This window comes from Pseudorca crassidens, chromosome 9 (genome assembly GCF_039906515.1).
Source record: "Pseudorca crassidens isolate mPseCra1 chromosome 9, mPseCra1.hap1, whole genome shotgun sequence".
Lineage (NCBI taxonomy): Eukaryota > Metazoa > Chordata > Mammalia > Artiodactyla > Delphinidae > Pseudorca > Pseudorca crassidens.
The window spans coordinates 88,969,372-89,041,460 of record NC_090304.1 but is presented as its reverse complement, the minus strand read 5'-3'; the positions used below and the strand labels follow the sequence as shown (position 1 = coordinate 89,041,460).

Below are 72,089 nucleotides of genomic sequence, written 5' to 3'. Positions count from 1 at the left end.
ATGCATACTACGTACTCTATGTCCTTGCTACTCAAAGCGTAGTCCATGGGCCACGTTAGGTTGGAAACAGTCTCTAGATCAAGGAGGCAGTTGCTTTCATGAGTTCAGATTTATGAGAGACTTTTACTGGACTGTAATGATCATCTCTTCCAACCACCTCATTTCACAGATGAATGAGATGAGTTGTGTGAGGTGAACAGGCCTTGAACAAGGGCACACAATTAGCTGGTTGCAGAGCTTATTATTGATCTTTTCTACTCATGACACCCCATCTTTTCTTACATGGTGTCTAGGTCAATGAATTGGTTTATTTAGGGGAACTCCCAAACCTTGTGGGGTTGTGGAAGTATAAGAAAAGCCATCTCTGATATTTCCTGTCAAAGCTTCATTTCTAAATCAGAAAGCTCATGGGTTGACTCCCATGAGGCAATTCTTGAATGTCTAATCACATCGGTCCTAAACAAGGAACACTTAGGGGTGAAGGACAGTGATGATGCAAGTTCTTTTCTAAGACACTTAAAGAGGGCTCTGGACAAACTGAGATTAACAAAGGTTTCAGAGAGACTCATAGATTCATATCCAAATAGGGAAATTGAGGCTTAGAGAAGTTAAGTGACTAATTCAAGATCCTACTGCAGGTGAGCAGCAGGCCCAAGCCCAGAGCTAAGTCTCTTGAATCACAGTGCAAAGTTTAAGATCTGGAGTTGGAAGATCTATGTTTGCCTCCCATCATTTCCATTAGCCAAGTCCCTTCCCTTCCCCCGTAGACCTCAGGTTCTTCATTTGTAAAAGGGGGGGGGGGGTTGATCAAATGAAATGATTTACATAAGATTGTTTTATGAAACTTATTTTTTCCTACCATAACATACAGCATTTCTTATGCCAAAACCATCCAAAAGAGAGGAAATAATCATAATCCAAACTTCATTGGCATTAGGAAGAGGACACTGACACGGGAGAGATGCACGAACCTCACTGACGTATCTAGTCAACTCCTTTTTCAGCTCCCTTCATCTCCTAAAGGGATGATTTTTAAACCTTACTGTTTTCCGTCACCTCTTCCATCACTCTCAGAGAAAACATTGGCTGATGAATGACAGTTCCTTCAATCTCCTGTAACTACAGCTAACAAACGTCTGCATAAACCTTCATTTCCACCTTTTCCTGTTTCTGAAATGACATTATCCTGCTTCTTCCCTTGGTTAACTCCAGTTTCCACGTATCCTTCACAACTCAACTCAGAGGTCATGGCACCCATCCTTATCCACCCTCCCTTGGCTAATTGGTACCCCTCTTCTGTTCTCCAAGAGCACCCTCTCCGAGCATGAATCCCATTGTCTTACATATTTGTTTACTCAAAAACCTCCCTCACTAGAATGTATGGATTCTATTTACCTCTCTATCTACCTAGTGCCTGGCACATATATGTTCTCAATAAACGTGTTTTTGGGTAAATGAATGCATGTGTAATGCTTATTTGGGTTGCCCTGAAGACGACTTCATCAGCTTCTGTTTTACCATCCCTGGTGGGTTTGAATGTCCTGGTGAGAGAAGAGTCTCCAGGTTGCCCAGGCTCTGTTTGCACCTCCCAGCCTCAGGCAGAAATGAATGAAAGCAGAGGGGCTTTCTTTTGACTATGCCCCACTGTGTACCCGTGCCCTGTGTCTGAAATCCTCTCTGGATGGTGGAGGTGAGGATGTTGAGGATGGCTTCTGGAGGAGGCAGTTCTGGCCTGGCCAGGAGTTAGAAGCTCCTGATTCTAAACGTATGGACCCCAAGGGTGGAAAATGGTGATGGTAGGATGAATTGGGAGATAGCGATTGACATATATACACTAATATATATAAAATTGAAAAATAATAAAAACCTGCTGTATAAAAATAAATTAAAAAAATTTAAAAAAGATTATAAATTGAAAAAAGAAAAAAAGAAGCTCTTGGTTTTCTCAGCCGTAAGCCTGCTCTTCCTTTTTCTTCTGCTGGGAACCTTCCCTGAGGAGCTGCAGCAGCCTCTGCCCTCCAAGACTCTCTTCCCAGGGCCAGTGAGTCAGGCTCTGAGTAGGTCATGGTAATTGGTATCAGTGATTGGTATTGAAGCAACCAAGAGACAAAAGACAGCAGGGGATGTAGGAGAGACAGATGAGAAGGGGGCGGGGGTGGCTTCTTGCCTCCTACCACTCTGTCAATCACGTGTGGTCCCAGCTCCAGTGACTCTGCACACCCATTTCCATCTGTCTTCCGGGACATCCGTGTGGTGTACAACATGAACTTGGAGGCTTCAGATGGGGAGGGTTGAGTATTATGTGAGCCCGGCTTCAATAAAGGTGAGACTGCAGTTTGTGTGTGGGGAGCCTTTAGCATACTTTCACTTGCGCTGGCAGAGCCCTTTTGCCCCAGCACTATTTTCCGGCTGTAGAGGCCTCTGTGTCCCTTTCCAACCTAATTCCCACACACTACATTTTTCCTGCCTTTTGACCTGCATCAAAAGTCACATGTCCTGAGGAATAAGGCAATAGCTTAATAAGGTTAGGAACTTGAACTCTGGAGGCAGTCTGACCCTGGTGTGAATCCTGGCCCCACCATGGACTGCTATGCAAGTTACTTATCTGCTTTGAAGATTAGTTTTCTCATCCAAAATGTGACAAATATTATCCACTCATGGAGTTTTCTGAGGAGTATATTAGATAATACTCATAAAGGACTTAGTATGTTTTGAGCTCTTAACAAATAGTGATTATTACGTTGTTTTATAACTATATCTGTCTCAGATATACCTTGTCAGAAATAATCACTCTTTCCTTGCTGTTACTACAGAAAATTGTAACAATAATACATATTTATTTTGAGAATAGTGTATGTAATAATATGCTATATGTAGGCTATATGCTCTATAGCAGGGGTCCCCAACCCCTGGGCCGCAGACCAGTAGCAGTCCACTGCCTGTTAGGAACCGGGCCGCACAGCAGGAGGTGAGCAGTGGGCGAGAGAGCGAAGCTTCATCTGCCGCTCCCCATCGCTCCCCATTGCTCCCCATCGTTCGCATTATTGTCTGAACCATCCCCCCCATCACTCTCATTACCGCCTGAACCATTCCACACACCCCGACAATTTTTCCGCGGAAAAATTGTCTTCCACGAAACCGGTCTCTGGTGCCAAAAAGGTTGGGGACCACTGCTCTATAGTATATGTAGAATATATACTTATATGGTATAACTGTATATAGTATATATGCTACATACTCTATGTAATATATCCTAAGTATATTTAATAATATATAAATATATAATATATGAATATAATAGCCAACTTTTATTAAATGCTTACTATGTGCAGACATTATTCTATGAGCTTTATATGTATTAATTCACTGAATCCTCTCAAGATAGGTATAATCGTTATCCAAATTTTATAAATGAGAAACTGAGGCACAGACAAGTCAAGCAACTTGCCTAAGGATATAAAGTTAGTAAGAGGAAGAGCAGCATTTGAAATGCGGCAGGTGGCTCCAGTATTAGAGTTTGCTGTATGAGGGCTGTGCACCCACTCCTGGCCTGTAAGTCTCACAGGTGCATTACCTGTTTCTGATTCATCTTTGTAACCTCCCCAGCGCTTTGCTCCAGGTTTACATTGTTTTTGGATGCCTGTACAAAGGAGGTGCCGTCAGCAAAAACACCAGCTCTTCAGTAGCTAACTGCCTGGGGAGGAAGGATGCTGGCTTCCTGGTGCTCAGGTGCCCACCGCCCAGTGCCCAGTTGTCGAAGTCCCTCTGCTCATCCCTGGCAGCAGATAGCAGATTTTTTCGCCCAGGGAAAAGCACTTAGAGTATGCAAGGCTTTCAATAATGGGGCAAAATGACCACCAAGCTAATTAGAACAAGAAAAATAAAGGTTCATTTTGCAGCTAGGGACCGTATTTGAGGAGTGAGCAGAGGTGAGATGTGGGGCACAAGCATGGATTTGATTATGCGGAGGTCCGTCAGTCAATAAAGAGAGACGATCCCAGGATTCTATCCAAGAGCAAAACCTATTCAGGCCAGCGGGGCCCTGTTGAGCCATCTGCCCCTGCCCCTCTCCAGGCCCAGCAGGATCTGACCATCATCTGAAGACCACTCTCTGCACCATCATCAAAAGACAAAATGGTGTGGCAAACTGAGTGTAGCGTTAACAAGTCATTTAAGTCTCCTGATTTTAATTTTTTTCATTTCTGAAGGAAGATGATAATAAAATCTGTCTCATGAGTTTGTTGGGAGACAGTGAAATATCTTCATTGTGAAGAGTGGTAAAGATAACTTATGTCTGCAGAATGTTTTAATAATAATAAAAATAATAGCAATAATAACACCTAACCTATATACAGCACTTGTTATATGCCAGGAACTCTTCTAAGTGCTTTTGTATATTTAATCCTTACAACAATTTTATGAGATGAGTAGTATTATACCCATTTTACAGAAGAAAAAATGAGGCACAGAGAGGTTAAATCGATTGTCCAAAGTCACATAGCTGGTAAGTAGCACAGCTGGCATTCAAAGGCAGGCAATCTGGCTCCAAGTCTATGCTCTTAACCACCATGTAAAGATGAATGTGAGCATTTATAAAGTATGCCTTTACCCATCATCTCAGGTAATCCTCCCTGCTTCCCATACAGGACAACTCATTGGCACAGGGGAACTTGGGCAATTCCTGGCACTGAGATGAATCTGCCTCTTGGAGAAAGGTCTTGAGTCTGCTACAGATCCCAAACCTTGGGAAAGCTTGCCTGATGCTTGCAGAAAAATACTGAGGGTCATCTTTGTTCTTATAGGTAGGACAGGTAATCTCTGCAAACTCTCTGGGTTCCCATTGTTCTGGCATCTCAGTGTCCATCAGACAGGAGCTGACCCTGGCTGAGTGGAGGTTCCTCAAAAAATCAGAACTCAGATATTCACTGGGCACCTACACCATGCCCAGCACAGGCATGTATATATCCTGTATAAAGAAGCAGGATATGGTCTCCAATTACAAAGAGTTAGCAGTCTAGTAAGAGAGATCAAACAGATGAAACAATAGATTAATTAATAAACAAGGTAATACCATTAAGTAATAATGGGATAACATGAAATCGTTTGGTATTGAAAACAAGGCTGTGGGAGATGAATGGAACATGTTGCTAACTGTGTCCCATTCATCTCTTGGTCTTTTTCTCAAAGGTTTCTGTAGGGACACTGTATGCAGCATGGGTAACCTGTCCTCCCTTCCCAGGGAAGAAAAGAAAATTCCATGTAGAAGAACATTCTTTTCCCAGCAGCTCATGCCGTATTCACCAAGATGTGTCTTTGCCTTTTCCTGTGTATTTTTCCATCAGAGATGGTAGAGAAGTTGATTTGAGGTCTGTTACCTCTGTAATAACTGTCATAGTGACATCAGCAGAGGGGACTTGATGTCAAAGCGTAAGTCAGAAATGGCCTTCCCTCTCCTCCTTTCAAGGTGTGCTCTTACTTCCCCAGGAAACTTGAAGCTCCTTCCTAACCCTGGAAATGTAGGGTGCTTAAGCCAGGGCACCATCTGAAAACTTTGGTGGGCTTCAGTCCTTTCTCTCCTAGCTGGGTGACATTGGGCAAGTTGTTTAATCTCTTTCAGCTTTAATTTTTCTCATCTGTACAAAGGATATATAAACGTGAATGTGCACATTGATTCAAGATGGTGGAGAAGAAGGACGTGTGCTCACTCCCTCTTGTGAGAACACTGGAATCACAACTAACTGCTGAACAATCATCAAAAGGAAGACACTGGAATTCACCAAAAAAGATGCCCCACATCGAAAGGCAAAGGGGAAGCTGCAGTGAGATGGTATGAGGGGTGCAATCACAATAAAATCAAATCTCATAACTGCTGGGCGGGTGACTCACAAACTGGAGAACAATTATACCACAGAAGTCCACCCACAGGAGTGAAGGTTGTGAGCCCCACGTCAGGTTTCCCAACCTGAGGGACCAGCAATGGGAGGAGGAATTCCCAGAGAATCAGACTTTGAAGGCTAGTGGGATTTGATTACAGGACTTTGACAGGATTGGGGGAAACAGAGACTCTGCTCTTGGAGGACACACACAAAGTAGTGTGTGTATCGGGATGCAGGGGAAGGAGCGGTGACCCCATAGGAGACTGAACCAGACCTACCTGCTAGTGTTGGAGGGTCTCCTGCAGAGGTGGGGGGTGGCTGTGGCTCACTGCGGGGACAAGGATGCTGGCAGCAGAAGTTCTGGGAAGTACTCCATGGCATGAGACCTCTTGGAGTTGGCCATTAGCCCCACCAAAGAGCCTGTAGCCTCCAGTGCTGGGTTGCCTCAGGCCAAACCACCAACAGGGAGGGAACTCAGCCCCACCCATCAGCAGAAGCAGATTAAAGTTTTACTGAGCTCTGCTCACCAGAGCAACACCCAGCTCTACCCACCACCAGTCCCACCCATCAGGAAGCTTGCACAAGCCTCTTAGATAGCCTCATCCACCAGAGTGCAGACAGCAGAAGCAAGAAGAAGTATAGTCCTGCAGCATGTGGAACAAAAACCACATTCACAGAATGATGGACAAAATGAAAATGCAGAGGACTATGTACCAGGTGAAAGAACAAGATAAAATCTCAGAAAAACAAGTAAATGAAGTGGAGATAGGCAACCTTCCAGAAAAAGAATTCAGAATAATGATAGTGAAGATGATCCAGGACCTTGAAAAAAGAATGTAGGCAAAGATCAAGAAGATGCAAGAAACGTATAAAAAAGACCTAGAAGAATTAAAGAAAAAACACCTAGAAGAATTAAAAAACAAAAATCCGGTGATGAACAATATAATAACTGAAAAGAAAAATACACTAGAAGGAATCAATAGCAGAATAACTGAGGCAGAAGAACGGATAAATGAACTGGAAGACAGAATGTTCAAATTCACTGTCATAGAACAGAATAAAGAAAAAAGAATGAAAAGAAATGAAGACAGCCTAAAAGACCTCTGGGACAACATTAAATGCACCAACATTTACATTATATGGGTCCCAGAAGGAGAAGAGAGAGAGAAAGGACCTGAGAGAATATTTGAAGAGGTTATAGTCAAAAACTTTCCTAACATGGGAAAGGATATAGCCACCCAAGTCCAGGAAATGCAGAGAGTCCCAGGCAGGATAAACCCAAGGAGAAACACACCGAGACATACAGTAATCAAATTGGCAAAAATTAAAGACAAAGAAAAATTATTAAAAGCAACAAGGGAAAAACAACAAATAACATACAAGGGAACTCCTATAAGGTTAACAGCAGATTTCTCAGGAGACATTCTACAAGCCAGAAGGGAGTGGCATGATATATTTAAAGTGATGAAAGGGAAGAACCTACAACCAAGATTACTCTACACAGCAAGAATCTCATTCAGATTCGATGGAGAAATCAAAAGCTTTACAGACAAGCAAAAGCTAAGAAAATTCAGCACCACAAAACCAGCTCTACAATGAATGCTAAAGGAACTTTTCTAAGTGGGAAACACAAGAGAAGAAAAGGACCTATAAAAACAAACTCAAAACAATTAAGAAAATGGTAACAGAAATATACATATTGATAATTACCTGAAATTTGAATGGATTAAATGCTCTAACCAAAAGATACAGGCTCACTGAATGGATACAAAAACAAGACCCATATGTATGCTGTGTACAAGAGACCCACTTCAGACCTAGGACACATACAGACTGAAAGGGAGGGGATGGAAAAAGATATTCCATACAAATGAAAATCAAAAGAAAGCTGGAGTAGCCATACTCATATCAGACAAAATAGACTTTAAAATAAAGACTATTACAAGAGACAAGGAAGGACACTACATAATGATCAAGGGATCATTCCAGGAAGAAGATATAACAATTATAAATATATATGCACCCAACATAGGACCATGTCAATACATAAGGCAACTGCTATCAGCTCTAAAAGAGGAAATCAACAGTAACACAATAATAGTGGGGGACTTTAACAACACACTTACATCAATAGGCAGATCATCCAGACAGAAAATTAATAAGGAAACACAAGCTTTAAATGACAAAATAGATCAGATGGACTTAAATAGTATTTATAGGACATTCCATCTGAAAACAGCAGATTACACTTCCTTCTCAAGTGCACACAGAACATTCTGCAGGATAGATCACATCTTGGGTCACAAAGCAAGCCTTGATAAATTTAAGAAAATTGAAATTATATCAAGCATTTTTTTCTGACCACAATGCTATAAGATTAGAAATAAATTACAGGGACAAAACCTGTAAAAAACACAACCACATGGAGGCTAAATAATACATTACTAAATAGCCAAGAGATCACTGAAGAAATCAAAGAGGGAATCAAAAAATACCTAGAGACAAATGAAAATGAAAACACAACAATCCAAAACCTATGGGATGCAGCAAAAGCAGTTCTAAGAGGGAAGTCGATAGCAATAAAGTCCTACCTCAAGAAATAAATCTCAATTAACAATCTAACCTTACACCTAAAGGAACTAGAGAAAGAAGAACAAACAAAACCCAACTTTAGTAGAAGGAAAGAAATCATAAAGATCAGAGCATAAATAAATAAAATACAAACAAAGAAAACAACATCAAAGATCAATAAAACTAAAAGCTTGTTCTTTGAGAAGATAAACAAAACTGATAAACCTTTAACCAGACACATCAAGAAAAAGAGGGAGAGGACTCAAATCAATAAAATTAGAAATGAAAAAGGAGAAGTTACAAAAGATGTTGCAGAAATACAAAGTATCATAAGAGACTATTACAAGCAAGTCTATTCCAATAAAATGGACAACCTGGAAGAAGTGGACAAATTCTTAGAAAAGTATAACCTGCCGAGACTGAACCAGGAAGAAATAGAAAATATGAACAGACCAATCACAAGCACTGAAATTGAAACTGTGATTAAAAATCTTCCAACAAACAAAAGTCAAGGACCAGAAGGCTTCACAGGTGAATTGTATCAAACATTTAGAGAAGAGCTAACACCCATCCTTCTCAGACTCTTCCAAAAAATTGCAGAGGAAGGAACACTCCCAAACTCATTCTACGAGGCCACCATGACTCTGATACCAAAACCAGACAAAGATACTACAAAAAAAGAAAATTACAGATCAATATCACTGATGAAAATAGATGCAAAATCCTCAACATAATACTAGCAAACAAAATCCAATAACACATTAAAAGGGTCATACACCATGATTAAGTGAGATTTATCCCAGAGATGCAAGGATTCTTCAGTATATGCAAATCAATCAATGTGATACACCATATTAACAAATTGAAGACTAAAAACTGTATGATTATCTCAATGGATGCAGAAAAAGCTTTTGACAAAATTCAACACCGATTTATGATAAAAACTCTCCAGAATGTGGGCATAGAGGGAACATACCTCCACACGATAAAAGCCATATATGACAAACCCACAGCAAACGTCATTCTCAATGGTGAAAAAGTGAAAGCATTTCCCCTAAGATCAGGAACAAAACAAGGATGTCCACTCTCGCCACTGTTATTCAACACAGCATTGGAAGTCCTAGCCACAGCAATCAGAGAAGAAAAATAAATAAAAGGAATCCAAATTGGAAAAGAAGTAAAACTGTCACTGTTCACCAATTGACATGATACTATACATAGAAAATCCTACAGATGCTACCAGATAAATATTAGAACTAATCAATGAATTTGGTAAGGTTGCAGGATACAAAATTAATGCACAGAAGTATCTTGCATTCCTATACAGTAAAATGAAAGATGAGAAAGAGAAATTAAGGAAATTATCCCATTTACCATCTCAACAAAAAGAATAAAATACCTAGGAATAAACCTACCTAAGGAGGCAAAAGACCTTTACTCAGAAAACTATAAAACACTGATGAAAGAAGTCAAATGTAACTTAAACAGATGGAGCGATATACCATGCTCTTGGATTGGAAGAATCAATGTTGTGAAAATGAGTATACTACCCAAAACAATCTAAAGGTTTAATGCAATCCCTATCAATTTTCACAGAATTAGAACAAGAAATTTTACAATTTGTATGGAAACACAAAAGACCCCAAATAGCCAAAGCAATCTTAAGAAAGAAAAACAGAGCTGGAGGAATCAGGCTCCCTGACTTCAGACTATACTACAAAGCTACAATAATCAAGACAATATGGTACTGGCACAAAAACAGAAATATAGATCAATGGAACAGGATAGAAAGCCCAGAGATAAACCCATGCACCTATGATCAACTAATCTATGACAATGGAGAAAAGACAGTCTCTTCAATAAGTGGTGCTGGGAAAACTGGACAGCTACATGTAAAAAACGAAATTAGAACTCTCTAACACCATACACAAAAATAAACTCAAAATAGATTAAAGACCTAAATGTAAGACTGGACACTATAAAACTCTTAGAGGAAAGCATAGGAAGAACACCCTTTGATATAAACCACAGCAAGATCTTTTTTGACCCACCTCCTAGAGTAATGGAAATAAAAACAAAAATAAACAAATGGGACCTAATGAAACTTAAAGATTTTGCACAGCAATGGAAACTATAAACAAGACCAAAAGACAACCCTCAGAATGGGAGAAAATATTTGCAAATGAATCAATGGACAAAGGAGTAATCTCCAAAATATATAAACAGCTCATGTAGCTCAATATTAAAAAAACAAACAACCCAATCCAAAAATGGGCAGAAGACCTAAATAGACATTTCACCAAAGAAGACATACAGATTGCCAAGATGCACATGAAAAGCTGCTCAACATCACTAATTATTAGAGAAATGCTAATCAAAACTACAATGAGGTATCACCTCACATGGGTTAGAATGGGCATCATCAGAAAATCTACAAACAACAAATGCTAGAGAGGGTGTGGTGAAAAGGGAACCCTCTTGCAATGTTGGGAATGTAAATTGATACAGCCACTATGGAGAACAGTATGGAGGTTCCTTAAAAAACTAAAAATAGAATTAGCATATGACCCAGCAATCACATTACTGTGCATATACCCAGAGAAAACCATAATTCCAAAAGACACATGCACCCCAATATTCATTTTAGCACTATTTACAATTACCAGGTCATGGAAGCAATGTAAATGCCCATTGAGAGATAAATGGATAAAGAAGATATGGTACATATATACATACAATGGAGTATTACTCAGCCATAAAAAGGAATGAAATTCGGTCATTTGTAGAGACTGTCATACAGAGTGAAGTAAGTCAGAAAAAGAAAAACAAATATCGTCTATTAACGCATATATGTGGAACCTAGAAATATGGTGCAGATGAACTGGTTTGCAAGGCAGAAATAGAGACACACATGTAGAGAACAAACGTATGGACACCAAGATGGGAGAGCGGGGTGGGGGGTGATGGTGGTGGTATGATGAACTGGGAGATTGGGACTGACATATATACACTAATATGTAGAAAATAGATAACTAATGAGAACCTGTTGTATAAAAAAATAAAATTAAAAAAAGTGAATGTGAGGACGAAGTGAAATAATTAATACAGAGTGCTTATTATAGTGAGTGGTACATTGCACGTTGTTCAAAAATGTTTTTTTTTTTTTTGTTAACACCTCTACTACCAATAAGCTCAATCACTATCACCACTGTCATCATCCCCACCGTCATTAGCCATATCATCACTATCTTCATCAACATCCTCTTCCTCACAATTACCGTCAATTCTATCATCATCATCATCAGCAGCAGCAGCAGCATCCCCTTCATCATTTAGCCAGTACATTCCCATGTACCTTTTCTTAAGAACTTTTAAAAATGACTGGCTGGCTAATCTGATAAATATCAACCTCTCCTTGCATGACAATGGCTTAATTTGTCACCCCACTCAGATAATATCTTTATTCAAATTTTCAGAGACGAGGGAGGAGGGAGTGACTTGCTGAAAATGAATACTGGCAAATTTAGTCCCTGTGGTGGGAGAGAAAGGAAGTTAGTTTTGGTTGGACTTTTGGATGCTCCTCAAATCGCCTCATTTGCAGCTGTTAAGTCTGTCCCCGAGATAAATTCTTTCAAGGAATTCTCTCCGTTTTCCCATGAATAACAGTGGAAACAATGCAGGTAAAGGAGACCTTAGCCCACTAAAATCATTTCCCTTTTCTCCATTAATTATAGAGTCCTGGTGAAGAGAAGACACTTCATTTCAATTTTAGTCCCTAATAGTGGGAGTGCCTGGAGGAGAACAACAAAAATGTTCGAGGTTGAGATTCTGAAGCAAAAAGAGCACAGAGTTAATTACCTTTGGCTTCCCAGGCAGATTTCTATGTACACAGTTGTGTTGCATGTTTGGAACCATGGCTATACTTTGAGAGTTCCTGAAGTAGAGGAATTACCTGTGCTGTATCCAGAGTTAAGAGCTCACATGAGTATGGGCGTAAATACCACTTAAGGACCCCACAAGAGAAGCTCTTCCCTGGAGAGATGTTTATCTGGTAATTCAGGAGGGTAAAGGGACTCATTCTGCAATTTTTGCTTGGGGGCTCTCATGTAAAGTTCCATTCTGCAAAGAGCTGTTCAGTTCCGTTGAATTTCTTCACCAAGTTAACATGAATTGCAATGTGGAAATGAGTGCAGAGATATTTCCGATGTGGTATTTCTTTTCTTGCCTTTGGATAAAAACACAGTCAGACCTTTGTGTACAATGAGGATTCTGAAAAGCCATGGAAGGCAGAGTGGGAGAACCTCTAAGGCATCCCAGGGGAACACTGAGCACAAACACAGCACATGCCAACTTGCCTCAAGGCTGGGAGACAGAGGGTTTCTCTGCAGCAACCCCACTCTTCCTACACACTCAACTGAAAGGAACTGGAAGACATCCCCTTGGCAGGTACATGAGGTTTGATCCATTCATCCATTGAACAAATATATATTGAGTGTCAGCTCATGCCAAAGCTATTCCAAAACTGCTGAGGATACATCAGTGAGCAAAATAAGGCAAAAATCCCACCTGACATAAATTCACTTTTTCTCAAATTGGCTTAATATTGTTATAGTGCTCTCTTTGATTATATATATACACACACATATGTATATATTTTTTATATATGTATATTCTTAGATTTAACATATAAATCTTAGACTTCTCAGATTTATAAACAAATAACACATAAAAATATAAATAAAATAATTTAAAATATATCTTCTTAGATTGTATGTTCCAAGAATTCAGGAGTTGAGTTTATCTAATTATCTGTGTACAAAGCCCAGAATCACATCATTCATTCACTCTACACATTCTTTCTGAATGTCTACTCTGAGTTAGGTGATAGGGATACAGTGATGAACAAGACAGAACATCTCTTATACAGATTATAGTGTAACTTAGTGAATATGGAGACAAAGATAGTGATGCCATGGTTTTTTGACATTTCATTCAGGTTTAATGATGTACAAATTTAAAATCTTATGTTTAAAAAGATATGTCTTACATCCAAAGAGTAATGCCATATTCATTGTTAGTTGACACATTTTCAGCATTAATAACTTTGTCTATCCCTTGTAGTCTTTTTTTTAGCTTTTTATTTTGAGATAATTTTAGCTTTACAGAAGAGTTGCTAAAATAAAGTACAGAGAATTCCTGGATACTCTTTACCCAGCTTCTCCTAATGTTAAGATCTTATATAACTATGGTACATTTATCAAAACTAAGAAATGAACATCGGTATAATACTGTTAACTAGATTATAGACTTTATTTGCATTTCACCAGTTTTTCCATTAATGTCTTTTTGTTCTGTACCTGGATCCAATCCAGGATATCCTGTGGCATTTAGTTGTCATGTTCCCTTAATCTCCTCTGAGCTGTAAAAATTTCTCAGGCTTACCTTGCTTTTATGACTTGGACAGTTTTGAAAAGCACCGTTCAGGCATTTTGTAGAATGTGCCTGAATTTGGGTTGCCTGATATTTCCTCATGATTAGACCAGAGTTATGGATTTTGGGGGAAGAACGTCACAGAGGGGTAGTGTATTTCTTGTGGCATCAGGGGTGCACGACTTATCACTGGTTGTGTTGACCTTCGTTACTTGGTTAAAGTGGTGTCTGCCAGGTTTCTCCACCGTAGTTACTCCCCTCCTTTATATACTCTGCATGTTAGAAGCTAGTTAGTTTGTACTCAAAGGGAGAGGTATTCAGTCTACCTCCTGGAGGAAGGCTTCCTTTCTTCTTGAGTTTTCCTCACTTACATGTCCTGTCTTTCAGATTAAAGGCTTTAGGGATCATAGTATTATTTCTCCTTTAAGTGATGTTAAAGTTCATAAACTGAACCTCTTTGCACAGGACCTTGTTTAGAAAGTCCTTCATCATTTTACACAATCTTTCAGGTAGAGAGAGGGAATGTTTTCATTGGAACTTCTGAAGTTCTTGTTATTTGTAAATTCACTCTAGTACTACAGATGAAATACTTTGTATTCAGTTTAATGCAATTTTAGCAATCACTTATTGTATTTTAGGGTAAGTGGCTCAATATGAGTTCAATTGTGGAATCATAGAACGTCGGGCCTGTGTGATATAAGAATGATTTAATTCAGCCTCCTCAAATTACAGATGAGGAAATTGAGGCCTTGCAAGGAGGCATGGCTTTTCTGTTTCTTTTTTTAAAATTGAAGTATAGTTGATTTACACTATTATATTAGTTTAGGTGTACAACATCGTGATTCAATATTTTTATAGATTATACTCCATTTAAACTTATTACAAAATAATGGCTATATTTTCCTGTGCTGTACAATATATCCTAATTGCTTATCTATTTAATACATAGTAGTTTGTGTCTCTTAATCCCCTACCCCTATCTCACCCCTCCCTCTTTCTTTCCCCCCTGGTAAACAGTAGTTCGTTCTCTATATCTTTGTCTGTTTCTGTTTGCTATATACATTTGTATGTTTTATTTTTTTAGATTCCACATATAAGTGATAACATAGAGTATTTGTCTTTCTCCGTTTACTTATTTCACTAAGCATAATACCCTCTAGGTCATCCACATTGTTGCAAATGGCATAATTTCATTCTTCTTTATGGCTGAGTAACAAAAACCACAATGAGATATCACCTCACACCCGTCAGAATGGCTATCATCAAAAATAACACAAATAACAGATGTTGGCGAAAATGTAGAGAAAAGGGAACCCTAGTACAGTGCTGATGGGAACATAAATTGCTGCAGTCACTAGGGAAAATAGTGTGGAAGTTCCTCACAAAACTAAAAATAGAACTACCATATGACTCAGCAATTCCACTGTTGGGTATATATCGAAGAAAAAATACTAATTTGAAAAGATACAAGCACCCTAATGTTAATGGCAGCACTATTTGCAATAGCCAACACATGGACGCAACCTAAGTGCTCATCAACAGATGAGTGGGTAAAGAAGATGTGGTGTATATATATACAGAGGCATGGCTTTTCTGAGGTTGTTCACCTGGTCAGAGGGAGCCTCGGCCTCCTGTTTCTCAGGGATCTTTTCCTGTAAACCCTCTGTCTGACCTCCTCAGCAACTGAGGGAATCTGTACCTTCTTCCCCTGACCCATTCCAGCTCTTTCCACAGTGCAAGGCCTTCCATTCTTTCGGCAAATCAGGAATGAGGCCTGCATTCAGGCCATCCTTAGCACAACACAGGATAGAGAGAAACACATTTTGCAAACACCCTCAGGCCCCACTCCCATACGGTGCACCTCTACCCCTCTGGGAGCACGGGGACTTCCTATCCTGCAGCCACTTTCTGGCACCTCCAGTCACACCAGCCTCAGTCCCAGTTTAGCCAGGCCCTGCCCCTGGCTGGAGATGCTGCAGTTTGAAAGTGGAAACTCTCTCTTAAATTTGGAGTTTCTTGTTAGAGACTGGTGTTGCAGGAGCAGTGAGAGTGGTTCCCTTAGAAGACTGAGCTGGCTTAAAGCCATGAAGGAACTAAGCTAATAGTTGAGGGGCAGTGAGAACACAAAGCTTGCATTTGGGAGAGGAAACTGGATAAAAGTTGTTCCCTTTCCCCCTATCAGTCACTCCAACTGGCGTTGAAAGGCAGTGAGATAAACATCTGAGTATGCTCAGCTAAAGAGAGCTGTCATTTCTCCTAATGAAAAAATAAAGCTGGGCTTCCCTGGAGGCGCAGTTGTTGAGAGTCCGCCTGCCGATGCAGGGGTCGTGGGTTCATGCCCCGGTACGGGAGGATCCCACATGCCGCGGAGCGGCTAGGCCCATGAGCCATGGCCGCTGAGCCTGTGCGTCCGGAGCCTGTACTCCGCAATGGGAGAGGCCACAGCAGTGAGAGGCCCACATACCGTAAAAAAAAATAATAATAATAAAAAAAAATAAAGCTTAAAGTCCACTCCCCTCCCATGCAGGAGGGGAGCACCAATGATCAAATCCATAAGGCAGGGTTCTCCAGGGGCTCCCTGGACAAGGAAGGGCACAAGAGGTCAGGGGCAGGGCCGGCCCATGGCCCGAGACTAAGTGGTATCCAGGGTTTCAGTCAGAATATCTGACCAGCTGGGCTTTGCACGTTGCCATTTTGATGGTCTTGGCCACAGTCAGTGAGCCTGAGAAGCAAAGTCAAGTTAGTGAGAGTGTCCAAGGAGGTGGCTGCAACTGTCTGGTCTAGGGCTGCTGCAAAGGGCTTTCACAGGCTGGACGACCCCCTTGGTGAGGTGAGTAAAGATAGTTTTGGCTGCCTCGGTTTCCCTCCCCTGGGCGTGCCTTATCCACACGTGTCCCTCAGTCTAGGGTCTTCAGTACTCCCTTCCCTCCACTAAAATCTCTCAGGAACTCATTCATACTAACATGTAAATCACTGACTCCACTGCAGTGTGTTAGCCCTTTAAAGGGACGATTGCCTTTAAACAGGGATAAACACTTACTTGTGGTTTTTGGTCTGGGCTGTGCATCAGCATCACTGGTGGTTCATTGAGAAATGAGGAAGCCCGGGCTCCACTCGAACTCTGGAATATTACAAAGCTCCACAGGTGATTCTCATGCATAACCAGGCCTGGAAACAAGTCCTAGTTAAGTGAGAGGTTCTGTGTGTGGTCCCTGGACCAGCAGCATCAGCATTGCCTGGAACTTAGGAATATTGCTCTGTGGGCCTGAGCCTGGCCTCCTGAACTGGAATCTCTGGGCGTGGGGCCCAGCCATCTGTCCTTTATTAAATCTTCCAGGTGATTTCAATGCATGTTAAGTTTGAGAACCACTGATTTCAGCAAAAGAACCAAGGTCTAACTGGTAGACCTTGGATCAGGAGTAGGGGAAATGTGGATGGAGGCCAGGGGTGCCCTCTGAAACCACATTCCATAAATGGTGGGCTAGTCTGTGTACACATAAAGCCATCTGTGGTTACTAGTTGCTCAATCAACTGAAGCTGTTTGAGATTTGCCGACCATCAGCTGTGTTAGAACCTTTTCTTCCAGTAGGAAAGACAGCTTTATTTGAAGTGGCAACAACATGCTGGGTAGTAGTATTGATTGGTGGTGGTTATGTTGGTGGCCATGACTGGCTCCCTTCCTTCCTCTTGTGCTCCACAAGCCACAGGCCACAAGTGAGTCTGGTGGACAGGGCAGAGGCAGAGGATAAGATTGTGGTAGGGGAAGTAAATGATTTGATTTGTTAAGCCAAAGTGGACTGAATTAGTGGCCATGGAACTCTTCTGCACAGTAATTATTTCTTTAATTGTAAACTATCTCAAAAACAGTGATCCTAAAGGGCTCACCTGAAGGATGTCTTCATGGCCTGAAGCATATATGGGAAAGATGTCCTGAACATTGGCTGAAATGTGAGGATGTTTCAATCTTACTCAACCAGCACTATTCTTGGTACTGGGCATACATGGAGGGACACGTTCCCTAGCCTCAGGGACTAGAAGGAAAAACAAACGGGTGGGAAGACCGCTAATGAAGAAGAGACACAGGAAGGATGCTGTGTGAGCAACTGGCAGTTTCTCTGGTCTTAGTTATGGGGCCCAGGTAAATTCTCTCTGGGTAAGTGATGCTTAATCAGAAAACTGAAGATTTACCAGGAATCGACCAGGTGAAGTCATGCAGGGGAGGGAAGGAAAGAGTGAGGAGAAGAACAATTTACAGACAGCGGAAGAGCTCATGTGAAGGCCTGGAGTCGAGAGAGGGCATAGTATGGAAGTTTTAAGAACTGCAAGCTGAATATGCAAATCCTAGAAAGCACAGCGGATGCGATAGAAGGTGAGGTTAGAAAGGCAGCAAGTCTGGATCACCCAGGGCCTAGGAAGTTAGGTGAAGGATTTGGACTAGGGCCTAAGGGCGATTGGAAGCCTCTGGGAGGTTTAAAGCAGTGGAAGAAGATGACAGATTTGCATGATAAATAAATCTCTTGGCTGCATTTTGGAAAGTGGATTGGAGGGGGGTAGAGAGGGTATTGGGAGACAGGAGACATGTATTATACAGACCAAACTTATGAATGTTTGCTTAGGAAAAATCAGAAATGAACTAAGAAATTATGAGATTAAAATTGTGTTTGCTCTTACATTCTTCTTTCAGCCTTTTTTTCTTTGGATGAAGCAGGTTTATGGCAACCATCTTCAAAGAGTGTGTAAGTATATAACATGTGGCGGACCTAGACAGTGCATGGGTAACACAACCAACATTAGTTAAGTACTAGTTGTTTTCAAATCACAGTATAAAACATGGTGCTGGACACCATGGGGGATTCCAGGAAGGCTTGGTCCTTGACTACAAGAAACCAACAACTGAGTTATGTAAATAAACAAAAGCACTTCAATGTCCATTGAAAATTCAGGCAGTATGTGATTAATTATCACAATTGAGGATGGAATCATAAGTAGTTTCATGGAAGATGTAGGTCTTGGGCAAGGCTTTGAGGATCCTGGGAAGTGAGTAGACGGACAAGCATGGAGAGGACGTTCGAGGTGGGGGAGTAGGATGGGCAGTGGGCCTTGCGGTTGGATCCACATTTGTGGCTTCAAGTTGTCATGGTTTTCAGGGAAAGTCAGCCAAACCTCAGACATGACAGCAAAGCACACTAGCTTTTGGCAAAGAAGAAGGGAGTGGTGAATGTTGCTATCTTAATTAGTGGCCATTTTTCTGCTGTACCTGTTGGAACTGCAGCAGAACAGGGGCCTGTGGGTAGACTTGCTGGAAAGGGATTTGGGGTTGACTTGGAGGAGGCCTGGCAAGGGTGGGTGAGGGGCCTAGGCTCTGCTGCAGAGGAGCGCAGTGGGCCTTCACTAGCTGACCTGTCAACCCAGAAGTCAGAGTGCTCTGGTTTTTCGAGCATTACCTAATACCAAGGCAGTTTAGAAGTTACACGTAACAGGAAGGCTCATTTCTGAAGCCCCACCCCTCACTCCCCCAGAAGCCCTAATGCTTTGCCCCTTAGCACTGAGGCAGTCTGCCTTGTGCAGGAAGCTCAACTGTTCTGAAGGGTAGATTGGGCTCTGTATTGCCCTCAAGTTTCAGGTGCAAAATGCCACTGGATGGCCACCTGCCATCATCCTGGGCAGGGCGTAGGGAGGTGGTGGAAGGGCAGAGGGATGGAAATGGGACCCTGTAACAGCAGAGTCAGGTCTGGACCAGGCTGGGAGAAGACAGGCGTGTCTCTGAGGTGCCTCCTGGGAGCCGTCTGTCATGGCCAGTGGGCCAGGATGAGAGGCTGAGCCAGGTGACGGGGGTGATGCAGGGAGTGTGTCTCAAAGTCTGTGAGGTGAGCTCAAAGGGGATGTTCTGAGGCAGAGCATTTCCAGCTGTGTGTGTTCTGTGCAGGTGCTTGTGGGGCTGTCTGGACTGAGGGCCAGGGAAGCTGAAATGTGGGGAGACCCAGAGACAGCCTACGGACCCACCCTGTTTTCACTGGAGTTGGTCCTCCTTTATCTGTTTTATACTTTGGGGATCTGCTTAATAACTCATTTGGGGGGAAAAAAAAGGATTCTGATGACAGAAATCAGTTAAAAATCTTTGTCAATTAAATGACTTTCCCACAATACGCTGCTTTGCTTCCTGCTTGAAAGAATGTCCCCCAAATAAGAAAGTGCTTGTTGAGCACCCCGACTCTGTGGTGCACACCAGGGTGGCAGTGCTGAGCCCCAAGGCCGGCTCAGCGTGTCCAGAGTGTTGAGGCTCTGCTGGGGTCGTGGGGGCAGCAACCGGGAGGAAGAGGTAGAGAGCTGCCGGCAGGAAGAAGAACAATGGGCCAGTGTGAGTGTGCCCGAGGGTCCGCGGAGGTGACAGTCCACCAAGACTGTGGAGGCGTGTTTGTCCAGGCAGGAAGCCACAGGGGATCCTGAGCCAGCCTCCCTTGGCACGTCTCCTGACCTCAACTGCAGTGGAGCCCCGGGCACCTTGAGGATGGCGGGAGTTGTTGCTGGGAAGCCCGCCCCGGTCCACCTGGCAGGACCAACTCTTTCCTGATTTCGTGGTTGTGCTTGAGGGCTCCTTCCCGTCCCCACTCCAGGCAGGATTCTCCACTGCACTCAGGTTGCTCAGCCTTCTCCCTTAGTCACCTCATGGCCTCACCGTCTGGGGAACATGTACTGAGCCAGGTGGGGCACTAAGATCTAATGAAACAGCGGCCAAGGGGGAAGGGTCCGACGGGGACAGGGCACGGCGTAGGCTCTCCTTGACACATGTGGAATAGATGGTTCTATGAGCATGCTGGGGCTCTCCCACTGTGTGAAGACTCTTGGGCCAACGCAGGTCTAACCATATCTTGGTGGGTGGGAGTAACTGTATGACAAGACAACACCATTCCTGGCATCGATGACTCAGGGAGGAGGCCTGCCTCTCAGACCAGGTATCGGGTTGGGCACAAGTGTCTGTGAAGGAGTAGGAGTGGGCCCACGAGGAGATAAATAGTAAAAATGAAGGGGCAGTAGAGGTGGGACATGGATCTGGCATTAATCTGAACATCGTGTATGGAAAAGGCAGGGCCTGTGAGTCAACAGAAAGAGCTGGTCATTCACCACGGATGGTGTCTTACATGTATGTTTTCCATATAGCTAATCTAACCCTCATAGCAATGTTATAACATATGTACTCAGAGACGATAAGTAACCTGCCCAAAGTTGGTGGAGGCAGGATCAAACCTAGGTATTTGGCTTGTGAGTCTGGACTCTCAACCACCAAGTTATATATACACCATTGCACAGCCTGGAATGCCTATTCTCCCCAAAGCTCAGAGCCAAGCAATGAGGGGTGACAGAGCCAGGCCAGGCCCCCCCGCCTTTTTTTTTTGTTTAGAAAAGACAGCTACGTATTGTAGAGGGCAACTGGGTAAGGCAAGGCGTTCTCAAATGTGATCCCTGGACCAGCAGCTGCAGCATCACCCTTTGGAGCTTGGTAGAAATGCAAATTCTCTGACCCTATCTCGGACCTATCAAATCACAAACTCTGAGAATCATGATTTTGACACATGACAAAGTGTGAAAATCACTAACCCATCTCTGCCCTTGTCTATCTAAATGACAATGGACAGGTAATTTCTGATCCTGGTTTCCTCATCTTTAAAATGAATGGCTTACTCCAGATTCATTTACTTTTTATTAATCCAACAAATACCTACCACGTGACAGATTCTGAGACTACAAAAACACTGTGCCTTCAGAATGGAAAAAAATGACAACCAGGTGGCTTGGGGTCATCTATGGTCACCACTCTAGGTTCAACCCTAGCTGATTCTTGCTGGAACAATTGTGAGAAACACTCTCTGTACCTGCCCTTTCTCCTAACTCCAATATATCTCAGCACTGTTGCCAAAACCACATTTAAAGGGAGCATAACTCTGACCCTATTTCTCCTCGGTTAAAAACCTCCAATAACTCCCTAACATCTATGCTTTCCAAGTGGATCACAATGAAGGACCAGGCTGCTTGTGATACTTGGAAATGTCAGAGGCCTCAGACACAACTCTGCTCAGGACACATAGGCCTGCAGGATGGTTAGGAGTAAGGACTCCTGGCCAGTGAAGGTCCTAGGTTCTACGGAACATGCGTCCCGTGGATGAAAGAAGGAAAGGGTAAGAATCTTATGCAACATTTGGCAAAACTTTGCTCTTTCTTGGGGATCACATGACATTTCCCCAGGTAAACCTGGTTAAATTTCCTGCCTGCATTTCAAAACCTACAAAATGTTCAGAGCAGAAGAAAATGGATTTGTTGGCTCAGTACTCTCACCAGCGTGTTTGGCCTGCTGTGGCAACTGGAGCTGTTGTGCTCATCAGTCGGCAGCCTGAATCAAGCCCCTGGGACTTAAGGACTGCAGTTAACCTCAATAGGCTGGGAACTTGCTCTTCAGGTTCAGGTGCAGCCGCTGCTGTCTACATGGTTTTCTCACCCTCTGAAAAAGAACGAAGAACTGGTGATCAATGAATCCGTGAGAGTTTAGTGAGCACATACTTTACAACTGGCATTGTGTCAATTTTTCTGGATAAAAAAGAAACCTGAGATGATTCCCCAAGGAACTCAACACTTCTTGCACCAGAAGAGACAGTCTTCCAAGGTTTCTGCAATCCACAGCTTGGTGGCATCTACACACCGGGCAATCTACGCTCTGGGACTGCTTAGCAATCTGTCTGGATGTTTGCTCTGAGTCTGTGCATCTTCCTGTGAAGGCCACCTCACTGGTACAAAATGGTCCCACTGTTTCAGAAAGACACGTGTTCTGAGTTGCATCTTTGGCTGTGCATGTAGGACTGGAAACCTTTGGAGAAAGAAGGAAGGCAAGGATGTTCAGGTTGTATTACACTGTTAGATTTTGGGCTTAGCATCCCCTGGTAAAATCCTTCTAGGCATCTGTGGCAGAGTGGGAAGCTCACCAGAGCACTGGCCCCGCTTCCTGCTTATCTGACTGAGCTTGGGCCTCCCTGAGCTCAGTTTCTACTTTGCCGCTGTGAGGGCAGTGGCTGGTGCTTAGTTGGTGTTTACGGAATTTGTTGAATGTAGAATATCTGGGTTTAATGCCATTGATGGTTTTATCTGTATCCCTTAGCTGAGTGTTTAGAAATGTTTTTCTAAATGTGCCCTGTGGAAATATAAGGCTGGAGGCCTCAAGACGTTTATTTGAAGAGATTCTTTCTGATCTACTGCTTTCCTTGTTCTGGTGAGAAGAAATTTGTGCTGTCTCTCTTCCACCTCCCCCCAACTCCCACGAAAGTGGAAGCTCTTTGAAGTCAGGGACCTTACTTTACTTGTTCACTGCTGTATCCTCAGTGCCAAATACAGACTGGATGATAGTAGGGTGACAGTCAACAAATATTTTCTGAATGAATAGATGGATGGACGAATAGATTGAGGGATGGAGGCATGAATCATTGGTTACGTGGGACTTAACTCTCTTGGGAGGTAGTGACATATGGTGATTAAGAGGTGTGGAATCAGATTGCCCAGGTTGGAACCCTGGCTCTTTTGATGAGTTGTATGTTTTAGCCAAGTTTCTTAACCTCATTCTATTTCTTCATCTGTAAAATGAGGCTAATACTTCAAAGCATTTGTATGAGGATTAAATGAAGTAATATGTGCAAAGTATCTAGAACAGTTCCTGGCGTATAGAAAAGTCCAGAAATCTTGGCTATCATTGGCTTTGTGAACAGGAAGGTACATGTGGGGTTCCTGGAGCTGTTGGATCTCTGTCTTCTGCCCCACTGCCAACACTTTTTTTTCATGGTGTGACTTTGTGGAACACCCTAACTAACTAAAATTTGTTTTGTTTTGTTTTTTTAAAGTTCTCATGACATTCAGTTTATATTACTGTGATCCTGTTACATTTCTTGCCCTGTTTTTGTTTTTTGTTTTGTATTTTCTCCCATAGACAGCGGTAGAAATGCTGGGCTCAAGTCAAAAACTTCCTTATTCATTGTTAATAAAAGTAATAATAACAACAATAATGGCTACCTTTTATAGAGTTTGTGTGCTGGGCATTGTATACTTTTCTGGCTAAGTAATCTGATCCCTGACCTCGATCAGGGGTCATGGATACCCAGGTACCGACTGACTGTCGTATCTGACTTTGTCTCTGGGTTTGCTGAGGCCAAGCTTAGCTTCGTTCACTAGTTTCTCTCTGGTGTTAGTTTGACCACACATGCCTCACTTAGAGTTACTGCTTGATTGAATTAACTGCTTTGTCTTTGGAGGCAGATCTTTTTTTCCTTTGGACCCTTGAGATGGCTAAAATTCTGAGTTGCCTTTGTCTCTTTCTTGCCTTTTCTTTTCTTCCATTTCCATTTCTATTTCTATCTCCTTTTCATCTTCTCCATGTCTTCATTCATTCATTCAAGTTGCTCTCCTACCAAATTAGAGAAGTGGCAGTTCAAAAAAAGCAGCACAGCTGCCCGCCCCACAGCTCCACCTGTGACCAAAAGTAGCCCAGGAGCATGGCACACATGCAAATAGACTTGTCCTGATGTGCTGGAACCTTTTCCTTTCTGTAATAAACTAAACCTTTGATTCACAAGGAAATGGACTTTAGCTTTATTGTAATTCCTATTTCGATAGTGTTTGGGCACAAATCATGAACTACACTTAGTGAAAATACTGAGTCACTGGAGGGCCTGGTGTTTCAGAAAGAGGAAGAGGAGGAGGTTCTTTGTTGCATTTTCAGAAGGAAGGGTGGTTGACAAGCATCATCTCAATCATTGGACAAACTCCCTTCACTTTACTCCTTTGAGCCTTTAGCTCAAGGGGAACAGGGTCCAAAAGCATCTCTGATGTCTGTTGTTTTGGAGGCTCTGGTCACTTGGGGGACATTTTAACGCTACACAGAGAAGCAGTGAGACTGGGCAGTCTGAGTCACGGGCATGCAGAGTGGGTGCCAGGTCACAGGGTCACCTGATCACTATTCCCTGTAGGGGGGGAACTACAGGAAAGGGATTGTCTCTGGGTGCAGAGCATTCATGGTGCCAAGCTCCCTCCTGTGTGTGGGAAATGATGGTTGTGTGCTTAAGTAGACAAGAGATCTTCCATGCTACACTTCAGCTGGAGCTTTTTGTTTTTCTTCTTAATTAGGACTTTCTAGGGGCATTCCAATGAATAAGAGTTGAAAGAAGAGAGACAGAAAAAGAAATCTTGAGAAGGAAGGATCAGCTTTTGACTGCCTAAGTTAGTGCTTCCTAAATCCCAAAGTAATGTCACCTGAATTTTTTTTTTTTTTCCCACAAAAACCAACCAACCAACCGAGTCATGGACCAACCACTCCAGACCTACTGAGTCAGGGTTTTAGAGGGTGGGGCCCGGAAATGTCTCTTATAATTATTCCGTGTAATTGGAACTACTTACTAGGAGCTCTTGTGGGACTTTCCATTATTAAAAAAAGCAGGTTTCTCACACCAGTGATAATTGCTTGAGCACAGGGCCTATGTCTTCCTCACCTCGATATCACTGACATCTAGCATAATTCCTAGCACAGAGTTAGTGCTCAGTAAGCCCTTGTAGAAGTATCATGGAAGATATTTCTTGAAGGTGGCCATCAACTGTGCAAGACTGGTGGGGGAAAGTATTGTTTGTGATGTGGAGGTGAAATTAATTAAACCTATCATTTGGCGTGTACTGCCAAGTATTGGAAGGACAACACGGTGGAAAGAATAACCTGGAGACTTTTTCTTTTGCGAGGGCTGTTTTCCAAAGCTCATGGTAACAAGGGCATCAAAGGTAATAACCACTAGGTTTTTATGACTATCTTCCAGGATTATTTATGACAGTCTTGGGACATAGATCATAGTTATACCAACCTGACCCTTGGTTTTCTCATCGGCAAAAAGGGGGCATGAACACTTGCCAGCTACCTGTGTTGGAGAGAGTTTGTCAGTATGACTAGAGGCCATCTGTCTAGCGTCAGAGGGCATTCAAGTATAGCCATAAAGAGTTGGGCATCCTGCAGCCTGCCATGGAGGCCAGGCTGTTACATACAATAAAGCACTAGCTTCTGAACATTGGCATCCATTCAAGTCACTCTGACATAGGTCTCTGCAATCTTTATTTGATCAGAATGAGAGTGATTTCCTTTTATAATTGTTCTTAGTCATAACATCTAATTGTTTAAAGCAATATAAAGCTGGAAATCTCAACCATTAAGGACATTCTTTGATAAGGACCTGCCAAGTAGCTGTTGGCCATATTTGTAGATGGTGCCTGGGGACTGGGGATGCTGAGATGTGGTGTGAATCCCACTACTTCTTTGGCAGGGGTTGTGGGAACTGCTCTTCTCTTGGAAAAGTACAAATTGGCGAAACTTGAAGGGGTCCCTAGTGTGCATGAATTTGAGAACAAAAACATGAAAGGGAATTCAATTATGTAGTCTCTTGATCAAAGTGAAACAATGAAAACTAGTGTACAGAGATGACTCTATACTAGGCTCTTACATTTAATTGTTGTAACTATTCTTCTTCTTATTTTGATTTGGAAGAGGAGGAAACTAAAGCTAGGAGAGTTCAAACAATTACCCAAGGCCACACTGCTAGCAGTGCAGCCATATTTCAAACCAAGCTCTCTTAAATAATCTCTCTGTGATGCCCAGATGCCTTGACCAGAGGCAAATTCTGTGGAAGAATGAAATGATATTCATTTGCAGGAGAAATGAGAAATGGATTTAGTTGACTCAGTGTATAAAGGAAACACAGGAGATTGAGTATAGGCAGCAATGGAACTTGATATTATACACAGGGATTACTCATATCACTTGGGGTCTCATTCTTGTTCTAGCTGAACTTAGTTAATTTATCCTTCATATATTAAAATTTTTGATCTCATAATATTTATCTAAAATAAACAGTGGTTCTTAACCTTGGAATTCTTGTAAACTCTATGGATTGTGTCCCAAGGAAAATATATACACATACGACCCTTCCTTTAAAATCACCCAGGTCCTTCCCTCCTGTTCCACCACACCTCTAATGTCAAGAAATCTTTCTCCAGATATGTAACTTTACAAATTGCTCTGACTTTCTGGGCCACAGACAATCTCTATAGTCTAGGGGCTGTTCAACCCGCAGGCATCAGATTTTCTATGCTCTAGTCTGTTCTGGGTTCTTTCTTTTCTTTTCTTTTTTTTTTTTTTTGCGTACGCGGGCCTCTCACTGTTGTGGCCTCTCCCGTTGCGGAGCACAGGTTCCGGATGCACAGGCTCAGCGGCCATGGCTCACGGACCCAGCCACTCCACGGCATGTGGGTTCTTCCCGGACCGGGGCATGAACCCGTGTCCCCTGTATCGGCAGGTGGACTCTCAACCACTGCGCCACCAGGGAAGCCCCTGTTCTGGGTTCTTATGGATGTATTTTCTCTTTTTTTTTTTTTTCTAGCCTTAAGAAAATTCCTACAATAAACTTTATCCAGGTGTTTGACCACCTTTTACTCCTGTATTTTTTGTGTCATCCTCCTGGGTTGCCCTTTTTATCTGATTGCTTCCTCCAAGAGCAATTTTAATGTCAGGTCAGGTATGCTTAAGGATACTTTTGTTATGCTACAATATTTGAATGACAGTTTGGTTGGATTTAAAGATATAGGTTCAATGGTCTTTTCTTCTATACTTTAAAAATATTTTTCATTGTCTATTTGCATCCAGTTTTGCTATTGAAAATTGTACTATCAGTATGATTCTTGTTCCTCAGCTGTTAATATGATCTTCTTATCAGAAGATCACCAAGAATAAAGTTAAATGGCAGATTAGGAGAAGAAATTTGTATTGAGTAAAACTTATTATATCTAGAATTATACATATAAAATATATGAATAACTCCTGGTAATCAACAAGAAAAAGACAGCAACCCCAGTAGAGAAATTGGCAAAGAAATGAAAAAACATTTTAGAGAAGAGAAAATCCAGGAGGTTAGGAAGCGTATGAAGAGATGCCCAGATTTATTAGCATTACTAATGTAAAATAAAACCACAATGAAATATCACTACATCTATTAGTTTGGCAAAAATTAGAAAGCTGGATGATACCAAGTTTGGTGGTGAAATGGAAATACATAAAGCCTCATGGAACTGCTGGTGGGAGTCCTGGTTGTATTTAGTCAACGTAAATACATGCATATCCTTTGACCTAGTAATTCTACTTCTGGGCGTATAATTCCAAGGAAATGTTCACATGCCTCTGTAAAAGGATGCATATCAGAATGTTGATGCATTGTTTGTGGAGGGAGAGGTTGGAAACAATCTTGTTAAGCATGATGCAGTGCTGCATTCCACTGAATACTTTCAAGCCATTAGGAGTGACAGATGGAATGTATACATAGCAATGGGGATGGATCTTACAACATAGTTCTGAGTTAAAAAGTAAGAAACAGTATGAGCTCTATAATACAGCACCACTTACGTGAATTAAAAATCTATGTGAGCAAAACAATACACATTGTGTAAGAACAGATACAAATGTCTACAGATAAAAGGATTGACATCAACCAGATGAAAATAGTTGCTTTGATTGGAATGGTGGGTATCTGGTGGAGGTGAAGGGAGTCAGAAAAAAGAATAAGCATGGTAGATAGGGAGGACAGTGAATTAATGAATAAATTAATGAACAAATGAATGAATGAACAAACAAATAAATAAATAAATAAAGGAGTCCATCATGGACCAATGATGCTAAAGTGCCATGGATGAAGAGGATGATTAAAGCCCAAATTAAAAGGGAAAAATAACCTAATATAGACAAGGGCACATAATGAGCACTTAGTAAATATTTGTTGAATGAAGAAATGCAGTCTGTGGTGAATCATTTTTGCAAAGCTAAGAGTTCTTTACTGAATTATTTTAGGAGCTTTCATTTTGGCATATCAATTTTTAAAAATATGTGAACACACTGGTATTTCAAGACATCTGGTTGGCATTAACAGAATTTTTTTCTTCAACTTCTTGAGGTATTGCACAAACATGGACACCTTGTCCTCTTTCAAACTATGCCATGTAGTTTGACTTTTGATTCTGACTTATGGAAAATGTCTTCCCAGCAAATATTTGCCTTTTTGATCAAATCTTGGTTCCCAAATACCTGCCTATATGTGGTCATTGATATCTACTTCGATATCCACTTTCTTTGCTGGAGGCACTGAGTTGGAGTCTGCTTCCTGAGCTTTGAGGTTGTCAGCAGTGGCAGGGTTTAAAGCTGGCCATGACGGTGGATGTGCTGACGTTTTTTTCTCTGCCACTGTACAAGATTTGATTTCTTACAGCTCCTCCGGGTTTGTCCTCGTCCTCCCCTCGTTCCAGAGGATTTATCCCTGGGGATATAAACTTCTAATGATCTGCTTCAGGTTTTAATATTAGCGATCCTATATTTCTGCTAATAAACATAGTTCACATTTGGCTTTCACTGATTTCAACTTAACGAATATATATTTGTGTTAATTATTTAAAATTTCAGCTCTAGTCAGATGAACTTGTGTCTTACACCAAGCTTATCACCTAGTAGCCCTGTGATACTGGGCAAATTAAATTTCCTAAGCATCTGTTTGTTCTTCTGAACAATATGGGTAGAAGTTTTCTCATAGAGTTGTGGTGACGAGATAATGTAGTTAAGGCTCCACGTGGAGCTTGGTACATAATAAGTTGTTATTATTACTTCATGGAAATCATTATGCTAGGCCTGTGAGGAGACACAAAGATGAATAAGAAAAAAGTTCTTAATTTCATGGAACTTGGAGAGAATAAGACAGATGCCCAGACTACAGAGCAATGTGAGAGAGGACCATTGAGGTCACATATCCTCCTAAGAAGCCTGTGAGACATTCAGAGAACTGCTTCTTCACTTTATAAACAAGGAAAGTGAGACTCAGAAGAGATTTGTGACTTGGTTAAGGGGACATAGCTAGTGAGTGCCAGAGCCTTGTTGGGAACCCATGTCTCCTCCGATGGAGCCAGGCCTGATGGATGTGTCCCTGTTTCTGTGGATACACTTCAGTGTGGCCCAAGGCCTTGTAGCACTGCTACCTGCCAGGCCACTGACTGGAGCCTCCATGTCCTAAAGCCCAGAGGCTTTGTGCTGAGGGCTCATAACTCAGCCAGGAGATAGACTTTGTTTTTTGAGTGAGTTTGGTTGGTATATGTGGCTGGTTTATGTGGACAACATTTCTTCTCAAGACCTCCTTTCAAACAAACAACACATTAGAGACAGTAATTCATTAAATTCATCACTTCATTTGAATGAACTTTTATTGAGAGACAGATATGCTCCAGGTCCTTTGTTGGCACTGGGGAGACAAAGATGAAACCTCCTTGCAGAGCCTACAGCGGCATGCAACAATTTACTGCCACATAACAAACAGACAAAGTGCTCCAGGACCTGAGGAAAGAGGGACGGATATTTTCTGGATGAGGAGGTTTGGTGGGTCAGAACATTTTCCACTGGAAGGATCCTGAAAAATGAGGAGATGATGATTTTCGGGTGAGGAACTGGAGAACAGGAACCGAGACAGAGAGGACAGCAGTGTCAAAGGCAGGAGCTGCACGGGTGCAGAGTGGTGCTTAGAAGGCACTGGGGACCAGTGGCAGGGGTGGGCGCAAGTGGGCCACGAGCCTGGGAAGATAGACAAGGATTAGATTGCCAGCGGTCTTCTGTGCCTCCAGCTCTGTGGCTGAAGGGACCAGGTGAAGGCTTTTTAAGCTGGAGAATGGCATGATTCAATCTAGGTTGTGTGAGACGGCTCTGAGGCAGTGTGGAGGGCAGAGCAGCAAGGCCCCAGACCGGCCAGAGGGGGCCCAAGTCAGGTGGTCTTGACCCCAGACTGATGGGGTCATTAGGGCCTGAGCATGTGGACTTCAGGTACCCAGTGACAGAAGGCAACCAAACTGGGAAGAAGTCCATGGCCTAACACCCCAAACACTATCAGAGGGTGAACCCCATTTCTTTTCCGCCGAGTCACTTCATGTGGACAGGTGCTGCCGGCTAGGAGGGAGGCTCCTTCACATAACATCTGCAAGTTCTCTTTGAGTACCCAGCTCCAGTTAAAGAGCCTGGGAGTCTTCTTTCTGCGCTGAGGGAGCTGGCCTCTTTCTCCGTGGGCATGTGGACCATCAGAACCGGTGTTCCCCCTATTTAAGCATGATTAGGCCTGGCCATTTTGGTCGTAGCTGGGGGGCAAGGGGAAGCGCTAACCTGGTTCAAAATGGAATGCACAGAAAAGCAATATTAAAAGAACAAGGAGGTTGTTTAGTGAGGCTTGAAGAGTCTACAGGTGTTTCCTCCTGTGTTGAGAACCAGTGTCCCCTGGGAATTGCATTTCCCGTCGAGCAGGGCCCAGGGCGGACTGAGCGCTGCCGACACCCCGGTGGTGGAGAGTCCTGAATGGGTGCCACAGAAAACCCAGAGTTTTCCAGGGGGTCTTAGGGCCCATCGCAGCGCGGAGGGGGGCACGACTGGACACACACGCTCACGGAGTTCACACTCACGCACACTTGCCCACGCCCCGCGCACCCTGGCACCCCGTGGGGTTGCGTCCCGCGGCTCACGGCCTCCTGGGCCGGCTGGTTGTGCAGATCCAGCCGGCTGGCCGCGAGCATGGCGCATGGAGGGGTGGGCCGCCGGTGGACCCGTGAGCGCGCGCAGGGGGGTGACGGGCTCCCCGCTGGAGAAGAGGGGCGGCGGCGGCGCCCGGGGTGGGAGGATGTGATGACGCTGTGCCCCCGCCGCGGGAACTCAGGCCTTTAAAAGCCGAGGAAACAGCCTTGAGCAGGCGGTGGCTCCACTGGAGGCAAGCACACCCGGGTCTCACATTAAAGAAGCCAAACTGTCTACTTCAAAGAGAAAAGGCAACATCCTGTCGCAGGCCATGCTCTGGCAAAAACGTAAGTGGTTTGGCTGTGGCTGTCGGAGCCGAGTCAGCGAGGGAGGGCCTGGGCTTCGCCAGGCATCCGGGAGCCGGGGAGGTGCGGGGTGCGGGCGGGGGGGGGACCGGCAGTGGGGTCCCGGTCCCCAGCCAGGGGAGCAGCAGGGGCGAGGTAGGCAAGATGGAGCGGGGTGGAGAAACCAACCTGTCAGAGGTGATGCTGATTTTCCAGGCTGGAGGGGAACGAACTAGTGTTCCAAGGTGAGACAGCTCATCCTGTCTCTGCTGCCTGCATGAATCACTGTGGTGAAGAAAGGGCAGCTGATGATTCACAAAACACAATTTAGGGGGGAAAGCGTGGAGCTCTTTACCAGAGTGTCTTTACTTTTATAAACAGCTACTCTACCCTGTGATTCAGTTCCGTGGGCCTGTTTCTCTCTGAGTTACTGAGCTTTCTGACAAAGGCACGATGTGTCTCTGTGACTGCATCGGGACGATGTGGAAACTTGGCTTGTCAAGCCTGTCCTCACCTGCTTTGCTGTCTTTCTCCTGTCATTCTTCTTCCCCTCTTGTGGCAAGGCTCGTGTGTCCCCGCGCAATGGGGCACGGGTTTACCTCTAACCTTAATGTTTATCCCTGGAGTTGGATGGAACATCTGTGAACTTTATTTTCCATATGTGGGACTGAACAGAGACTCGTGTTATTAATAATTGAAATCACACAGAGATTATCAACAACATTCCTTTCTCAGAAAAACAAAGTCAACTCAATGGCCTCATGAGAGTTGAACCTTCCTGGGGCTCAGTTCTGTACTTCCTCAAGAAAGAAGTAGTACCAAAAAATTTCTCTGTCTTTTTAAAGGTGCTTAGGTCTTTAAAATGCCCTTTAATGAATTCAGGTACACCCTACCTCAAGCAAACTTAATATAAGAGAAACTAGATTTACAGAGAAAGATACATTAGGGAGTGTTTATTTATTTTACAAAAGATATTCTAATGGAGACCTTACAGTTCTGAAAATATACCATCATTGATTAAGTCATAACTTACAGTCACTTATCAGCAGTTCATTGTTTCCTTTATTTCTTGTGTAAATTCTTTGCAACTGAGCTTGTTAATGTGTAATGTGAAGGAATGATTTCAAAATTTCTCAGATTGTGAAGTCTCATCATTGTTCGATGTTGGCAAGATGCAGTTTTTTTCTTCAATGAAAGAAGTGAATTCTAATTTGCATTTGAGAGTTATGGAATCCTTCCAAGGTAACTAGGGATATTCTAGTATGGGTGGTGGCCACCGCTCCCAGGAGCAGGATAGAGCAAGACCCTCCCCTGTGGGGGCAAAGGCAGCCGGCCCTGTGGGAGTGCATTAATGGTGGTAGGTGGGCATTAATGTCCCTACTGGGAGCTGCTGAGTGTCCATATGCCCGGACCCCGACACTTAGAGCCCGATCTGTGGATTTTATGTAAGCCCCTGGAGGGACTTCTGCCTTTATTCCTACCTACGCAGAGAAAGTCACTTTCTTCTTTTTTTAATCCTCAGGTTTCTTATATGTAGAATGGGGTAAAAATGATACCCATTCCACAGAGATACCCTTAGTAAGATGAGATGCCACCGAGATGATGTTGATTGCTCTGGTTCTGCTTCAGTGCCTGAGATATGGGTTGCTTCCTTGCACTTATGAGCTGCCATATTTCCCCCTCTTTGTTACGCACTGCATTTTTTCTTCTTTAGCTCCACCTAAGAGATTAACAATTTTTTTTTAAAGGGGATGCTAGAGGCACGTTTCCTGCTCACTCCCTGGAGGTCAGTCAGGTGCAGCAAAACTCCATCCTCAGGGAGACCACGTTGTAAATTCATCAGTGGAAAAACTGGGGTGAACGATTCTACCTGTTCAGATGCACATAATCAAAATTCTTTTTAATTGCTCTTTGGCATCTTAAAGGAAATTAGGAAAGGCCCTGGGTACTGGGCCCATCCCCTTACCCTAAGTGAGGCCCTGTCTAAGGCACTGAGGGCACGTGGGTGACTAAACCCTGTGGGAAAACCAGTAAAAACAGGGCAGCATTGTCAGCCCACTTAGAATCACCTGATGGAAGGTCAGAATTTGAAATCAGGCACCAAGAGCGCTGAAAAGGCACTTTCTTTTTTCAGAAAACACCCTTGAGGCCTGAGCTGAAATGACTGTACTATGGGGTTCTGGAAAGGGTTAAGAAAACATTCACTTTGTAGATGTTGCCTCCTCCCTACCTGGCCCGTGACCCCTGTTTATGGACTAAATGTGAGCATGGGCTTTGGTTCAGATCAGCTCAGAACTGGGAGCACACAGAGGTAGAAATCTTCAAGTCACAACCATGAATTGGAGATTTGCTTGACCGGCCAGTTGGACAAAGAAGTCATGCTCCCTGCAGATCCACCCACTGCCACCACCCCTCCCCGCCCCGCTGCGGTTCTGCACTTGGTCCAGCAGGTGCCGCGTAGATGTGAAGAACTGACATCCACCCCAGCAAGAAGCCCTTGTTAAGGCCAACTAGTAACGGTGCCGTAGAAATAGCAGGCACGATGGAGTGAGACAGGCCTGGGTTTGAAAGTTGGCTCTGCAGCTTAATTATGTAACCTTTTCGCATTCTTACAAATCTGGAAAATGGGGGTTCTAATGCCTGCCTTACAAGGTTTTTGTCAGAACTAAAGTAGAGAATGGGGAAAGTGTCATCATGTCTCCTGAGAATTAATGACAGTGGTAAGAGAGCACCTTCCCTCCTGGGACACCTTTTGTGGGCCCATCTCGAGTGATTAGGGCCAAATTCTTTCTAATCATTTCCCACACTTTGATTAGCATAGTTAAAAAGGCACATCAAAATATTTTTGAACGATAGGACCTTACATACAGTTTTCCAAGGGTCTAAATCAGAGGTCTGCCAACTATGGCCTGAGTGCCAAATCAGTCCCACCGCCTGTTTTCATAAATAAAAATTGATTGGGACATGGCCGTGTCTATTCATTTACATATTGTCTAGGGCTGCTTCTGCTACAATGGAAGAGTTGAGTAGGTGCCACAGAGACCATATGGCCTGCAAACAATATTACTATCTGGCCCTTTACAGACAAGGTTTGCCAACCTCTGGTTTAAGATGATTTGGGTAGTACTTAGGATGTTTATTTCCCTAAGTCACTGGGTATCATGGACTTGCACAATGCCAGTACCAATGGGAGACAAAGCTTGCAGTCAACTGATTACATGATTTGCACGATGCCGAAATTTGACTTGGTTGACTTCTTCCTTAAAAGCAGTGGAACTGTGTATAATAAACTCAACACCACTTGTTAGAAAATGAATGAATTGAACAACTGCTTTTTATTGTTATTTATGTTAGAGAAAGATCTACATGAGAACAGAAGGCCTGCTTGACTGATTTTCTTTGAATTGACTTGTTTGTCTTGATGCCCCATAGACTTGGTCTTGGTGTTTCTTTGCTGTAGTGCTCAAGGAGGCATCTTAAGAACAGGAAATACTTATCAAATTATTATGGCATGAATGTTTACTCTCAGACAACTTGAACGGAGCAGAGATTCACCAAATAGATAAATTAAGGTCTCAAAATTCTCATTGACATAGAACTCTATACTTTCTCCAAGCTTCCACTAAATAGCCAACTTTTTGAGGACAGTTAAAAGTTCAGTTAAAGATAAGAAAAACTTGTACTATACATATAATTTTTGGAACTCTATCTCCTGCATAAATTCAATGAACTTACAATAAGAAGTAATTTCGGTCTGTGGACTGCTTCTAATATTTCTAGTCTGTGTTATAACCTTTGTTTACTTAATATGCCTAATAAACACCTTTACTTCTTACTAAGTTTATCTATTGATGCAGTGGTTCTTGTTGATTAGGACAATTAGGATGCAAAAGATATTCACGAATTTACGTGCACAGGGGGAGGTGAAATAAGTGACACACATCTACTAAGCGCACAGATTAATCGGTAAAAGAGCTGATGAGTTTCAAGGTGGACACTTTACTTCTTCTCCCTATATTAACTAAATGAAAAACCAACCATGTCCCCTCTACAGCCCAAAAGTTTATGAGTCAGAGGTTTTGAAAGCTCTCTTCTGATTCAAAGCTGCAAATCTGTTCTGTTGTGAGGAACAAAAAAGGACCAGGGCTGTCCACACTTATTAGCTAACTATCTGGACATTTAATTCACTTAGAAGTGCTGTAAATTTTTGCTTTTAAACTTTCTCATTACAAAGGAAAGATATTAGGTTTCTGTCCTTCTAACTTCTTTCTAAAGTGGCTCGTTTCCCACTAAATGAAGATGTCCACCAATTTCTCACTTTGAGCCAAAGAAACCAAGGTTGGCTAATTGGTTATGATGATCATTAACATATTTTTCAGCTTTATGAAATACTCAGTAACATTGTGGCTTTCTCATTTTTGTAGAGAAACTGCTTGATAGAGTGGGGCTGCCTGGGATGGAGAGGCTTCCTCTGAAACCCTCTTGTCCTGCTTGTGTGATGCTAAGACAAAGCATTACTCTTGCAGGGAGGAAACATGGATTCTACTTTCCAGACTCTGGGTAATTAGATGTGGGGCCTCAGGCAAGCCACCTAACCACTGTGGGTCTCAAGTGCTCCAGCTGTAAAATGGGACTGTTTTCCTGGCTGAGGACAAGGAGCCTGGACTTGACTGAAATCCTTTTCCACCTCGAGTTGCTGAGTCTTCACGAGTGCTTATAAAAAATAAATACATATTTTCAAATGCATCCCAGGTGATTCTAATGGGCAGTAGAGCTGAGAACTGTTGACCTGGAGGCTGAAATTGATGGCTTATAATATACCTTTGGACATTGCACCACTATGAGCAGAACATGTTCAATCCTTTTCATAGGGATAAATTTCAGTTGAGTGCTTCCCTGGTGCCGTGCAGTATACCAGATGTTCTGCTGGATCAGTGTGGATTGCATTTGGTGGTTATTGAAGAGACCAGAAAATACATGGATTTAAATAAATAAGACAGTGGTATAGTTTCTCTCACACAAAAAAGTCCATAGTAGTCTGCAGGGGCTGTATGGAGGCTCTAAGTGCCAACAGTGTCTCAGGCTACTTCTGTCTTTCTGGTCTGAGGTCCTTAGCATGTGGCCTTTGTCCTCAAGTTTGCTTCATAGTTGCACTGTAGCTCCAACCGTCACATCTGTGTTTTAGACAATGAAGAAGAAGAAAAGGGAAAGGCAAAAAAATCATGCTTCTCTATCATGGCATCTCCCCACCAACACACAACTTCTGCTGACATCGAATGGCCACTCCCATCTGCAAGGGAGAATAGTGTAATTGTTTAGCTGGGCACATTACCAACCTTCCAAAATGTCGGGGTTGACAGTAAGGAAGGAGAGGGCAGATGCTGGGTGTGGCAACCGCCAGTCTTTGCCACACTTTGAATGTATTATCTCATTTAATCCTCATAAAAATTCCATGAGGTAGATTCTGTTTTAAGCTCTATTTCATAGATGAGAAAACTGAAGCTTAAAGATGAGGTTAGTAACTCACCCTGAGTGCTGTCTTGCTAAGCTGTCCTGTCTCTCTACCATGGTGCCCGTCTCACTCACAGGGCTTAGGAGGATGCTCTTGGTAGAAGCACAGGCCTTCCATGTTAGATAAAGGACCAGTGACAAAATGAAGTGCACCAGCTGGCAGATGTCTGTTCATACTTTGGAAACATTTTTGATGCATGTGTTTCAGCTTACTTATTGAAGGAAATGAAGTTTTTGCTTTCCTGCTATACCTCCTTCACTGGGCTCTTTGCAGATACTTTAGCTGAAATGGAGGGTTCAAAGGGGAGGGAAGGACCTAGAATTGCCCCAAAATAACATAGCCTGCCTGTTTTCTTGGGAGCCCTGTGTGGCAGCCTGTGCTGGAAGCCAAGGCTTCTCGGCACTTCCTTCATTCTGAACTGCCTAGAGTTTGGAAGACTCAGGCTCTCCCTTCACGTGTGTGTGTGTGTGTGTGTGTGTGTGTGTGTAAGTGAGGTGTGGAAAGCAAGGTAGAGGGGATTATTTTGAATTAGAGAGTGACAGCTCTGTTCTTTCTCTCCCTTCAGCGGTTTAAAGCTCAGCCTCTGGGGCAGGCAGATCTGAGTTTGAATCCTAGATTTATGCCTCAGTTGTTGTATGAAGCAGGCTTTGCCTCACTTTGCTGCCATTTCCTTGTATGTACAAGGGGGAATGCAGTTCTTCATAGGGTTGTGGTAAGTGTTTACTACTGTGCTTGGCATTAAGTCAACACTCAATAGCTATTAGTTACTATTATTATGTTCCTATTCTCACTCACTCTACCTCTGAGGACAAAGTTTATGCAGCTAAGCCTAGATTACAATTTGTATGGCCTCTGAGTTCTGCCTTTCTTGTGAAATAGCAGGATGCATATTTCCAGTCTTGTAACTCATGGTGGGGTTAGTGATCAGGGCTTACATGGATGGTTAAGCTGGCCATACTGTGACCAAACTTGGAACTTGGACCACAATTTCCTACCAGCCTCATAAGGTGGGATGGTGGATGGCTTGTATTGACTGGCAAACTTGTGTTTGTTTTTTAAATTCACAAGATAGGACTTGAGGTGTTGTAATCTAGCTTGAAGTATGCAAGAAATAGAACAAATGATACTGAAAACTGAAACAACAATGTGCTGCCTCCTTTTCTCAGTAATGGTTTCATTAGTATCACTTTCTGGGAAGAGCAGGTAGCCAAAGAATTACAAACCAGAGTCATACTCAGACCAGGTGTTGGGACCAAAAAGGATTTGACCACACTTAAGAAAGATGAATTACTTTTTAATTCTCTAGAAAGAATCATAAATTTAATTGGAAGAGGAGTACAAAGATTGCTATAACCTTCCAGGACTGAGAAATGCTGGGAAGACAGAAAAGAAAGGAAAAAGGGAGGCCAGAGAGTTGAAGATAGAAACAAGTTTTAATGCTGGATGAAAGCAGCACCGATTTAGGAAAGAAAAGGTGTAGAAGGAAAATCAACCATCCATTTATCATCCCATGCAAGCATGCATCCATCCAATAATGGAATTATTTCCAGCTAGGGAAATCAACGAATGAAGTAAATCCCTTCAGCAGGAGGGAGAGGAAAATGGAATCAGAGAAGGTGTCATGGAGCGTATATATGGCTTCAGATGTGGATCCTCAAGAATAAATGGTAATCAGCCTTCTTGCTTAGATTCTGGGGAAGGAAGAGCATCTTAGGATGTAAAATATTATCATTGGGAAGAAAATCCAACTCTATCTATCTCGGCTGGTGTCTAAAACATTTTTGTCACCACCCCCTTTATTCAAACCAAATCTACTGCAGACCTCTGATACAAAAGTAAAAATGGAGCACTTTTGGGAGGCTCTTGGAGCTCTGATTGCTCATTCACCCCCAGACTCCCCCGTTTCCTTCCCTTTCTTGGCAAAAAATTCCCTTTATAGGCACCTTTACTCTATTCCAGAGTTTTTGATTACAGCCTGACAATCCTGGCCTGGACCAGTCCTCTGCTCCTTAGCAAGAACTCTGATACCTGGTCACAGATCCTTGGTTTAAATACTTCCAGGGTAAGGACCTCACTCCTAGAGAAAAGTGAGTCACTGTGAAGCATGTTGTATTCGTTTCCATGAAGCTTTGAGACTGTGAAAGTCGTGTTTTCAGTCTACATAGGTATCTTGTGAATACGGAAGGAGGTACATTCCTCAAAGATTGACCTAGTGACGTCTTTCCCAGGCTTGCTGTTCTAACTTCTTCAGTGTCCTTCACAAGGGATTTCCCCCACATCATAAGGCCATTGTTTAGTAAACCCGAGACTTAACAAAAAAGCTCCTTTTGACTGGCAGTTACATCTCACATCATGAATCAATTATAGGGCTGCCTTCACTTATGTAGGCTGTACCCAGGCCACCATGAGCCTTGAGTCTTGGGCAGTTGGGTCTGACCCCAAATATATAGCTGATGCTGGGTCTGAAGAGTCCTTCCTCCAAGGAAGTGTTCCCTACCTGAGGGTCTCAGGAAAATTTTATTTATTTTATAAGAGTCTTTGGTCTTGGAAATCCTAAACTAGATATTGCTTAAATCAAGGAACAAACAACTGAATGTCCTCAGTTCCTAACCACAGGTTTTTCCTGTTCTAGATCATACTGGCAATTAGATTTAGGCTTTGTATCTCAGTCTAAAGAGGGTAGATGTATCTGCCTCCTCTGCTCCATCTCCTCATTCTGGTGCTGCCTTTCCATAGAATTTGGGTGGGAGCCCTGGGTTGGTTCACTACCTGATGTGGTCTTGTGCTCTCAGTGTAGGTCCCTTCTTCCCCCATTTTGATCCCTGTTGCTCTAGGTAAAGCTGAGGCAATACCCAATATGTCAGCCAGAAGCCTGTCTTGCTCTATAGCTGGTAAAACTTCCCTCTCTGACCACTGAAGAGCCCTCCCTCATCCACTGCCATGTTTGCATCCCGTATGTGATATGTGCTTCTAGGTTTCTAGTCCCTTGAAGATGTATCCATGACTATGGCCTCAGTCATGGCTGCGTCCCTGTCCTTTTGGAGATACATACAGGTTCCTTGAGGGGCTACATCTTACTCTGTCTGCCACTCAAAAATCTCCAAGGTACTCCTTCCTAGAGTTGTTCTTTAAAAAGTCAGATCTGCCACAAACCTAATCCTCTGGTGGCTTTGGAAGAAAACAGTCCTTCTGCTCAGCTCATGGTATCTTTACGACAGGTCAGTGCCAGGATTTTGATGTCTCCTCTCCAGGCTTGCTCTGTTTGCATGTGAGGTCTTTGACCAGTGTCTCTGCAGCATCATTGGCCTCCCTGTCTCCTAAACAGGGCCATCCTGCTGCTGGGGACATAGGCCCAAGCACCTGAGGGATGACTTCCAGGAATACAAGGAAGGCAGACAGGCTTTGCTGGAGGAAGAAGGCCCTGGGTATATTGAGGATAGAGACATTCAGTATCAGGATGCAGCAGGATGAGGGCAAGTTAGGGTCACTGTACCAAGGCTACTTCTCTGATGAGTGATAGACCACAGATTTTTGGCTGAGAACAAGGAGAAAAAGCCATCTCTTGAAAACCTATTACATGCTAGGTGTTTGGTTAATTTCATACAATCCTCATGATAACCCCATGAGATGGAGATCATTATTCTCATTTAACAAATGGAGAAACTGAGGCACACACAAGTTAAATTATTTGCCAAGGGTCACATAGTGATAAGCTCTGTAGTAGGCTTTCCAAACTAGATCTGCTTCGGTTCCAAACAATGCCACACCACTTTTCAATGCCAAGGATTTTAGGGTTGCATTAGATGCTTCTTCCCTTCCTAATTAAAATAAATGCACCATTAGAAGGAGGTGGTCTCTGACTTCACTGAGAGTAATTGTAGCCTGACTCAAAAGCCCCTGCAATTATGAATCTCAGAAAGTTAGATCTGAGACAGCCTAGAACTTCTGAAGCCACCTGCTTTCCATCTTGGAATCTGAATTCCTAGGACTCGTCTTCCCCTAGTGAGTTAATCAGCCAAGATAGGATAAGTGAAACGTCTTTGGGGTTTATCCAGGGTCCCTAGGCTGAGGAAGGGTCCTGAACATCTGGGGCTCCTTTGTTACATCTTGGGCAAGGCTTCCATTCATGGTGTGGGCTGAGCCTGACCCCAGAGCCATCTCCTTGCACTGGAGACAGAACAGTCGAGCCTCATGCACTCTTCTCTTTATACAGCCCCAGGAGGCTGGGGCCCCTGGCTGGCTGCTCATTCAAGCCCAACTGAATCAAGTGAGGCTTGGACTTGACATGCTACAGAAAGTCTTTCCCACCCAATTTACACTAGATTGTAGTTTACTTTTTTTAATGTAGGCCAACAAAGAAATCCCATATACATGTAAATTTAGGTTTTTATTAAAAACCTAATTAGGTTATTATTATTCAATCAAATAATAATTATTATTATAACAATGCAATTACGAGGCAGATGCAGCTCTGTCACCGTTTGTAATTCTAGGTTTGCTTGTGCAATTATTTGATTAAATCTATATTCCCTACTAGACTAGATAGTAAGCTCCATGATGGCAGGGGCATGGTTTCCTCCGCTCTGTTCACAGAATGCACTGCCAGGGGTCTCCTACTGTTGACCCCACCCTGGGACATGGTATCTGAGATGGGAGCTCTTTCTGCTCTGGTGACCCCAGTTTCTGTAAAAGGCGGGCAGATGCAGCTGGTTTCTCAGGTGGACCTATCCGCTGTCATTTCAGTCGAAAAATACCAAAAATAAAACTTTGCGGGGAATTGTGTGGGTCTCTCAGTTCTCGCCACTCCTCATGTGAGCAGACTGCTGGTAAGCTTCTCATGGACTTCTCTCTCCCTCCTCGGCTGGGAGACGCCCTCTCTTGCGGGAATTGGCAGTCAAGGGAGATTGGATCAGGGTGGTGCGAGCCCAGACCCCCAGCGTGGAGGGAAGAGGGTTAGAACTGAGCAGGGGACCATTCAGTGGCCCACCTCCAGTGTCCCCCAGAGAAATAAATGGGATTTGCCGGGGCAGAGAGGAGACAAGATGTGAGGCAGAAGCGGACTGCACTTGGAATCAGAGGTCCTGGGTTTAGTTGATGACCCTGCTGTTTACAAGCACAGTCCTCGGGCAAATCACTTAAAATCTCTGAGCATCACTTTCCTCATCAGTGAAAAGGAGGGTAAGAAGAAGACCTCCCCTGCCTATTTCAGAAGTTGTGGTGAGTCTTCATGTAAAATCATTTGTGTCAAATTCTCTGTGAGCCACAGAACATCTTGCAAAGGTGAGTGTGGTGATTTCTGAGTTCCTGGGAGTTAAGATCATGACCAGGAATCACACAGACCTTTGGCAGCCATGCATTCAAAATACCTGCGTCTCCACAGAAAAGAGGTCTCACACTGACACTGTCTCTGGGAGTAGGGAGCAGTATCCAGAGCCTTCCGTGCTCCTCTTGTTCTGTGGGAGGGTTGGAGGGAGGATGGATGTGTGGTTTGAGGGGTGCTGAGGGCTCTGGGGGAGGGACGCCTTAGCAGCAGTGCCTGTGAGGGAAAAATCTGAAGGCTCTGCCACTAGAGGCCTTGTGGCTGAGTCTACCCAAGGTCATGGGGTGGGACATCCAAAACTTTTGGCCTGGCCAGGTCTGGGGAAGTCCTAAGTGACTGTGGCCCTCGTTGAGCTTTCCCAGCGACCTGCCTATGGTTGATCAGTGAATTCTGTTTGGGCTGATGGGGATATGCCTCTTAGAATGGGGACACAGGGAGGAGAATGCCTACTGTTCCCTTCCTTTCTGTGACCAGACCAGAGAACATGGGCTCAGCCGCCATCTTTGAGATCTCCTGATGGAGACATCCTACTCTACACGTGAAGTTGTCAAGACTTACTCTTGATTGGCTGACCAGTAGCCTTCAAGCAACATCAAATCCTAATTCAGTTGAGGTTCCACTTTCCCATATCTTCTGTATACCTTTAAAGCCACCCTTTTTGTCCGTCTATCTTTTTCTCCTCTTCCCTGTTATGCAGATTGCTAGAATACGTGAGTGACACTTCAATATTTCCTGGCTGCAGGGTCCTCCTCTGTTCAAACATTAGTGAATAGAAAACCTAAATTTACATGTAGATGGGATTTCTTTGTTGGTCTACATTAAAAAAAGGTAAACTACAATCTAGTGTAAATTGGGTGGGAAAGCCTTTCTGTAGCATGTCAAGTCCAATCTTTGGCCAAAGCTCAAGTTCTTTCTTCCTGTTTGGAAAAAAATCAGCCATTGTCCATGAATGCAAAGAACAAATTTTAAGACTTTGACTCAGACCTTCACCAAGAACACTTGCAGTAGTGTTTCAATTAAGGATATGAATAATCCTTCAGCTGAAAGGAGCTAAACTTTCCTGGGAGCCCTCTTCTGTCTTAGGTCAAGAACACAAGCAAGCTTGTTTACATTAAAGTGAAAAGTGTCAGCAACTTTTGTGACTTTGTTTTCAGTTAGAAGCTAGGACAAGTTTGTTAGCCCTAGGCTTGAATTCCTATTGTTCAATTATTTGTTTTTTGTTTTGCTGTAAGTAACAAGAATATTATTGTATTTCTCCTTAGTGGGTCTTTTTTATTTTTTAAAATACTACTGAAGGTTCAGCAGCAAAAGTGAATCATATGTACTGTGGTTATTTGGACTGATCCATAATGTGTTATGTGTCCTTCTGGGCTAGGAAAGCTTTGTCTTTCAAAATGGCCTCGTGTGGCTGCATCCTCAAGTTTCAACTAGACAGTTGTAAATGGGAAGCGCTTTCAACGAGCTAGACTGTCAGGATGGGTGGGCTGGGTTCCTCTTCCTGGTTCCCTGGTGATGGAAATGTAGGCTTAGCATGGATCCCACCTTAGATTCTAAACTTTAGAGCAGCAATCCTGCCTGGTGTCCAACTCACTGCCTGGGCCTGGTGGCTCATGGGAAATCTGTAACAGGACAATGGCTGGGAGAAGAGTATTCTTTCAAGAATATATTGGAGGCTGTTCTAGGTACCGCCTGCCTGAAGAGGGCTCTCTTAAAGCTGCCCTGAGGAGATGCCTGGGTGTTGGCTCCACTAGGACCTACCTGCTTAGCCTAGCTTTCTCACTGTGGTGTGAACATGGTTTGCATGGGGTCATTAAATAAACAAGTGCTGGCAGTTTTGCATATTTCCTTGGTGATGTTAATTATACCTTATCAAAGGACCGAGGGCCATGTTTATTTAAATCTGTAGAATCCTATGTTCCCGAAGCTTGGTGCAAAGCAAGCGCGGGACCCACATGCAGCCAGAGTGCTGTCTCAGGTGACCCTTGGGCTTGAATCTGTCATGGTCTGTGCTTTCCAGTGGAACAGCAGCTGCAAGACTCTTATTTTTGTGATGTGAAGCATGTCCGGGTATGCGGCAGGGGGAACTGAAATAGCCTCTGCTGACTTTTTATACCTTCAGATTTTTTCGTTGCTCATTTTGGAAAAGGGAAGCCCTCACTGGGGCCAAATTCATAGGTTTTTCTGTAAATGAGTGTTGTTTTTTTCCCCAAACAACATTGGTGACAGACTTGCCGTGGTGGAAAGGTAATATGGCTGAACTTCTCAGACTGAAAAAGGAGATTCCCAATGAGGGTCAAGAGGCTTGTGTTTAGGTGGAAAGATTTTTCTCAGTGCTGGACACTTGGATGCCCACAGGGGACTTAAAGGGCCTTCGAACCACAGGATAAATTGTGAGAAAGCTTCAGGTTTTGAAAGCGTGCTACATGGAGCTGCAATTCGACCGGTGCTATGAAAATCTCTGGTCAACTGTACTTTGGGAAATTGGACTTTCATCTTTCTCTGCTTGTGTATTACTATTTTGATCTCCTGTTTTATTTTCCTTGGCTCTTCTTTTATTTAGTATTATTATTTGAAGAAATTATTTTAATAATCTTAAATTTTTCTTTTACATATTTTAGTTTAGTTTTTTTTATTCAGGGATCCAGAAGACCCAAGGCAAAGCAATCATGACTGCGGACAAGCTTCTTTTCCTTTTCCAAATTTGAATTTGTGGGCTCATTTCTCATGCTAGCAGCAGTAGGGAGTCCAGCGTTTACTGTGGAATTAGAAATGTTTATCGCTGCTTCACAAAGGTTGGTGTGAAAGGCACCAACTGCGTTTTCACCTTGCAAGTACACTTGGCCGTTGGGGTCCTGTGGAAATTGTCTTGAGGCTTCAGATTTTGATATTTCATGGGCACTTTGCAAAGACACTATCAGAAGTGCCCTCACTCTTGCCTACTCACCTGGCAGCAGTCACAGGATTCCTTGGCAGCTGGCTGGGGACTCCTGGGTGGGCAGTCGGGAGGTCCTTGGGAGCTGTAGGAGTTTCATGACTGCAGTAGGAAGAGGTGGGGACTTTGAAACTGTTCTCCATATGGTGGTTGTGCCAGGGCACACCTGTTGACACTGTGGGTTCCAAGGGAGTCCAGACATCAGAGGGTGATGACCTCTGCTCACAGCACCTCCCCAAGCCCTCTTTGTTCATTGATTCAAAAACAACAGGAGGCAGGAAGCTCTCACTTGCCAAGAAGCTGGAAGTGCCCAGCTGTCCCCTTTGCAGCCAAGTGGTCCATGTGTCCACTTCCCAGGGGGCAGTGGGATTGGAAGTCCTCTGGGCCCTTCCCCAGAAGTGTACATGCAACTCAGAGGGGCATGAGCCATATACCTGTCTTTGATCTGGTCTGAGATGTGTGCATGTGTGATGGGGCCTTTCTTGTCCCCCAACTGAGTTAAGAGTGTGATCACCATGCTCAGACCCCCAAATAACCCTGTCCCTTGAGTTTCTCCCAAATGCACAAGGCCTCAGGCTGCACTTTATGCCTAAGAATAGCTGGAAACCCAACCGGAGACAAGTGTAGGTTGAGTGATACGGGTGTGAACAAAAGCTGGTGTAGTTGTGGGTGACCCTGAGAATGAGTGAACAGAGTGCAGGAGGGCAGGGGCCCTTGTTCTCTGCCATGTCAGGCCATACCTGGGGTCTCTGGTCACCCCTGGGCATCACCCATCATAAGGGGAAGTGGCAAATGAACTTGTGGAGGAGTGAAGCAGCCAGAAGGAAGGTTAGAGGGATTGAAAACATGTCGTTAAGAAATAGCTGAAGGAATGGAATGTTCGCTCAGACTCTACAGGGGACGTGGGGGTCTGTCTTCAGAGGCTGGGAAGGGATACTACTACTAATACTAATGATGATATTAGCTCACATCTTTTCAGTGCTTCCTCAGTGTAAGCTCTATTCTAAGCATTTACATGTAATTCTCAAATTATCCTACCGGGTATATACCACTATGATCCTCACTCTGTAGATGAGAAAGCTGTAAATGGATTATGAATTGTGAGTTTCATTAGAAGGTAATGCCAGGAAAAATGGTGCTTGTCACCATGAGGCAGGTCCAGTAGGAGGAAGAGCTTTCTGACATTTGCACTCTCCAGAGGAAGGTAAACATGGGTGGAGGAAGGGGAAGGAAAATAACGTGTGTTGAACATCGACCGCCTGCCGGACATGGCTTTGGGAGCTTCCCGTGTGTTATTTCAGTTAATCCTCACAAGAACCGTGTGAGACAGGAACTATTATCCCTATTTTACAGATGAGAAAACTGAGGCTTAGAGATGTAAAATAAATCAACTGAGACCTTTCCACCAGAAACTGACACCCCAGGTATCTTGAGCTCTTAAGTCCATTGTCACTGCTGTTTAAACAAAGATGATGGTGCACAGGTGGCCCCAGGGTGCAGGTACCTGTCTGGCTCTCTCTGCTGTACACTCCTGCTTCAGCCTGAATTTCACAAGTTGTAACTGTTTTAGTGCTTGCCTGTCCCACTAGACTGCAAGATGCGTGTGGGCAGTGGCCACATCTATCTTGCTTAGTGCTGTATACCTAGTGCCCATCGATATTTGAAAGAATGAATGAATACCAGTAGAGATCCCTTGTTATGACAGGGCAAGTTAGAAAGAGGATGTTTAATCTCCTCTTGGGATGTTAGAGGGAGATCAGGGATGCATTAGCAGTGGTCCTAATCCCAGCAGAGCTTCAGAATCACCTGAGGGATTTTTATAAATATAGATTCGTAAGTCCACATCAGACCCCTGGAATCAGACACTCCAGGAGCAGGGCCTGGGTATCTGTATTTTGCATCACTCCCTGGTTGCTCCTGCTACTTGGCCAGGTTAGGAAGCCCCCATAAATGCATCTGAGTCTGGGGTTCTCTGACTCTCACGTGTTTCTGGGGCTCTTGGACGACGCTTCTCTCTTCCCCCTGCTTCTCTGCCTGGGCTTCCAGGCCAGGCCATGTGTGTGCCTGGAGCATGGTTGGAGGTCTGGTGCTGGTCAGGCTTGGGGTCTTATCAGGTGGGTATTTACTGAGCAAAGTTTAGTTAGGGCAGCACTGCGGATCCGGCTTTAATAGATACCCAGGCTTCCGGGCTTTTGATTCAGAGCCCAGGTCCCTGGGCCCTTATCAGTGGATGATAATGGACTCCCATGTGAGTCGTAAGGCTCAGTGCTACTTGCCTTTCTTGGCTGACCCAGGCCTGCCCTCCAAGGGCCCAAGGCCTCCGGCTGTGGGCCGTCTGGGAGGCTAGATTGTCACTGCCCAGCCATGGCTGCTTTGGACTTCTTCTCCTGCCAGGGAGAGCCCTGTGTTCCAGCTCATGGTGCTTTGGTTTCCTGGCATTGATGGCAAAGGCAGAGGGAACCCTCTCTCAGAGGCAAGGCTGGATACTCTCTGGCCCCAGGGCACATGGATCACCATTGGGTATTTGTCCTGGGAGACACAGAGAACCTGGGAAGCATTCACTGCAGCCCATTCTAAAGTTCCAGGAGAGGTGAAGGGAAGGTGAGCGGCAGCACATTTTGAATAATCATCCAACCAATTAATCAACAAATAACTTACTGAGCTTATTATGGACATGCTACTTGGGATGATATAGAGAAATAAGGTATAGTATTTCACCTTGAGAAGTTTATAACCTAGCTAGGGGCATAAGAAATTTACCCCAAAAAGGATGACTAATTATTACATAGCAGACTACAAATTTATTGAATGCTTACTCTGTACCTGATTTTATACTTAGCATGTATTATGCTTCCCATTTGCTATGTCAGTGACTCCTTACGACACTCCTTTGATAAGAAACTGCAGGTTAAGAGGCACAGAGAGGTTTAGTAGCTCACCCAGGATCACACAGCTAGAAAGTGGCAGGGGCAGGTTTTGAGGCATCTGACTCAGAGTCCCTGCTCTTATGCCATCCTCTGCTGCCCCCTGTGATGAATACTAACCTGTCTGGAAGTGTTGAAGAGGTTGTAGGATGAAGCAAATTCTGTGGGCTCTGTGGTCAGCTAGGAGGCTTGCAGTAGTAGTCTTGGGTCAGGAAGAATCCAGAGGTCGAGAAAAGTGAGAGGGAATCCTCACCACGGGAAATTGCAAGTAGAGAAGAGGAGGGGAGACCTTCAAGGGGGGTGGAGAGGAGTCTAGGTGGACCTTCTGGCTGGAGTCAGGCTTTCCGTAGTGGTTAGTGTACAAAGAAGTTGGGAAAATGGGTTGAGATCACCCGGTGGTGCTCGGGCCTTAATCCTCTGGGTGCAGGGGAGCCGTAGAAGTGTTGGGGCAGGAGGAGTGATAATACTGGGAGGAATACCCTAGGAAGTCTCATGTGGTCCTGCACGTTCAGGCACAACTTTGGTGAGCAGGCAGACCCTCGAAGAGAGGGGGCACATTGGGGTGGGGCCTGTCTGAGAAGGGAGACCGAGTACCAGTGATGCTTTCTTCACAGCCACAGCTCCAGAGCAAGCCTCGGCCCCACCCCGGCCGTACCAGGGCGTGCGGGTGAAGGAGCCAGTGAAGGAGCTGCTGCGGAGGAAACGTGGCCACGCCAGCAGCGGGCCGCCGGTGGCACCGACCGCGGTGAGGGGGCCGCTGTGGCCAGAGTGTGTGTGTGTGTGTAGGGGGCTGGGGGTGGTCAGGTTGCGGTGTATGTCTTGCTCCATGGGCTACTCCTCGAGGGCACGGAGGCTGCACCTTGCCCTGGTGTGGCTGCCAGAGAATGGGCCCAGGTAGAAGTGCCTTGAAGTGGGATGAGGAATATGGGGCGGCTGGCTTGGTCCACTGAACAGCAAGTGTCTCACATGTCCTGGTGTGAGGTGAGGGCTCCCCCTGGGACGTTGATGAAGCCAGTTCCCTCAGTGCACAGCCTTCTTGCTAAACGGGAACGCCGATCCCTCGAAAGTATAGGTGGTGATGGTTGGGACATGAGGCTTAGTTCTAACAAGGGAGGTTCTTGCGCCCCACCCGATACCCTCCTGCCCTGGGGCCCTCTGGGCGGGCTCCCTGCAGAGGGCCAGCGGGAGATGGCTGAACCCTGATCCCGGTCTCCCTTCTCCCCTCTAGGTGGTGCTGCCCCATCAGCCCCTGGCGACCTACACCACAGTAGGTAAGAGCTCCCCACAGCCCTGGCCTCCTCCCGGACCCACGTCTGGGAGACACCTGCAGCTCTGTAACTTCCTCCTTCCCACAGGTCCTTCCTGCCTTGACATGGAGGTCTCTGCTTCCACAGTGACGGAGGAGGGGGCCCTGTGTGCCGGCTGGCTCTCCCAGCCCGCCCCGGCCACCCTCCAGCCCCTGGCCCCATGGGCACCCTATACGGAGTATGTGTCCCATGAGGCTGTCAGCTGCCCCTACTCAGCTGACATGTATGTGCAGCCCGTGTGCCCCAGCTACACGGTTGTGGGACCCTCCTCGGTGCTGACCTACGCCTCCCAGCCGCTCATCACCAATGTCACGGTACGTCACACAAAGGCCTTTCTATACCCCCACATGCTGAGGGCACCCTTTTAGAACCAGGGCTGACTTCCAGACCCCTGACCTTCCTTGCTGTTGATTCCCAGGATAATCCCATCATCTAAGCCCACCCCATCCTCCAGGGAGGCCTACTTTCATTCCCAATGACTTCAAATATCTTTCATAGAAAAGGCTTATGGCCTCCTTTGCCATGCTTTGTGGTCCTCGGGGTTGGCACGTCCTCCTGCCTCTCTGTCCTAAGTCTCCCCTGCTGCCCCATAGGCAGTGAGTCTCGGTGATGAGTCTAAATTTTTATTGAATGGTGATACTTGTGTGGGGTCTCTTGCCAGAGCCAGCCTCTCCTTCCTACTCAGATTATTTAGGGGGTGATCGTTCACCCAATAATGGGATTTGCTAGAACATTTTTAGGCTGATCAACAGGTGACACAATTTTTCAGAAAACTGTACTTTTGATGGAGTCAGACCCACCTGCAGGGTAATTTTTTGAGTTCCACCTCTAGTGTCAGATTGCCTGGGTTCAAATCTCTGCCCCTTCACTCACTAGCTATGTGATCCTGAGCTTGGTGACTTAATGCTCTGAGTCTCAGTGTCCTCATCTGTAAAATGGGTTGATGTCAGGATCAATGACAGGATGCACGTAGAGGGCTTAGAACGCTTCCTGGGCTCAGCATAGCTCCTAGCATACAGAAAGCACCCGATAGATGCTAGTTATTATGATCGTTGCCCAGTTGGCCAACAACACTAACCAAGGGCCGTCTTCAAGTGCCAGATAGGAAAGGAGGTGCTTGCTCCCCCAGGAATGGAGGAAGGAAGAGAAACAGTTTTATGTGAATGATGCCTGTTTGACCAAAGGAATGGGAATTCTCCAAGTGTTCAGAGGAGAAAAGACCTGTGGTTACAGCTACATCCAGCTCCAGTCCAAGGAAAACCGTGGGAGGTAGAACAGGGGCCTCATGAGTCGCTGCAGAACCACCCTTGATGATGGAACTTGCTTTGGTTCCCCAAATCCTCTCTGTTTACCTCAAGGTCCGGTGTCACCCTGATGCTCCTGCCCCTCAAGCACCGTCCAGGCACAGGCTGCAGGAGCCCTCCCACTCCATGCCCACCTGGCTACTCAGCAAACCAGTTGTGGGGCCTGAATGATGGTGGATGGGAAGGAGTTAATTCAACACCTCTCCCAGGCAGCTCATTTCCATATCAGAGGCCTGGGGTGAGGGTGGGGAGTGGTAGACACAATGGTTTCCCAACCATTTCAGGACCGAGCATTCCTTTCATTATTTATCCTTTCATCAATCTCACCTCTTGCTTTGAAAGGTTCTGTGTAACAACCAAACTATATTTATTAAGAAATAATTTATTTGTTTTGCCATTTTGTAAATTAACTCATCAAAGCTGGTTAGAGCTGCCAATCGGTACTCCAGATCGGTGGGAGATAAGACCTGTTATGATGACAGTTTGATGTAATTCTATCCCTGAGCCAAGAAACCTGCAGTCGCAGTTGACTTGCGCAGGTTTATGACTCAAAACTGTAGGATATCTGTTTGGATTTTTGAAATACTAGAAATAACAAGGCTTTGCTGGGAGGCTGGAAGTCCTCTGAGACCCTTTCCAGCTCTATCATTCTATAGAAAAACATCCTAAAGCCTTGCTACTCAAACTGTAGTCCCTGGACTAGCTGCACTGGTGTCAGCTGGGATCCAATTAGACATGCAGTATTCAGGCCTGACCAGACCTCCTGTACCAGAATCTGCATTGCAACATGGTCCCAGGAGATTAAAATAAGCTCTTCCCTGAGTGACTCCAATAGTTTGCTCCCAAGACACAGTGGCAACTGGAGGAGCTATGACAGAGAAGGGAGTGTGGTAGGGGGAGGTTTTGGCCTCTCACACACACATCTTTCCATGCAAAGACCTTCCTCCCCCACCTGCTTCCTCAGCAGTGGAAGATAGTAAGAATCCAGACCGTGGCTTTGCAGACTTGAGCTGGGATTCGTAGGGTGGCTGCTGTGCAGGTGAAAGATGTTGTTTACAGAGGACCTGGGAGAACGGCCCTGACCTTTGGAGGTCCCTGGGTTGGCCACAGAGGGCCCAGCTAAGAGGCAGCAGAGGGTGAGGTAGTGGGAGGCTAGTGGAGCTGAGTCCAAGGGGTCCTTAAAATGCCAAAGCTGCTGTGTGGAGCCTGGACAGTCTCTGTGTCTGGGCACAGCAGTGGCCGCTTTGGGATATAGCTGCTATGCCGTGTGATGGGCTTGTTGTTTAACATGCTGTGTTTTCACTGATTTTAAGATGCACACCTCCCCCCTCCTCACACATATTTTAATATCTCTGAAATCGGGATGCATTTTATATTCAGTGAAATCTGGAAAAGTATCTCTAATTCACTCAGCTCTATGATGTCAGTCCTCTGTGTAATCTATTTACAGACGCTTCAGATGGGGAAGTAGCATGAGCAAGGACATATAGCTAGTGAGTGACAGGGTAAGGGATGCGGAAGTTTGTCTGGCTTCTCCCTTGGGGAAGACCTTGAGCAGGGAGACGGAGACCTCTGGAGTGAGACGGCAGGAAAGGGCTGAGGTGAGGGAAACAGAGATCCCCGTGGGGACCAGGGTGGGCAGTGGATATACCCCAGGGTTGCTAACCAACCAGTGTCTCCCCCATCACAGACGAGAAGTGCTGCCACACCCACAGTGGGACCCCAGCTGGAGGGCCCAGAGCACCAGGCACCTCTCACCTATTTCCCGTGGCCTCAGCCCCTGTCCACGCTGCCCACCTCCACCCTACAGTACCAGCCTCCAGCCCCAGCCCTGCCGGGGCCCCAGTTTGTCCAGCTCCCTATCTCTATCCCGGAGCCAGTCCTTCAGGACGTGGAAGACCCCAGGAGAGCCATCAGTTCCCTGACCATCGACAAGCTGCTTTTGGAGGAAGAGGATAGCGATACCTATGCGCTCAACCACACGCTTTCCGTGGAAGGCTTTTAGGGCTGGCTCCCACCCGAGCGTCCTGTCCCCTGAAACTGGGATTTGAAAACGAGCCTGGGATTGAGCCTCAGGTTCATATCTGTTTGGAGTTTCATAATTACAAACTACAGTTTCTACCCCAAACTAGAATTGTAAACCAGACTTCCTTCCTCCCTCCCTCCCTCCCTTCCTCCCTTCCTCCCTTCCTCTCTTTCTTACTCTCCCTTTCTTATTTCTTTTTCCATTTCTGTTTCCTTTGGGAGGGAATTATAGGGATTTTAAAGATAATATTTGATGCCAAGTGTTGCCTAATCTGTGGCCCAGGGTTTTCATTTCTGCCACGTTTCCTTCCTGGAGAAGGCCCCTCTCTCCAATGCCCACTGCTTCGTGGGAGCAGCAGCCCTGCTGAGCCGTCTTCAGGCAGTGATGCCCTGTGCTCTGTCATTTTGAGATGGATGGGGTGCCCTGTGAGAAGACCAGCCCTGCCAGCATCTCCAAGGGCAGAACAAATGCCAGAGGCCTTGAGCTGTCAGTTCCCACAGTTGCTCCTTTGTTTGCTGTTCTCAGCTTTGGCCAGATTTACAGTCTTGACAGCAGGGTCTCAAGACCTGGGGCTCAGCGAGGTGGTGGGTGGAGGGTCGGGGTGGTGGTGGAAAGGGAACATCAGAGTGTGTAGGGGCCGGGTCAGAGGGACAAAGGAGGGTTGGGGGCATGGAGTGTGGATGTGGGGGGAGGGGCGAGCAGGAGGGCTGAGGAATGGTTTTCTTTAGATTACTTGGTTATTAAGAAGGGGAATAAATTTAAGAAAATATGGCTTTAATAGGTGGTTTTGCTGCTCTCCTTGAGGATGCTTGCAAGGAGAGCTGAGCTTTGGTCAACAGGATGATGGGATATGTCTGACTGTATCTTTCCATGTCCAGACCCTCTTTGGGGCTATGTGCAGGCCAAGACCCACTGAGGCCCAGGGATGACTGAGACCTGGTTGAGTGTGGCCACATGTGCTTCTTTAGTGTCTTAAGCCTCCATGGACCATGCTTATGTGAAGCCAAGACTGCCTCCCCAAGCACCATCCTTCCTGGGGGTTCTAGAGCCTCAGCCAGAAGGACCATTAGGTTTCATTTCAATTTTTATTTTTTTGCTGGAGAAACATCAGATCTGCAGGGGCCTGAGCACAGCTGTCACCAGGGGTGCACAGCTCCTGACAGAGGCCATGTCCTTCGGGAACTAGCACATCTGTCTGCTAAGGACACCATTGTCACTATTAGGCAGATGCATTAGTTGGAGGACTCCGCATAGAAGTAATGGACTTTTCTGGGAAGTGACCCTTTCTTTGATCTATATATATATATATAGCCATTTTAAATAAAGACTTTGGAGAAAAATTGCCTTTTTTGGATTTTTCTGCTTTGGGTTTATTTTGACCCAAATTTCTGGTATCTGCCTAAAATCCCCAAACAGATATCTTGAATTGTTTTTATTTAGACAATTTTTAGATTTAAAAGGTTAAGATATCATTTTAGATAACAAATTTCTATCTTTGTTGGCAGTGATGTGAGTAGGAAAGGGAGGGGGGGTCTCAGTCCTATTTGATCAAAAGCCCTGGCTTCCTATAAAAAACACTATGCAAGAATTTTCCGCTTACTGTTTGAGGGTTTGAGAAGATGCAGAAGCAATCTCCATAAGGGAGTTTAAGCTGAAAAAACAAGCAAAGAAATAAAGTACTTGACATATTTGCTAAGATTTAAATGGTGTTTTCTTTCTTCTTATCTTGAGGTCATGGAAATCTTGGTTGCAGCCATCCATCTAGGTTTCTTCCTGGGTTTTTCTGTTAAGATGGAAACATTTTCAATAAAGATTTGCTCAGACTTTTCTGTGCTGAAGTGTTTTATTTCTTATCAGATTAATCCCCTTAGCTTGCCGTCCCATGTCAGGCAGTGCCATTCTAGGAAGGAGCTTATACTAGTCTTGTTGATTTTGCGATGTGACTGGCTGCCAGGGAAGATAAAACCAGCCCCACTGTGCTTGCAGCCCAGTTATCCCAAGCAGGACATGTGAGGCCAGGAGGCTTGGTCTCCAGGAGAGTAGGGATCTGAGGAGAGGAAGAAAATCTTTGTAACCGTATTACTCTTCCTGTTATTCATGGTACGTGAATACCTGCTCATGATGCTGGGGTTCCAGGGATAAATCAACCACTGGCATTTCCACAGCAGGTTCTTAGAGTGTACCAGTCAGAACCCAGGGCCGTGTACACGGTGCTGAGTGCTATGCGCAAAGGGAGCCATCTCTTAGGACCAGACATCACAATGAAATGGAAACTCAAGACGCCAGCAGCCTCCTCTAACACCAGTCCTTGGAATGAGTAACAGTTTGGAGGGATCTCCTTTTCCTGGCCATTTTCTGAGTTGCTGAGAACCTCTGAGCTCATTGCCTTCACTGGTAATACTTACAGGGGTGATTTTTTTAACGATCCACTTTTTTCTGCTGTGTGTCTTATTTCTAGTTTAGGGGGACAAAAGTACATCCAGTCATTTACCTCAGTTTAGATTATCATCACCATTGTCTTTTTTGTTTATTCTCCATATAGATCATAATTCAGAAAAAAGATACGGAAAGAAAGGGATTGGAGGGTTTTTTTCCTCCAGCTTTACTAAGGTACAACTCTAGGGGAAGCTGTTTTTAAAATGCACTTTGCAGGGGCTTCCCTGGTGGCACAGTGGTTAAGAATCCACCTGCCAATGCAGGGGACACGGGTTCGAGCCCTGGTCCGGGAAGATCCCACATGCCACGGAGCAACTAAGCCCATGCGCCACAACTACTGAGCCTGTGCTCTGGAGCCCGTGAGCCACAACTACTGAAGCCTGTGAGCCTATAGCCCGTGCTCCGCAACAAGAGAAGCCACCGCAATGAGAAGCCATGCACCGCAAGCCCCCGCTCGCCACAACTAGAGAAAAGCCCACACGCGGCAACGGAAACCCAATGCAGCCAAAAATAAAAATAAATAAAATAAATAAATTAAAAAAAAATGCACTTTGCTGTCCTCACCTCCTTATGTGATAGAAGGGTGAACCACTTGCTGTACGATGTGAAGAGGGTGGCCAGCTTCTTATATATGTATATTTAGTAGTTTTTAAATTGTATCCCTGAACTATTCTATAAATATAACATCCAATATAAAACAGTCACAATAATAGAAATTTAAAAGATGAAGTAAGTATAAAATAGATATTTTAATAATTATTTTATTAATGGTATAAAAGTACTTTTGACCTCATTTACTATAAATAATATTTAGAGGGAGAAATGTTATTGAATATGTCTAATTGCTTTTAAAAATCTTTGTAATATGCCAGTTTGAAGATCTGGGTCTTAGTTCAATTGATTTCAGTTCTCTGCTTGAATAGATGTTATAGGTGAAAAAGATACCATACAAAGATATTTAAATCCAAATAAAATAGTATATAATTGGCTGTGCTAAGTAAATTACAAAACTCATTTCGAAATTCCATCAATTTTGCAAAGGCTTTATTTCAACATTTGGCTAGTAAATTTCATCTTAGTTTATGTCAGCTAGTCTTGCAAACTAGTTAAGGGGGTTGACTTTTTATTTTTTAACACAGTGAGTTAAAACCACGCAAATTCTTTATTTGGAAAATTTAAAATAAACTAAAAAATTCTGCTTCTACTTTTTAAAAAAGTGTAAAGATAAGGGGTTTTACAGGTGACACATACCTACATTGTTGTTAGAAATAATATCACATCATGGTGGAATCATTCCTAAACATGCACTAGACTTCACTTTCTAAAGTTTTCCCCATTCATTTACTTTCTAAAAGTACTATTAAAATGTCATCTATACCTTGATGGGCTGGATTAAATGCAAATTGTGATTATTACTTAAAAAAAATCTGCAGGTAGCATATTTTGGACAGTCAACTTATCAACCAAAAAAGGTCAGAAAATTTAGTACTATTGCATTTTTTAAAAATTGCTAATAATTTATTTTTAAGTTTGACAGTTCTTTGGAGTTTTTTTGCCATGAGATAATCAGTAATTCTCTTTGTGGTGGAAGAATCTCATATCATTATAAAGATTACATCATTTAAAACTGTTGCACCTATAAAATTAATCACATTTTTAATTGCCCTATAAACTTCAAAGGTTGCCATATGATATGGAAATGAATAAGCTGAGCAAGGGCATCACCATCACCCCTGCTCTCCGCATAACTTCCACTTGTCCCCGCAGACACTTTCAGAACCATGGATCACACATAACCAAGTGGGATGCTAGCATTAGTCCATGTTAGGTGACCAATTTGTCCTGGTTTGTCTGGGACCTTCCTGGATTTAGTCCTGTGTTCCAGGAAATCCTTTAGTCTGGAGCAAATTGGGACGCTTGATCACCTCAGTCCACATATTAGGTACAACTAGATATTAATTTCTTCTTTTCTCTGTTTTTTTCTTATAAATTAGTAGTGTTTTGGTCTGCACGCCAATGGTTTGTCTCATGTGATTACTAGGATACATGCGTCCCACTTCAGAGCTTGTAACTGAGATTTTTGCTGGCTAGAATTCTCAGTGAAAGCTCCCCTGGGGACCACAGGAGGGAAGCTGGCTCTGGCCTGAAGAACCTTGTCCTAATGGGTTCTAAGTCAATACTAGGTCTAGAAACACCAGCGATTCTACCAGGGAATGATCCTGGGGTTTCTCATTTGAGTGGTAATAGCATGAGATACACATTACATACTGTCTTAAAACTAAAATCAAGTTCTCACAAAAGGTTTTCTTTATGTAACCCGATCTTAAAGCAACACCTGTACGAATATGACAATGTCAACTCATTTGGAAAAATCTTAAGAGAAGGCACATTTTTCCTAAGGTCAAGGTGATGCCTTCTTCTACCCAATTCAATCAGGTGGGACACTTTAACAGCAGTCTCTGCCTAGCCTGCATATTAGAACTTCTTGGGGAATTTTTAAAAATCCCCGTGTCCAGACCAAGACTTAGATCAACTAAAACAGAATTGCTGGGAGTGCGAACTGGGCATCAGGAATTTTAAAGCTCTCAGGTGATTCCAGTGTACAGCCCAAGCCCAGAACCACTGCTCATCTACCCTCCCCTGCCAGTGGTTTTGGGATAGCTGTCATATCTGAAAGCTGAAAAAGAGATCTCAGCGACTTGTGCATGACATGTAGAATTGACGCTGTTCTATTTAATTAGCGTTGTTTTCCTACCAAGCCAGGCAGGGGTATAGTACTGCACCATCTCTTCATTAGAGGGTGAAAGCCCAGTGGTCTTAGCAATCACTATAGGAGGGCTCTAGAGTGGATACATTCAGTTAAGAGATAGCAGCTAAAGTCATTTCATATGCCCATTATCTGATAGCACACGGATTTTCTTTTAATATGTTTAGTTCCCACGAGCAAAGGTAAGAATGAAACATAAAGGAAAGAAGAGGATATTAGAATCTTCTCCCCTTGTCTCACCTGTGTGTTTTAAACTTCAGTAATGGATTGATATATTCAATATGGAGCTGCTTGGACCAGATGAAAAGATAACAGGGACAACAGCTATGGTAGAATCCCCCATATAAGCCTATGCTTGTGGTCAAGTCAAGGGCCTCCCTGGGCAGAAGGCTTTATGACCTTCAAACCAAAACTAAATCTTAAAGGATGAGCCATGATGGAATATAACTAAGGCTTGACCAATGTCCTTATTTGCTATCTTAGATTCTATGTATTTTAGTGGAGAAAGATCTTGATGTCTGGAGGGCCTGAGAGAACTGGAGGACTTGGGGCCCAGGAGTGTAAGGAAGGTTGTCACCAACTGCTGGTAAATGAGACTGGAGACCCTTGTTTTGTTTACCAGGTGCAACAGCATTTATGTGCTGGGTACTTGTTGTGGAATTCCAGGCCCTGACCACAGGAAGCTCAGAGTTAGTGGGGCAAGTGGAAAGTTGCAATAGAGTGAAATGAGTGGTAGATCTAAACACAGTTGATTTACCTGTCCCTCCTTTACCAATGAAAACGTTATTACCATCTCATTTAATCTTCACGAAAAGCAAATAAAGACTGTACAATTTTAATTCCCATTTATGGGAGGAAGACATAGATTTAAAGAGGCTAAGTAACATGTCCAAGTTCACACAGTCAGTAAATGGCCCTGCTGGTGTTCAAACCCACCATGTCCAATGCTCATTCTTTTAATCATTTTGTCATACAGCCAACAACATTGGCTCTGGCCTGAAGAGCCCTGTCATAATGGGTTCTAAGTCAGTACTAGGTCTAGGAACACCAGGGATTCTAACAGGGGATGATCCTAGGGTTTCTCATTTGAGGCAGAGAGTAGGGATGGAGACCAAATATATCTATTTCTTACTATAAATCACAGTATCGTAGTGACCAACTAATATGTCCAGACTTGGTGCTGGGACACTTTACAAATCAAGAATTTGTTTCCTTCTTGGTTCCTGGCATACTTAACACAAATCAGAATATTTAAAGGGCTGAAATAAAATGTATTAATATTTTGGTCAACTTCAACACAATATTCAGTTCTGTTAAAGTATTTGTTAGAGTCTCTTAATCTGTAGATTTGGCTAAAAATGACTTTCAGAGGAAGGATATGATTAATATGAAGTTTTTACAGAGATAATTCGAAATACGTATTTCACATGATTATGAAAAGGATTTTCTTTTGTTTTTCCCAAAGACTTAGATTTACATATTCACATTACCCCTTTTAAACGGAAATCTGCAAGCCATCTATTAAAAAGAAATAGCCTAATTCTTTCTGCACAAGCCAGTAAAGAGTCCAAGGGCTTTGGGGCTAAGATGCACTAAAAATGCCTCAGTGCCATGGCAGACCTGGATTTCTAGAGGTGTGCTTTCTTTTTTTATTATTATTATTTTTTTTTGGTGTGCTTTCTTTATGTCTAGGGAAGTAAGTCAGGATAAAGAGTTTTCAGAGTTGCAGCATTTGGCCCTGTTCACCCCTGGGAACAGTGACTCTGGTCTATGTACTCAAAAACAAGGAGGCAGACCGGAGATCCTCGTGATGCTGAAGGGGCTTTTGAGCAGACCTGTCTGCTCACCACAGTGACTCAGCACCAACTTACAGAGACTAGCTCAGACTGCTGTGCATTTGCTGCTGTGTTTCACTTCCAAGGGTTGATTAGGGGCACTTTTGACATGGAATAACTGTCTCTTTCACATATCAAAAGTCATTTTTACCTCATCTGAGGCAATGGAGCATAGTGGAAGGAAGAAGAGTTTGGAGCAGACAAAATTTGGTTTTAATGGCGATAATACACGTGATAATATAATTAAAGAGACCACTGTAATGTCTGACATTTCATAAGCCTTTCATAAATGTTAGTACCTCTTAAGTAGAAGGTTAGAAGGTCCTGCATCTGAAGATTTTAAAATTTAAAAACAGCTCACAGTTTTGATAGAAATACTTTATATAAACAAAATTTAGAGGTAAATCAGTTTTCATATAGCTGATGTTGAAATAGAATCTCCTGGCTGGGAAATAATTTGCCTTCCTGTTTACAGTTGTCATTTTCCACAAATTTTAGGTCTGAAATAAGAGTACTTTTTACATAAACAATGTAGTTCTCATAAGCTTTATCATATTAGTAATCACAGTTTTTAAAATTAGAATGTACACACAGACTTGCTGAAGTAGTAATGACTTGCTGTATATTCTTTTTCTGGGAAAGTTCAGTGCAATGAATGAGCTGGGTTTATGAGAAGTCTGGGTGTTGGATAACCCATGCATGGCGCAGATGGGCTGATGGGCTAGTATGCAGCACGGAAAGCACATCTTCCAGGGGCTGAATTCCTCAGGGTTATGTCCTGAGGTCACCAGGGAGAGTTTTGATCTTTCACATCAGTGTTACTTTTTTTCTACCCATCATCTTATTATGCAAATGTTCAAACATGCACAGAAATTTAAAGAATTGTACAGTGAACATCCATATACTCACTGCCCAAGATTCTACAATTAACATTTTACCACAAATCTGTCTAACTCATTTACTCACCCTCTATTTCTCCTTTAATCTGTCTTGTATTAAGATAGATTTCAAAGTGAGTTGCTGATACCAGTACACTCACCCCTAGATACTTTACTATGCATACAAGAAACTGATAGTAGATTAGGATTTTGTTTTTTTTTTAATTGTGAGGTCAAATTTGTGTATGGTGAAACAGATAAATCTTAAGGGTACCATTAAATTAGTTCACCTGTGTAACTCAAATCTCTATCAAGACACAGAACACTACCATCAACCCCAAAATTTCCTCATGACCCTTCTCAGTTAAGCTCCATTCCTACCTCCTTAAAGGCAACCACCAATTTTTCTTTTCACCATAGATTAATCAGTGTTGCCTCTTGTAGAATTAACACGAATGGAATGACAGAGTGTGCACTCTCTTGTGTAAATCTTCTTTTGCTCTGCATAATGTTTTTTATATTCATCCGTGTTGTGCACGTATAGGCAGTTTGTTCTTTTTCATTGCTGAGTAATATTCCATTGTAAGAATATCTACTGTAGTTTGTTTATCCGTTTTCCTATTGATTGACACCTGGGCTGTTTCCAGTTTTAGGTTATTATGGATACAGTTGCTAAGAACATTCTTGTACAAGTTGGTTTACTTTGTGTGTGTGTGTGTGTGTGTGTGTGTGTGTGTGTACATACATTTTTATTTCTCTTGGGTAAATACCTAAGAACAAAATTACTGGAGCATACAGTAGATATATGTTTAGTTTTATAAGAAAACTGTTAGATCTTTTTCCAGAGTAGTTATACCACTTTACACTCTCACCAGAAATGTATGAGAGTTCCTGTTACTTCACTGCCTTGCCAACATTTGGTCTATCTCATTTTGGTTTTAATTTGCATTTCTTTGATGACTAATGATGTTGGACAATTTGTTCTACATTTATTTATTGATCATTCATCTTCCTTTGTGACATGTCTGTTCAAATCTTTTGTCCATTTTTAATAGGTTAATCTGTCTTCCTTTTACTGAGTTATAGGAGTTCTTGATATACTGTGAATACAATTCCTTTGTTAGGTATATATTTTGTGAATATTTTCCTCCAGGCTGCAGCTTGTCTATCATTTTTCTAATAGTGTCTTTTGATGAGGATAAGCTTTTAAACTTGATGCAGTACAATTTATCATTCTTTTCTTTTATTGGTGTTTATTTCTGTGTCTTATCTAAGAAATCTTTCCCTCCCCAACCCCAAGTTGTGAAGATATTATCCTGTTTTCTCACAGAGGCTTGGTAGTTTTATGCTTTACATTGAAACCTAAGATCCGTTTGTGTCTGTGGTATGATATAGGAGTCAAGGTTCTTTTTTTTTCCTACATGAACATTCAGTTTATAGGAGACAAGGTTCTTTTTTTTTCCTACATGAACATTCAGTTTTCCTAATACCATTTGTTGAAAAGCATTTCCTTTCTCCATTGTATTTCTCTGATGTTTTTGTTGAAATTAAGTGACTATATAAGTGTGATTCTATTTCTCAACTTTATTTTCTGATCTTTTGATACTTTTTATCTATTCTTATACCACTACCACACTGTTTTAATTAATGTAGCTTTATAGCAAAACTTGAAATCAAATATGTAAGTCCTCCAATCTTGTTTTCCTTTTTTCAAGATTGCTTTGAATATTATAGGTCCTTTTCATTTCCATGTACATTTTAGAATCAGCTTATCAATTCCTACAAAAAACCAGGTGAGATTATGATTGGGTTGCATTAAATTTGTAGATCAACTTGTAGAAGATTGACATCTTAAAACATTGCATCTTCTAATCCATGAACATAGTACGTCTCTCCATGTATATAGACCTTTAAAGTTTTTCTCAGTAAGGTTTTGCAGTTTTCAATGTACAAGTCCTATGTGTTTTTAAAACTTATTATTAAGTATTTTACGTTTTTGATGTTATTATGAAATAAATTGTATTTTAAAATTTTATTTTCTAATTGCTACTAGTTAGACAGCACAATTATTATTTGTGGATTGACCTTGTATCCTTCGCCTGCTAAAGTTACTTATTGGCTCTAGTATCTATTTTTTGTAGCTTCGTAATGATTTCACATGTAAACATTCATGTCTGAGCAGAGGTTTTACTTCTTTCTTTCCAATCTGCATTATTTCTTTTCCTTGTTTTATTGTATTGGTTAGAACCTTGGGTAAAATATTGAGTAGAAATGGTGAGAGACAATCTATTTGTCTTATTCCCAATCTTAGAGAGAAACAATTCAATATTTCACTATTATATATGATATTAGTTATAGGTCTTTCTTAAATGTAAAACCTTTATCATATTGAGGAAATACCCTTATATTCCTGATTGCAGAGTTAAAAAAATCACACTGGTGCTTAATTTGGATTTTTTTGATCCACTGAGGTATTCATGCAGATCTCTGAATATCAGAGGAGGGGCTGGGCTATGAACATCACTGTCACAACACACATTTGATGAGCATCAGCTATTCGTCTTCATTGTGTTGTATGTAGTAGAGTTTGGCCTGGAGGCAGAGAGCTGGATAAGGTGATCTCTGGTTGGCTGCCTGCCCTAAGATTCCATGACTCCTTCTTATGTAAGCCACGAGAGAAGCTGATGTCTCAAGCTGCCACTCACTAGGGAAACTGATCTTCCCTGACGGAACCCCTCCCTAATTCTCACCTGGCAGTCTAAGCCCCAGGTGGACAATTTATTGGTCCTTATGGGGCTGGGCTGCTCCAGCTGGACCCAGGAGCTCAGCTATGCAAATACCAGTTATGAGTTTGTATTTGTGTTGACCTCACCTTTTGCTTTCAAACCTCCAATGCCCACAGAAGGAATCTGTCTAGGGAGTTTGGACAGTAGTGTTTTTTTTTTCTTTTTTTTGTCTTGTTGTTTATTTGGTTTTTGCTCGGGATGAATTTTATATCTCATAGACATGAACTTGTGATTTTTAAAAATATACCTAGCTTTGTTACAGTGATTTTTCTTAAAAAAAATGCACTTTGCCTTTATTTGTCATCTAGCCAACTTTAGTTCCATCACTTGCTGCTCCTAAAATAAGCTGTGGACCTTCCTACCTCTGTGTCCTTGACATGCCCTTTCTCTGCTGTTGATTCATCTCCAATGTCCAGTTCAAATACTGCCTTCTCTGAGAAACCCTCACCATCTGGTCAGAATAAATGATTCTGAGCTCCCAAGGTCCACTGAAGAAATCCTTCCACCTACTGTGAACCCCAAGGATCCTCTGAAGGAAACAGTTTCCCCTTCAAGATGTGTGGGGAGGCAGGGATTGGGCTTCAAACCCACTGTAAGGACAAGACTGAGGGATGAGTTGTGTGCCTGTCACACCAGCCCTGGGTGGTCACCCTCTGCTCATCAGGTTGTCACGTCCTGGGAAACCTCCTTGCATTGATCAACGGTGTCTGTTTTTGCTCTATAGCTGGATGGAAAGGGTTCAGCAGTTAGGCAATTCCCCTGTGGCTTGGTAATTTCTGGAGAATCCTGGCACAAATAATTTGCATAAGGCGGACATCTCCTGGACGATGCAGTGCCCTGCAATCGCAATGCAAATGAACTGCAGCTGTATTAACCTCTGAGGCTTGGGGGACTGATTGGACCGTCCCTGGGAGCCTTTGCAGATCACCCTGCCCCATCTGGCCCCAGGGACTGCAAAGTAGAGACAGAACTTCCTTTGTCTGGGGTTGGAGTTATGCTGAAGGTGATTCTCCCCTCATTTCATCGCATCAGCAATAGGGCTCGGGAGACTGCCGGAGAGCTTTGCCTATGAGGTTATACAGACCTGGTTTCAAATCCTGGTAGTCATGTGACCAAGGGCAAGTTGCTTGGTAACCCTCTGCCCTCGTTTCTCCATCTATAAAATGGGTCCTCAAAGGATTGCCATGAGGATTAGATGAGATAATAATATAATATATGCAAAGTACTTAGCCTAGGGCCTGATGACTTGAGTCATTTGTGGCTGCAATGACGATAAGGAAGAAAACCTGCTCTCAGAGATTCCTCTCTGAAACCTGTGAGATCTGACATTCTCCCCTGAATAGAAGACCATTGGCAGTGTTCTAAAGACATGTGGCCCCCTCTCACTGAACTCTGAAGCTCCATCGGGGATGACCAGGGGTCCCTCCTGCATGGGGACACCCCCATCCGTTCAGATGATCTGCTGCCTGTTGAGGGATGAAAGGGAGAAAGGGATGACACCGAATCAGATTTCCCACAAGAAGAGTCTTAGGACACCGTGCAAACAGAAAATTTAGTCCTGTGCCTTGCGCTCTGATCAGATTCACTTCTCTACCAGGACGAGCAGAACCTCCTGGATCACACCTGCCAGCAGGGCCCTGGCCCCAAGGAGTTACAAGAGCCTAAGCTCTCTGCCCTTATGAATATCTACCCCTCTGTAGGATCCCTGCCATCAGAAGCCCTCCTGGTGAGGAAGACTCTGCTGGTCTCTGTGAACAAGGAGACCTAGCACGTGGGCTCACCTTCTCCTCATCTCCAAGGAGATTATCATTTTCTATTCTTGCCCCATTAATGGGGGTAAGGGGGTAGGACAGGAGTCTTCAGCAGGGACCTGGGAAGTCCCCAGGGAAGACCCAGTGAAGAGGCTGGGGTCCTGGTTGGCCTAGAAGAGTCTGAAGGGCCTGGTGGGACCAGGAGAACTAGTCACCCTGGGACTGAAGATCATCTTTGCCCCTTCCAAACTTCAATCCGGGCTGGTCTTTTCTTTAGGTCTGGGACTTTTGGACGCCCTCAGACCAGCAGATCCTGCTGACCCCGGGTTGGAGGGCCTGGATTTGGTTCCCACTCTTCACCCCTCCCCATGCCCGGTGCCCGCACCTGCAGGGTATCGCAGCGGTAAGTCCCACAGGTGATATTCCTGCTATTCGGGCCCCCAAACCCAGAGGGCTGAAGCAGACTTTCATTCTAGGGTTTAACAATCCAGAAAACTTGCTTTGCCGAGGAGTGTGGGTTCAGATTCGGTGTATCCTGGAGCAGTTTCTTTGCCGAGATGGCTCAGGAAAGACTCTAGGGCACCTGCTGTGGGAGGCAAATTCCACCCTGCGCGCTCCTCGGGGACCGTGTTTCCAACGAATCAAGATAAAGCAGGTAGAACTATTGTCAATATTTAATCGGGTACATGGATTCGGCTCTGTAAAGGCAACACTTAGGACTCGTGTTTGCAGACGCTGGCCAAGCGCCAAGAAAGTATTAGTCCCTCCCACGTTTTAAGGGCAAGATTACAGAATTTCTCCTGAAGTATGTCACAGGAATTCAGATGAATAACTGAGCTGCATAGCAACCCCAGACCCCTACCTCTTCAAAGCCACGCTGCCGTTCTGTGCTGGGCCGGGCTGGGAGGAACAGAGCCTTGGCCTCCTAAGTGGGCTTTCCCAGGCCCCCTTATTGCCCCGACCTGCTCTGTTCACCTTCTCTGCTCAGACAGCGCTGAGAGCGGTCAACCGCGTGGTAGCCTCACAGGAAGGAAGAAATGCTGTCTTTAAGTTCTTATATTTGACCTTTCTCTTTCCAAATGACTTACTCTAGGAATTTGGTCTCCTTGGTGGCGAGCTCCTGTCCTCAGAGCGAACGGGCTCCGCCAAGTCGGGGCTAGTACCACAGATGCTCTGAGGCCGAGTCCTGGGTCCCGGCCCTACTTTTATAAACATCTTTTGATCTCAACAGACAAATGCCTCCACCCGTGCTTTCCACCCAACTCTCCTCTTGGATGTCACTTGCCCTCCCATTTCTTCCCCCTTGGGGTGCGTGTACCTGCGTGTGCCTGTGTGCGGGGTGGAGGAGGGGCATAAGCTCTTCCTGTTTCCCTGATAGAAATCCTGGAGTTGTGATGAGGTATTGTTACTTCCCAACAGATTTCTGCCCGCTCGAAGGCATAAATCACAGCTCCTCCAGATCTTTAGGAGCAATAAAAGCTGCCTGCAATGATTGATCACTATGTACGCACAGGGTTAAGAGCTTTATCCATTACCTCATTTAATCCTTCACTACACCTTCTGAGCTAAGTGTGATTATCAACTTCATTTTATAGCTGAGGCTAAAGAGACATAGAAAGGTTAAGTAACTTATTTAAGATCACAGAGCTACTGAGTGGTCAAGTCAGGATAGAAGCCCAGATCTGTCTGAGTCTACACTGCATCCTTTACCACCACATGCTATCATTCTTCTAATGTAAGTAATTAAAACAACTTTATATTAAATTTACTATAATTGCACAAGTAACACATGAATACATTATTCTTGTGAAAACTTAAAACTGCTCAGATAGAGCTGGAATCCCCTCTGTTCAAATCCCCTATTTTTTGTTACTTTCCCTCGCTCAGTGGGTAATTATTCTCAGTCTGGCTAATATAATTTCAGACCTTTTCCTATATATTTACATACATCTAAATATATGCACAGAAAACATCAGCATCACTAGCTGGGCATAAATACATGGAATCATGCTTATAAGCAACATTCTGAAACTGCTTTCCTTTCACAATAGGTCTTTATTCTCTTTCCATGTAAGCATAGCAGATTCGTTCATTCCTATCGCTACCCAAAATTTCATGTTATGTGTACATGCCATAGTTTTCTGTTTTGTTGGTCATTCCGCAATTGGTGAACATTTGAGTTGTTATCCACTTTCCATTATCACAGTGTTTCAACCAAGATCCTTGAACATAGCTCCTTGTATACTTTTGTAAGTATTTTTCTAGGACAGAGGGGTTGCTGTGTGATAGAGTATGCAAATTTTAAATTTTAATAGATACCAGCAAATGATCCTCCAAAGTGGCTGCACCAATAAATAACTTTAACAATTGTTACACACATGTTGGGGGAAAGGTACTGTCTCTCCAGTGAGGACGGCACGAAAGAAAATGGGCTCAAACGGCAATAGGACACACACAGGCGGCAGGCAGCAAGTGACTGAGCTGTGGCTTCACAGCCTTCTAAGTTGGGCAGCTGACAACCTCTCTGAACCTCAGTGTTCACATCTGTAAAATGGAGACAACAATCTCACTAACTCAGAGGGCTGTTGTGAGGATTAATTGAGATGATACATGAAAAACTCACAGTATATATAGCCCTGATGACAGTTATCATTAGCTCTAGGGGAGGTTTGGGACTGCCTTTCCTGGGAAATCTTTAAGGACAGCAAACCCACATCTGGGCTGGACCGAGGTGCTGTCCCCTGGAGGCAGAAAGTTGGATGACAGGGCATTGATGCTCAGCCAATTTAAAAGCAGAGCTATAAGCCACTAGCCATGACCTTGAGCTTGACAGGCCAGCCTAGGAGTGGTAGAAGACCATACAGCAGGGACATGTACTGCTGTTTTATGAAAATTACAAGTCCATAAGAAATGCTCTTGATGTTTTTGCCCTTGAAATATCTTGACTTTTTACCCCCAACTTCTTTAACATTCTGTGTGGCAAATATTCAGGATTTCAGGCCCTCAGGGCAATGCTAGAGTAGTAATGCTTTATTTGGTGGGTTTTATTTTCCTACCAGCATGGCATAGTCATCTTGGCTCTGACCTTCACTTGGTATGAATAGCCCTGAGAAAGATGTGGAACCGCTTTAGGTCTCAAATCCTTTGTAAAAATTGGATGATAATAATATCTAAAAGTAAAGCTAATGTTTATGGAACACTTAAAATGTACCAGACATTGTGCTAACTAATCACTTTACATGTATTATTAGGTTATTACCTAATTTAAGGCTCACAATAAGTAGAGGTGGGTGGTGGTCCAGGAGGCAAATCTGGATTTAAACCCACTAGCAATAACTGACCCCAAGTGCCAGGCTAGGCCCAGCTCTCCTGGGGAGTGGTTTTCTCTTGGGTCTGGTAGATGAGACCAGTATTGGCAATTCTTGGCTTGAGAGGAAGCAAAGACGGTCATGTGTTGCTGACCTGCTTCTCGGAAGCCTTCATGGTGATCTGATACTTGCATGGCAGATTGGGACTGAAACCAGAGCTCTTGAACCATCTTGAGCTTCTTAAACCGCCGTCTCCCTTCTCCATCCTTCCCTATGCCCAACTCCGTGTGCCAAAGGGAGGGTGCCAAAACCCAGTCCCTCTTTCTCCGGCTTCTAAACTGCTGAAACCCAAGGGGGAGATTCTACAGGGAGAGCAGCACCTTAGCATCTTGGCACCTTGGAACTCATCAGAGCTGATTTCCTGTCAGATAGGAATGCTGAGAACAGGGCAGTGAGAGAACAGGACACCACAGAGGTAAGATATGGTGGTGGAGAAGTTTGGAGACTTGGCCTGGGAGGACAGGCCTAAGCATGGAGCAAAAGAGAGAAACACAGACAGAGAAGGAAGGGACTTCTGAAGAAAATCTATATGCTTGTGACCATCCCTGTCTTGGTGACTCAGTTGTCTCCCCATCAACCCCGGGACTGTGAACTCCCTTCTCGGGATGTGACAACAGTCATGCTGTCCTCACTGGGCAGCCTGGGAGCTCAGATGGGAGCTCTGCCTTCTCAGGTGCCTCTTGGAAACTCCTGTTCCCTGAGCAGGTAGGACATGGGGGAAGCCAGTCATAGGAACATGGGTCTGTCTGGGCATCAGAAGCTCTTTGCCTGTATGAAACTGGACATCCCAGGGCCCTTTGACCATCACGTCTAGCAGCACCTGGCTCATCACCATCTTAAATGAAACCTGTTTCTTGTGTGGTTGTGCCTGGGCCTGAGCTGCCCGCTCCAAATTCAACAGGGACAGTGTTTTGGCCCAGGGTGTGGCTGACCAAGAACAGGATTGGGGACCCTAAGACCTGGGTTAAGTAGTTGGGTAACCCTGGGCAGGTCTCTTTGGCACCGAGCTTCAGTTTTCTTCTCAGCGGAGTGTGGGGCTGGCCGGCTCTGAGTGGGGAAGCAGTCACCCCACAGCACACAAGGTTGAAGGCAGCTGAGTGTTTAAGCAAAAGAGGCTAGTCTCTTCCTTGGTGAAATTGACAAATACCAGCTCCAAACGAAACTGACTTCTTCAGAGGTCCTAAAGCAAAGCTACTGAGTCTGAGGGTCTCACACAGTGTGGGGAGCTTCTGAGCTTCCAGATCTCTGCTTTGCCAGGGGCACTCACTGTTCCTAGGGTGACCAACTGTCCCAGTTTTCCCAGGACTAAGGGAGTCCCCAGAAAGCTGTGGGGGCTGTTGAGTGGTAAAATGGGGAAATTTGAGGCAAACTGGTCAAATTGGTCATCCTAACTCTTCTCTGAGCTCTCTTCCTGGAGGCCTAGGGCGAGGCCCTTCTGCCTCTTGGTCTTGGGCTGAGTCCAAACACAGATGCCCTTGGCTCTGACCCACTGGAGTCTAGCAATGGACCTGGGCTGCTTGCTTTTCTTGCCCATGGGCTTGGTGTCTTTCTCTCCTCTGTGCCTTGTCAATCTCACTTCCCTCACCCACTAGAGTCAGACAGTCCTGGATGTCAACCCTTGGGGAAGTTATTTGATCAGGTGTTCTCATCCGTACAGCATAAAATGATACATATTGTGCTCTCATCAGGTGCCAAAGTGCTAAGAACTTTCCATATCTTAACTCATTATTCCTCACAGCAATCTCACGAGCATTAGTGTTATCTGCATTATCAGGCATTATTATTATGATCTGTTTTAGTCAGAGCTCCGCAGAGAAACAGAACCAATAGGATGTGCATCCACCCATCTATCTATCCAGCTATCTATCTATCTATCTATCTATCTATCTATCTATCATCTATCATCTATCTATCTGGAGAGATTGGTTTTAAGGAGTTAGCTCACATGATTAAGGAGGCTGGGAAATCCAAAATCTGTTAGGGATGGGGAGCAGCAGGCTGCAGACCAGGGAAGAACTGATGAGCATGGAAAATGAGGCATAGAGAGGTAAAGTAACTTGCCCAAGGGCACGTAGCAGTAAGAAGGGGAGCCAAAATTTGAAACTGGGCAATCGTTTTTTCAGAGCCTAAGCCCCTAATTACCACGGTAAACAGGCTTTGTAATATGGGGCTATTACTATACCTATTACCTTGCTGAGTTCTTGGGAGGATAAAAAGAGATACATTAATCATTAGAGAAATTCAAATCAAAACCACCATGAAGTATCACCTCACACCGGACAGAATGGCCATCAATCATCAAAAAATCTAGAAACAATAAATGCTGGAGAGGGTGTGGAGAAAAGGGAGCCCTCCTACACTGTTGGTGGGAATATAAATTGATACAGCCACTATGGAGAACAGTATGGAGATTCCTTAAAAGACTAAAAATAAAACTACCGTATGACCCAGCAACTCCACTACTGGGCATATACCCTGAGAAAGCCATAATTCAAAAGGACACATGTACCTTAGTGTTCATTGCAGCACTATTTACAATAGCCAGGACATGGAAGCAACCTAACTGTCCATCGACAGATGAATGGATAAAGAAGACATGGCACATATGTGCAATGGAATTACTCAGCCATAAAATGGAATGAAATTGAGTTATTTGTAGTGAGGTGGATGGACCTAGAGTCTGTCATACAGAGTGATGTAAGTCTGAAAGAGAAAAACAAATACCGTATGCTAATACATATATATGGAATAAAAAAAAGTGGTTCTGATGAACCTAGGGGCAGGACAGGAATAAAGACCCAGATGTAGAGAATAGCCTTGAGGACACGGGGTGGGGGAAGGGTAACCTGGGATGAAGTGAGAGAGTAGCATTGACATACATACACTACCAAATGTAAAATAGATAGCTAGTGGGAAGCAGCCACATAGCATAGGGAGATCAGCTCGGTGCTTTGTGACCACCTAGAGGGGTGGGATAGGGAGAGTGGGAGGGAGACGCAAGAGGGAGGGGATATGGGGATATATGTATATGTATAGCTGATTCACTTTGTTGTACAGCGGAAACTAACACAACATTGTAAAACAATTATACTCCAATAAAGATGTATAAAAAAAAACAAGAGAGATACTTTAGGTGCTTGG

General features: G+C 43.8%; 1 protein-coding gene across 1 annotated transcript; it reads left to right on the top strand.

Annotated features, from left to right (window-relative positions):
- The first annotated feature begins 31,677 nt into the window (after nucleotides 1-31,677).
- Nucleotides 31,678-54,950, top strand: POU2AF1 (POU class 2 homeobox associating factor 1). The gene is made up of 5 exons (XM_067747664.1): nucleotides 31,678-31,805; nucleotides 49,105-49,235; nucleotides 49,719-49,761; nucleotides 49,846-50,111; nucleotides 52,792-54,950. The coding sequence occupies exons 1-5, from the start codon at nucleotides 31,790-31,792 to the stop codon at nucleotides 53,104-53,106; spliced, it is 771 nt and encodes a 256-aa protein (XP_067603765.1). The 5' UTR covers nucleotides 31,678-31,789; the 3' UTR covers nucleotides 53,107-54,950.
- Nucleotides 54,951-72,089: the final 17,139 nt, after the last annotated feature.

Coding starts and splice junctions, on each gene's coding strand:
- POU2AF1 (XM_067747664.1), top strand. Junction 49,236..49,718: donor CGCCGGTGGCACCGACCGCG/GTGAGGGGGCCG, acceptor TCTCCCCTCTAG/GTGGTGCTGCCCCATCAGCC. Junction 50,112..52,791: donor CGCTCATCACCAATGTCACG/GTACGTCACACA, acceptor CCCCCATCACAG/ACGAGAAGTGCTGCCACACC.